The following is a 68,918-nucleotide window of genomic DNA, read 5'->3' on the forward strand; positions in this document are numbered from 1 at the left end:
AAGCTCACAGCACAGGGGCACTATCAGGGAAGCTCGTAGCCTGGGGGGACTCTGTGTAGCTGGCAGTGGAGGTGGGGGGAAGCTCACAGTGTGGGGGCACTGTCAGGGAAGCTCGCAGCGGGGGTGGGGGGAAGCTCGCAGTGTGGGGGCACTGTTGCAGGAGGAAGCTCACAGCGTGGGGACATGTCACAGAATCCCCGGGCGATGCTCTGGAGCTGCTCCCCACCAAGCCAGGCAGGACTCTGGGAGCCTCCTCTCCCTCAGAGCAGCCTGTCTGCAGGGCAAGAAGCTCCCACGGCTTCACCTCCTGGGTCTCTCCTTGGAGCATTCAGCATCCTCGGCCCCTCCGTGCGCTTCCCACAGCGAGTCCGCCCAGGCGGGGTCCTGGAGGGGCCACGGGGTCCTGCCCCCCCACTGCGCAGTCAGACGTGACACTCAGCCAGCCAGTAACACAGAGGTTTAGTCGATGACAGGAACAGGGTCTAACACAGAGCTTGTAGGTACAGAGAACCGGACCCCTCGGCCGGGTCCATTCTGGGGGGCAGTGAGCCAGACCCCCACGTCTGCACTTCACTCCTCATCCCCAGCCAGCTCCAGACTGACCCCCCCCAGCCCCTCCTCTCTGCTCAGCCCCTTTCCCGGCCAGGAGCAGACCTGACCTCTTTGTTTTCCCCCACCGTTAGCCCCCCCCCTTGCAGGGGGGGAAGGGCCTGGCCATTAGTTGCCAGGAGACAAAGTGCCGGTTAGAAACTGAGCCCCCCCCCCACAGTATTCAGAGGAATCATTGAGAACAGCCCCACTTCGTCACAGGGCACTGTCAGGGAAGCTCACAGCTGGGGGGATTGTTGCAGGAGGAAGCTCGCAGCATAGGTGAGGGGAAGCTTGCCGCAGGGGGAAGCTTGTAGCGTGGGGGCACTGTCAGGGAAGCTCGCAGTGGGGGGCACTGATGGAGGAGGAAGCTCGCAGCGTGGGGGCACTGTCAGGGAAGCTTGCAGCATGGGTGGGGGGAAGCTTGCAGCATGGGGGCACTGTCAGGGAAACTCGCAGCGGGGGTGGGGGAAGTTCACAGCATGGGGGCACTGTTGGAGGAGGAAGCTCGCAGTGTGAGGGCACTGTCAAGGAAGCTCGCAGCGGGGGTAGGGGAAGCTCACAGCATGGGGGCACTGTTGGAGGAGGAAGCTCGCAGCGTGAGGGCACTGTCAGGGAAGGTTGCAGCGGGGATGGGGGGAAGCTCGCAGCATGGGGGCACTGTTGGAGGAGGAAGCTTGCAGCGGGGGTGGGGGAAGCTCGCAGCATGGGGGCACTGTTGGAGGAGGAAGCTCGCAGCGTGAGGGCACTGTCAGGGAAGCTCGCAGCGGGGGTGGGGGAAGCTCACAGCGGGGGGGCACTGTTGGAGGAGGAAGCTCGCAGCGTGAGGGCACTGTCAAGGAAGCTCGCAGCGGGGGTGGGGGAAGCTCACAGCATGGGGGCACTGTTGGAGGAGGAAGCTCGCAGCGTGAGGGCACTGTCAGGGAAGGTAGCAGCGGGGATGGGGGGAAGCTCGCAGCATGGGGGCACTGTTGGAGGAGGAAGCTTGCAGCGGGGGTGGGGGAAGCTCGCAGCATGGGGGCACTGTTGGAGGAGGAAGCTCGCAGCGTGAGGGCACTGTCAGGGAAGCTCGCAGCGGGGGTGGGGGAAGCTCACAGCATGGGGGCACTGTTGGAGGAGGAAGCTCGCAGTGTGAGGGCACTGTCAGGGAAGCTCGCAGCGGGGGTGGGGGAAGCTCGCAGCATGGGGGCACTGTTGGAGGAAGCTCGCAGCGTGAGGGCACTGTCAGGGAAGCTCGCAGCAGGGGTGGGGGAAGCTCGCAGCATGGGGGCACTGTTGGAGGAGGAAGCTCGCAGCGTGAGGGCACTGTCAGGGAAGCTCGCAGCGGGGGTGGGGGAAGCTCGCAGCATGGGGGCACTGTTGGAGGAGGAAGCTCGCAGCGTGGGGGCACTGTCAGGGAAGCTCGCAGTAGGGGACACTGATGGAGGAGGAAGCTCGCAGCGTGGGGGCACTGTTGGAGGAGGAAGCTCGCAGCGTGAGGGCACTGTCAGGGAAGCTCGCAGTAGGGGGCACTGATGGAGGAGGAAGCTCGCAGCGTGGGGGCACTGTTGGAGGAGGAAGCTCGCAGCGTGAGGGCACTGTCAGGGAAGCTTGCAGCGGGGATGGGGGGAAGCTCGCAGCATGGGGGCACTGTTGGAGGAGGAAGCTCGCAGCATGAGGGCACTGTCAGGGAAGCTCGCAGCGGGGGGGAAGCTCGCAGCATGGGGGCACTGTTGAAGGAGGAAGCTCGCAGCGTGAGGGCACTGTCAGGGAAGCTCGCAGCATGGGGGCACTGTTGGAGGAAGCTCGCAGCGTGAGGGCACTGTCAGGGAAGCTCGCAGCGGGGGTGGGGGAAGCTCGCAGCATGGGGGCACTGTTGGAGGAGGAAGCTCGCAGCGTGAGGGCACTGTCAGGGAAGCTCGCAGTGGGGGTGGGGAAGCTCACAGCATGGGGGCACTGTTGAAGGAGGAAGCTCGCAGCGTGAGGGCACTGTCAGGGAAGCTCGCAGCATGGGGGCACTGTTGAAGGAGGAAGCTCGCAGCGTGAGGGCACTGTCAGGGAAGCTCGCAGTAGGGGGCACTGTTGGAGGAGGAAGCTCGCAGCGTGAGGGCACTGTCAGGGAAGCTCGCAGAGGGGGGGGGGGAAGCTCGCAGCATGGGGGCACTGATGGAGGAGGAAGCTCGCAGCGTGAGGGCACTGTCAGGGAAGCTCGCAGCGGGGGGGGACGCTCGCAGCGGGAGAGGGGCAAGATCAAAGCATGGGGGCACTGTTGGAGGAGGAAGCTCGCAGCGTGAGGGCACTGTCAGGGAAGCTCGCAGCGGGGGGGGGGGAAGCTCGCAGCATGGGGGCACTGTTGGAGGAGGAAGCTCGCAGTGTGAGGGCACTGTCAGGGAAGCTCGCAGTAAGGGGCACTGATGGAGGAGGAAGCTCGCAGCGTGAGGGCACTGTCAGGGAAGCTCGCAGTAGGGGGCACTGATGGAGGAGGAAGCTCGCAGCGTGAGGGCACTGTCAGGGAAGCTCGCAGCGGGGGTGGGGGAAGCTCGCAGCATGGGGGCACTGTTGGAGGAGGAAGCTCGCAGCGTGAGGGCACTGTCAGGGAAGCTCGCAGCGGGGGGGACGCTCGCAGCATGGGGGCACTGTTGGAGGAGGAAGCTCGCAGCGTGAGGGCACTGTCAGGGAAGCTCGCAGCGGGGGGGGGAAGCTCGCAGCACTTATCTCCCCTGTCACGCTGCTGGCTCCCCTCCAGGGACCTTGGACCCGGGCCACGGCCCAGCCCCCCCCCCCGTCAAGTTAAAGTCTCTGCCCCTCCCGGTTCTTCCTCTTTCTGCGAGGGGACAGACGGGAACGTGCCAGGAGCGGTGAGTGTCTGTGCAGAACCCCGGGGGCCTGGCCTGCCCCCAGCCCCCCAACCACTAGCCCCCCCTCCCTTCCCAGAGCCGGGGAGAGAACCCAGGAGTCCTGGCTCCCGCCCCCCCCATCCTGCTCTAATCACTCGCCCTCACTCTCCTCGCAGAGCTGGGGAGAGAACCCAGGAGTCCTGGCTCCCTGCCCCCCACCTCCTGCTCTAATCACTAGCCCTCACTCTCCTCCCAGAGCTGGGAAGAGAACCCAGGTGTCCGGGCTCCTGCCCCCCCCATCCTGCTCTAATCACTGACCCTCACTCCCCTCCGAGCTGGGGAGAGAACCCAGGTGTCCAGGCTCCCAGCCCCCCCGGCTCTAACGCACTAGATCCCCCCTCTCCCCTCTCCCCCTGCTGGGGGGGGCTGTCTGATGAGACCGGCGCCCCCTAGAGGGGAAAGGCCCTTGTCCCATCCTGTGCCCCCACCTAACCCCTTCTGTCCCCTCCGCAGCCATGGCGCCCGCCCCCCACTACGCCCCGGCCCCGCCGCAGGAGCCTGCGCCCCCCCCGGGGGCCCCCGTCAAGCTGAAGCGGGAGATCTCGCTGCTCAGCGGCGTCTGCCTCATCGTGGGGAACATGATCGGGTCGGGCATCTTCGTGTCGCCCAAGGGCGTCCTGCTGCACAGCGCCTCCTACGGGCTGGCGCTGGCCGTGTGGGCCGTGGGCGGCCTCTTCTCCGTCTTCGGGGCGCTGTGCTACGCCGAGCTGGGCACCACCGTCACCAAGTCGGGGGCCAGCTACGCCTACATCCTGGAGGCCTTCGGGGGGCTGGCGGCCTTCGTCCGCCTCTGGGCCTCCCTCCTCATCATCGAGCCCACGAGCCAGGCCGTCATCGCCCTCACCTTCGCCAGCTACATGGTGCAGCCCGTCTTCCCGAGCTGCCCCGGGCCCTACGCCGCCCAGCGCCTGCTGGCCGCCGCCTGCATCTGTGAGGGGCACCGGCGGGGCGGGGGGCAGGGCCGGGCTGGCAGGGGCTGCGGGTCAGGAGTGAGGGGCACCGGCAGGGCTGGGGGGCAGGGCCGGGCTGGCAGGGGCTGCGGGTCAGGAGTGAGGGGCACCGGCGGGGCAGGGGGGGCAGGGCCGGGCTGGCAGGGGCTGCGGGTCAGGAGTGAGGGGCACCGGCGGGGCAGGGGGGGCAGGACCGGGCTGGCAGGGGCTGCGGGTCAGGAGTGAGGGGCACCGGCGGGGCAGGGGGGGCAGGGCCGGGCTGGCAGGGGCTGCGGGTCAGGAGTGAGGGGCGCAGGGGGGCAGGGCCGGGCTGGCAGGGGCTGCGGGTCAGGAGTGAGGGGCACCTCTTCTGCCTGCTCTGGCTGTCACTCGCCCTTTGGCCCAGTCTCTGTCCACGGCCTCCCCACGCCCTGTAGGAACCCCCCACCAGCAGAGCAGGAACCCCGGCGTCCGGGCTCCCAGCCCAGAGGCCGAGGGACGCTGCGGGAGGGGGGGTGCGGGGTGACCCCGGCGCAGGGCAGGGGGATGTGGGCTGGGCTCAGCTGATGGCACCGGTGCTGAGTCGGCGTTTCACAGCCAGAGCCGGCTTCCGGAAATGCCGAGTCAGCCCCCCACATTGCGCCATCGCCTCACGCGGGCCGGCATGGGGGGCTGGGCTGGCAGGGGCTGTGGGTCGGGAGTGAGGGGCACCTGGGGGCTGCGGGTCGGGAGTGAGGGGCACCAGCAGGGCTGGGGGGCAGGGCTGGGCTAGCAGGGACTGCAGGTCGGGAGTGAGGGGCACTGGCAGAGCTGTGGGGCAGGGCTGGGCTGGCAGGGGCTGCGGGTCGGGAGTGAGGGGCACCGGCAGGGCTGGGGGGCAGGGCTGGGCTAGCAGGGGCTGCAGGTCGGGAGTGAGGGGCACCGGCAGGGCTGGGGGGCAGGGCTGGGCTGGCAGGGGCTGCAGGTCGGGAGTGAGGGGCACAGGCAGGGCTGGGGGGCAGGGCTGGGCTGGCAGGGGCTGCGGGTCGGGAGTGAGGGGCACCAGCAGGGCTGGGGGGCAGGGCTGGGCTAGCAGGGACTGCAGGTCGGGAGTGAGGGGCACTGGCAGAGCTGTGGGGCAGGGCTGGGCTGGCAGGGGCTGCAGGTCGGGAGTGAGGGGCACCGGCAGGGCTGGGGGGCAGGGCTGGGCTAGCAGGGGCTGCGGGTCGGGAGTGAGGGGCACCGGGGGGTTAATGCCCAGTTGTGTCTGGGCCCGGCCGCGATAAGGGCAGGAATCCTTGGCCCTGTTTAGGATCCCGGCGTCCGCCTCTGGGACGTCCCCGGCTGCCCCTGGCTCCCAGCCCGGCCCCCCCCAGCCCAGCGCCAGGATCCGAGGGGGGAGACGCCAGGGCCCCCCCACCTGGGGCCGGGTCCAGCCCGTGTTTACGAGTCTCCCAGTCACAACACGCCTGGGGAAAGATCAAGGTTAACGGGAAGCAGAGGAAAACAACAGGGAGGGGTCTGGGGCTGAGCTCCAGGGAGAGAACCCAGGAGTCCTGGCTCCCAGCCCCCCCTGCTCTCACCACCAGCCCCCACTTCTGTCCCAGTGCCAGGGAGAGAACCCAGGAGTCCTGGCTCCCAGCGGCTCCTGCTCTGACCCACCAGACCCAACGCCCCTCCCAGAGCTGGGGAGAGAACCCAGGAGTCCTGGTTCCCAGCCCCCCCGCTGCAAACCACTAGACCCCACTCCGCTCCCACAGTGGGAGAGAGAACCCAGGAGTCCTGGCTCCCACTCCCCTGCTCTGACCCACCAGCCCCCTCTCCTCTCCGGGAGACAGGAAAGAACCCAGGTGTCTGGGACGCGCAGGGGGCTCTGGGGGCGACTCGGGGGGTCTCACGCTCTCTTCTCCCCCCAGGTCTCCTGACATTCGTTAACTGCGCCTACGTGAAATGGGGGACGCGCGTCCAGGACGTCTCCACCTACGCCAAGCTGCTGGCGCTGCTGGGCGTCATCGTGGCGGGCGTCGTCCGCCTGGCTCAGGGTAGGGGAGCCGGTGCCCCTCAGTCCCGCCCCGCAGCCCCCGGTGCCCCTCAGTCCCCTGCCAGCCCAGCCCTGCCCCCCTCAGCCCTGCCGGTGCCCCTCACTCCCGACCCGCAACCCCCGGTGCCCCTCAGCCCTGCCCCCCTCAGCCCTACCGGTGCCCCTCACTCCTGCCCCGCAGCCCCCTGCCCCCCTCAGCCCTACTGGCGCCCCTCACTCCGGACCTGCAGCCCCTGCCAGCCCAGCCCTGCCCCCCTCAGCCCTGCCGGTGCCCCTCACTCCCGACCCGCAGCCCCTGCCAGCCCAGCCCTGCCCCCCTCAGCCCTACCGGTGCCCCTCACTCCGGACCTGCAGCCCCTGCCAGCCCAGCCCTGCCCCCCTCAGCCCTGCCGGTGCCCCTCACTCCCGACCCGCAACCCCCGGTGCCCCTCAGCCCTGCCCCCCTCAGCCCTACCGGTGCCCCTCACTCCGGACCTGCAGCCCCCTGCTAGTCCAGCCCTGCCCCCTCTAGCTCTGCTGGTGCCCCTCACTCCCACCCCGCAGCCCCCTGCCCCCCCAGCCCTGCCCCCCTCAGTCCCACCTTGCAACCCCTGGTGCCCCTCAGTCCCACCCCACAGCCTCCTGCCCCGTCAGCCCTGCTGGTGCTCCTCACTCCCGACCCGCAGCCCCTGCCAGCCCAGCCCTGCCCCCACAGCCCTGCCGGTGCCCCTCATTTCTGACCTGCAGCCCCCGGTGCCCCCCAGCGGGCTAACTCCCTGGCCCCCCCGCAGGACACTCCGAGCACTTTGCTGACCCCTTCGCGGGCTCCTCGCTGGCCGTGGGGGACCTCGCCCTGGCCCTGTACTCGGCGCTGTTCTCCTACTCGGGCTGGGACACCCTCAACTTCGTCACCGAGGAGATCAAGGACCCCGAGAGGTGGGTGCTGCTCCCGGGGGGGCCGGGGCGTGCCCCACCCCCTGCCTGCCCTGGGGGTCTCCCCGGCATGGAGGTGGGGCCCGGCCTGTGGGGAGGGGGTGCGGCCTGGAGCCACGGCGCCCCCCAGTGGCCGGGCCGGGGGCTGCGCCAGGGAGAAGAGTCTTGGCCTTTCCCTTCACTTTGTTTAACTCCCCGGCGTGTTCGCCCCCAAGCTGCCTGGGGGCCCCGGGAGCTGGGGGGCATCATTGGGGGGCCCCAGGGCCAGTGAGTTGCAAGTTGTGACGAACTGGGAATGTTCTTAACGTTTGCTCTGAACACGGTGTTGGTGCCTCAGTTTCCCCTCTGCCGTTCTTAGTCTCTAGGGGGTGGATCGGGGGTGTGATTGCTGCAGGGCAAGGGGCCAGTGCACCGAAATGCCTGGCTGCTGCTCCCAGAGCCTCCTGTAGCCCCATCCGGGTCAGGAATCTGCTCCTCAGAGCCGTCGTCCTCCTCCAGCTGCACGATTAGCTGGGCCTGGGTGAGCTTCCCGCTGTGTGCACAGGGTCACAATGTCCTTCTCAAGGGGATGGTGACAGGCACTTCACCGCTCCCCAGCGGCTCTGGACTCAGGCCTGGGTGCTCTCGGCTCCCCCATGGCTCCAGGGAGAACCCCTGTTGTGCCAGCCCCTCTTGTGACCACCTCTCTGCCAGGGTCGAGCTGCAGCCTCCTCCGCCCCTGGGACTGCTCCTGCGATCCCCAGGGGAACCTGCTACTGCAAAATCCTTCTCTCTCCCAGGGTCGAGCGGCAGCTCCTCCGCCCCGAGACTGCTCCCTGCCGTCCTCAGGGGGACCCCGTTCCTCCAACCGTCCTTCTCGCTGGTCACACACTCCCAGGGGTTAACCGCCCCCTGAAACCGTCCCTCTCTGAGCCTTCAGCACGCCTGGTCCTTATTATCCCCCCTTCGTTTTAGTGCTCCCCAGTCACTTACTGCAAGCAGCGCCATTCACGGGGTGCAGGACATCCCACCGCTGCCACCAGCTGTCACAGGGTCCCTGGGCAATGCTCTGGAGCTGCACCCCACCAAGCCAGGCAGGACTCTGGGGAGCCTCCTCTCCCTCGGAGCAGCCTGTCTGCAGGGCAAGAAGCTCCCACGGCTTCACCTCCTGGGTCTCTCCTGGGAGCATTCAGCCTCCTCGGCCCCTCCGTGCGCTTCCCCCAGCGAGTCCGCCCAGGCGGGGTCCTGGGGGGGCCACAGGGTCCTGCCCCCGCAGTCAGATGTGACGCTCAGCCAGCCAGGAACACAGAGGTTTAGTCGATGACAGGAACAGGGTCTAACACAGAGCTTGTAGGTACCGAGAACCGGACCCCTCGGCCGGGTCCATTCTGGGGGGGGGGGGGCAGTGAGCCAGACCCCCACGTCTGCCCTCACTCCTCGTCCCCAGCCAGCTCCAGACTGACCCCCCCCAGCCCCTCCTTCTTCCCTGGGCCAGGAGGTCACCTGACCTCTTTGTTCTCCCCCACCTTTAGCATCCCCTTGCAGGGGGGGGCCCAGGCCAGCCGTTGCTAGGCGACAGAGTGGGGCATTTCGGTGCACTGGCCCCTTGCCCTGCAGCAACCTCCCCCCCTTCTCCCACCCCCCAGAGACTAAGACCTGCCAAGGGGAAACTGAGGCACCAACACCGTATTCAGAGCAAACGTTAAGAACATTCCCAGTTCGCCTCACAAGGACTTGGGGGTTGTGCGCTGAGTGAGGCGGGTCCATGGGGGGCCGGGTCGGGTGGTGAGTGGGGGAGGGATCGGGGGGGCCAGGCGGTGAGTGGGGGAGGGATCGGGGGGCCGGGTCGGGCGGTGAGTGGGGGGGGAAAATCCAGGGGGCCGGTCAGGAGATGTGTGTGGGGGGATCGGGGGGGGGGGGCTGGGCGGTGTGTGTGGGGGGATCGGGGGGGGGCGGATCCGGGGGCCGGGAGGTGTGTGGGGGTATTGGGGGGGCCAGGTGGTGAGGGGGGGAGTATCGGGGGGGCCGGGTCGGGCGGTGAGTGGCGGGATCGGGGGGTCCCGGGGTGCCCCCGCGTGAGGCTCCGGCTCTGACCCGGCTCGGCCCCCAGGAACCTGCCGCTGGCCATCGGGATCTCCATGCCGCTGGTTTCGGCCATTTACCTGCTGACCAACGTGGCCTATTACACGGTGCTGGCGCCCGCCGAGCTGCTGGCCAGCGACGCCGTGGCCGTGGTGAGCCCCGGGGGGGGCGGGGCGCGGTGGGGCCCTCGGCCGTAGTGAGCCCCGGGGGGGGGGGCGGGGCGGGGGGGGGCCCTCGGCCGTAGTGAGCCCCGGGGGGGGCCGGGACCCTCAGTCGTGGTGAGCCCCGGGGGGGGGTGGGGGGCCCCCGGCCGTGGTGAGTCCCGGCGGGGGCGCGGGGGGGCCCCCGGCCGTGGTGAGCCCCGGGGGGTGTGTGGGGGGGACCCCCGGCTGTGGTGAGCCACGGGGGGGAGTGCGGGGGGGCCCCCGGCCGGGCTGTCACCCCCGTCTCCCCACAGAGCTTCGCCGACCGCGTCTTCGGCGTCTTCAACTGGACCATCCCCCTGGCCGTGGCCCTGTCCTGCTTCGGGGGGCTGAACGCCTCCATCCTCGCCGCCTCCAGGTGCGCCGCGCCCCGCAGCCCCCCCCGCGCCCCCCGGCCCGCTCCCAGGCGCCCCTGCCCCGCCCCGCAGCCCCCCCCGCGCCGCTACCCCCCGCCCCGCAGCCCGCGCCCCGCAGCCCCCCCGCGCCCCCCGTCCCGCTCCCAGGCGCCCCCTGCCCCGCCCCGCAGCCCCCCTGCGCCCCCCGGCCCGCTCCCAGGCGCCCCCTGCCGCGCCCCTGCCCCCCCCGCGCCCCCCGGCCCGCTCCCAGGCGCCCCCCGGCCCGCTCCCAGGCGCCCCCCGCCCCGCAGCCCCCCCCGCGCCGCTACCCCCCGCCCCGCAGCCCGCGCCCCGCAGCCCCCCCGCGCCCCCCGGCCCGCTCCCAGGCGCCCCTGCCCCGCCCCGCAGCCCCCCGCGCCCCCCGGCCCGCTCCCAGGCGCCCCTGCCCCGCCCCGCAGCCCCCCCTGCGCCGCTACCCCCCGGCCCGCTCCCAGGCGCCCCTGCCCCGCCCCGCAGCCCCCCCGCGCCCCCGGCCCCCTACCAGGCGCCCCTGTCCCGCCCCGCAGCCCCCCCCGCGCCCCCCGGCCCGCTCCCAGGCGCCCCCTGCCCCGCCCCGCAGCCCCCCCCGCGCCGCTACCCCCCGCCCCCCCCCGCCCCACAGCCCCCCCCGCGCCCCCCGGCCCGCTCCCAGGCGCCCCTGCCCCGCCCCGCAGCTCCCCCCGCCCCACAGCCCCGCTGACTCTCTGCTCTGCCCCAGGCTGTTTTTCGTGGGCTCGCGGGAGGGGCACCTGCCCGACGCGCTCTGCATGATCCACGTGGAGCGATTCACCCCCCTGCCAGCGCTGCTCTTCAACGTGAGCCCCACGCGCCACGGGTCAGACCATTCCGGGGGGGGGGGGGCATGGGACAGACCATCCTCCCCGCAGCGGGGGGCATGGGATGGACCATTCCCCATTGGGGGGCCATGGGATAGACCAGTGCTTCTCAGCCAGGGGTCCAGGGCCCGCTAGGGGGCCGTGAACAGGTTTCAGGGGGGCTGCCAAACAGGGGTTGCCATGGGACCGATCAGAGCCATGGGCCAGATCATAGCTAGGGCCACGGGACAGACCATCTCCATGGGGTGGGGGCCACGGAACAGACCACAGTCCACATGGGCAGATTTCACACCCTGGAACAGTCCAGTTTTCCTGGAGTCCAGGTGGTTGTTCAGTGCAATGGGACAGTCCATTTGCCTGAGCTTGTGAGGGCAGGGGTCAGGTCAGTCCATTCCCTCCACCCCCCACCCACCCCACTTGAGGGCTCCGGGGACAGGCCATCCATGCTCCTGATTGGAGGGGCCCACTATCCCACGGATCAGTCCACTGCCGTCTCTAAGTGTGTGTGTGGGGGGTGTTCCTGTGGGTCAGCCCATTTCCCAAAGGGGAAGATTATCCCATAGGTCAGTCCATCCCCCCGTCTCGGGAGGAGGGCATCTCAGGGGTCAGTCCAGCCCATCTGGGGAGGGGGGGGGGGGGGATATCCCACGGGTCAGTCCATCCCCGTCTCGGGAGGGGTGTGTGTGGGCCGAGAGTCAGTCCATCTCCCTGACGGGGGTCTCTCCCTCGCCCAGGGGGCCATGGCTCTGGTCTATCTCTGCGTGGAGGACATCTTCCAGCTCATCAACTACTACAGCTTCAGCTACTGGTTCTTCGTGGGCCTGTCCATCGCTGGGCAGCTCTACCTGCGCTGGAAGGAGCCCGACAGGCCCCGCCCACTCAAGGTACGGCCCCGCCCCATCCCACAATCCTCTGGGGGCACAGTCTCCCCATCTGTCTCCTGGCCCATCCCACAATCCCTTGGGGCAGTGTCTCACCCCATGGCTCCCTGGCTGGCTCATAACGTCCTGGGGCAGGGTCCCCACTTATCCCATGATGCCCTGGGCCGGTGGTTCCCCCCCACAGCTCCCTGCCCATCCCACGATGCTCCAGGGCAGTGGCTCCCCCCCCATCCCATGAAGCCTGGGCCAGCGGCTCCACCCATGTGCCCCCAGCTCCCTGCCAGTCCCACGACGCCCCGGGGCGGCAGCTCACCCCCTGGCTGTCTCCCCAGTTGAGCATCGTCTTCCCGCTGTTTTTCTGCCTCTGCACCGTGTTCCTCGTGGCCGTCCCGCTCTACACCGACACCCTCAACTCGCTGATCGGCATCGGCATCGCGCTCTCAGGGCTGCCCGTCTACTTCCTGCTGGTGCACGGCCCGGACACCCGCCGGCCCCGCTGGCTGCGGGCAGCCGTGGGTGAGTGAGCGCCTCACGGTGCCCCTCACTCCCGACCCACAGCCCCTGCTAGCCCGGCCCTGGGCTCCCCCCAGCTCTGCCGGTGCCCCTCACTCCCGACCCGCAGCCCCTGCTAGCCCGGCCCTGCCGGTGCCCCTCACTCCCGACCCGCAGCCCCTGCTAGCCCAGCTCTGCCCCCCTGCTCTGCCGGTGCCCCTCACTCCCGACCCGCAGCCCCTGCTAGCCCAGCCCTTCCCCCCACAGCCCTGCCAATGCCCCTCACTCCCGACCTGCAGCCCTTGCTAGCCCGGCCCTGCCGGTGCCCCTCACTCCCGACCCGCAGCCCCTGCTAGCCCGGCCCTGGGCTCCCCCCAGCTCTGCCGGTGCCCCTCACTCCCGACCAGCAGCCCCTGCTAGCCCGGCCCTGCCGGTGCCCCTCACTCCCGACCCGCAGACCCTGCTAGCCCGGCCCTGCCGGTGCCCCTCACTCCCGACCCACAGCCCCTGCCCCCCACAGCCCTGCCGGTGCCCCTCACTCCCGACCCGCAGGCCCTGCTAGCCCAGCTCTGCCCCCCTGCTCTGCCGGAGCCCCTCACTCCCGACCCGCAGCCCCTGCTAGCCCAACCCTGGGCTCCCCCCAGCTCTGTTGGTGCCCCTCACTCTCGACCCGCAGCCCCTGCTAGCCCGGCCCTGCCAGTGCCCCTCACTCCCGACCCGCAGCCCCTGCTAGCCTGGCCCTGCCAGTGCCCCTCACGCCCGACCCGCAGCCCCTGCTAGCCCAGACCTGGGCTCCCCCCAGCTCTGCCAGTGCCCCTCACTCCCGACCCGCAGCCCCTGCTAGCCCGGCCCTGCCGGTGCCCCTCACTCCCGACCCGCAGCTCCTGCTAGCCCGGCCCTGCCGGTGCCCCTCACTCCCAACCCGCAGCTCCTGCTAGCCTGGCCCTGCCGGTGCCCCTCACTCCCGACCCGCAGCCCCTGCTAGCCCGGCCCTGCCGGTGCCCCTCACTCCCGACCCGCAGCCCCTGCCCCCCACAGCCCTGCCGGTGCGCCTCACTCCTGACCCGCAGCCCCTGCTAGCCCGGCCCTGCCGGTGCCCCTCACTCCCGACCCGCAGCCCCTGCTAGCCCGGCCCTGCCGGTGCCCCTCACTCCCGACCCGCAGCCCCTGCAAGCCCGGCCCTGCCGGTGCCCCTCACTCCCGACCCGCAGCCCCCGCTAACTGTCCCGCTCTCTCTGCAGCCGGCGCGTCCCGCCACATCCAGGTGCTGTGCCGGGCCGTGGTGACGGAGCTGGACCCCGATGACGCGCGCCCCAAATCCCAGTGACGGAGCCAGGGGGGAGGCGGCACCTGCCCTCCCCCGCAGACCCACTCCTCCCCTTTTATTTATTGGCCTCCTCGGCCCCCCCTTGCCCCGGAAGCAGCTGCTACCAATAAACCAGCATCACTCCAGTCACAGCCGGCTCCGGGCGTCGTCCGTCCACTCCCCTCCCCCGCCCGTGCACTGCGCCCCAGCTCTCTCCTGGCCCCCTCCCTGGCACGGAGCCCCTCAGTCCCCCCACAGTAGAGGGGTCTCCAGCCCAGCCCACAAGCAGAGTCCAGTGGCACCAGCGGGCGGGTGACGGGTCCTTTATTGGCTCAGACGCACCACCCTGAGCAGAGTCCGGGGTCCCGGTGTCGGGTCTCAGCCCAGTGTGTCCTGCCAGGGCCTCTTCGGGCGGGGGCTGGAGCCAGGGCCGCCAGCCCCGCCCTCCTTCTGCTGCAAGGGGTTGTGGGAGAAGGTCTGGCGCAGGGGTCCTGGGGGGAGAGACAGGGCGAGGGGTGAGATGGGCTGGGGGGCCAAATCCGAGCCGAGCGCACAGGGGGGTCCCCAGCCCTGGGGGTTGGGGGGGGGGAGGGCACAGACCTTTGGCGGCCAGGGCCAGGTGGTTCTTGATCCGCCGCTCACGCTCCTGCAGCTGCTGGGCCAGCTGGGCGTCCTTCCAGCCTGCGGGGGACGGGGGGAGGAGTTAGCCCCCTGCCTGCGCCGAGCCCCCCGAGCTCCCCCCGGGTCACTCACCGGCCCGCAGGCTCTGGACGAAGCCCCGGCGCGGGGGCAGCTGGGCCGGGTTGTGCTGGACGCGGTCGGGGATGCGGAGCCTGGTGCGGACGGCCGGGACCCGCAGGAGCCCGACCTGCGCCAGGGAGAACAGGTTGGACGTCAGCCAGTAGGTGAAGATGGCCTGGGGGAGACAGGGCAGCGTCAGGCGGGTTCCGGGGGGGCGATCGGGGCCAGCCCCCCTCCCCCCCCAAGGCTGCCCCCCCCGCCGCCCTTCTCCCCCCCGCAGGCTCTCACCGTGGGGAAGCTGATGGTCAGCGGCAGGATCACGAGCGGCATCACCCGGAAAACCGTCTTCATCACCTTCAGGTTGGGGTTGTCTACCCCGGACTCCGCCCCCAGCTGGGGGGGGGGACACACAGAGGGGCAGGGTTAGAGACAGGCGCCGATGCTAGAGCAGAGCCCCACCCTTCACCCCCCCACTGACCTTTCTTTATTGTAGGTCCTATATTATTTTCATCCCTCTCCCGGGCAGCAGGGGTGCTACAGCATAATGAGCACGGTCCTGCCCCTAGCCCTAGCTCCCTTGGTTAGTGTAGGTCCTACAGTATCGCCCGCCCCTCGGGGCTCACCTCCAGGATAAGCCACATGGTGCCGGTGACGACGAGGGGCAGGACGTAGAGGGGGTCGGCTGCCGTCAGATCCACGAACCATGCCAGGCCGCCGCTCTGCATGCTGGGCACGGGCAGGGCGGCCATCTCCCGCAGGGCGATGAAAAACGAGATAAAGACGGGGGTCTGGAGCGGGGGCAGAGACGGGGGTCAGAGCCATGGGGAGATGGGGGCTGCGGGTCGGGAGTGAGGGGCACCGGCAGGGCTGGGGGGGGGCAGGGCCGGGCTAGAGGGGGCTGCGGGTTGGGAGTGAGGGGCACCGGCAGGGCGGGGGGGGGCGCCAGGGCAGGCCTAGCAGGGGGCAGCGGGTTGGGAGTGAGGGGCACCGGCAGGGCAGGGGCGTGGGGCTGGGCTGGCAGGGGGCTGCTGATAGGGAGTGAGGGGCACCGGCAGGGCTGGGGGGGGCTGGGGTGGCAGGGGCATCAGGTCGGGAGTGGGGGGCACCAGCAGGGCAGGGGGGGGGCTGGGCTGGCAGGGGCTGCGGGTCGGGAGTGAGGGGCACCGGCAGAGCTGGGCTGGCAGGGGCTGCGGGTCGGGAGTGAGGGGCACCAGCAGGGCTGGGGGGGGCTGGGCTGGCAGGGGACTGCGGGTCGGGAGTGAGGGGCACCAGCAGGGCTGGGGGGGGCTGGGCTGGCAGGGGACTGCGGGTCGGGAGTGAGGGGCACCAGCAGGGCTGGGGGGGGCTGGGCTGGCAGGGGGCTGCGGGTCGGGAGTGGGGGGCACCAGCAGGGCTGGGGGGGGGCTGGGCTGGCAGGGGGCTGCGGGTCGGGAGTGAGGGGCACCAGCAGGGCTGGGGGGGGCTGGGTTGGCAGGGGCTGCGGGTCGGGAGTGGGGGGCACCAGCAGGGCTGGGGGGGGCTGGGCTGGCAGGGGGCTGTGGGTCGGGAGTGAGGGGCAGGGCTGGGGGCGGGGCCTGGAGTAGGGGCGGAGCCTTACCTGGACCAGCGGCACCAGGAAGCCCCGTATGGGGTTGACGTCATGGGCCTTCTGGTACAGATTCAGTTCTGAATACGACTTGGAGACTGGGGGGGAGGGGGGGGAAGAGTTAGGGGCTTGGCTCTGATCTCCCAGCCCTCCACAAAGCCCCTCCCCTAAAACCTCCAGGCTCCGCCCAGCCAGCCCCCAGGCTCCGCCCCCTCCCAAGGTCTGCACTATCTCTGAGGCCCTTATGCTTCTCCCCTTGACCCCAGGCATCACCTTCCTGGCTCACAAGCCCCGCCCCTGGGTCTAGACCCCACCCTCCAACTCTCAGGCTCCTCCCCCTCTTGCTGACCCCACCCACTTCCTGCCAAGATTCTCCCCACCCACCCCAGGTCCCTGGGCTCCGCCCCCAGCCCTCACATTCAAACTGGTTGCCGGAGCGCTTGGCGTCCTGCATGCGCTGCGTGAGCCGGGTGATCTCGGGCAGGTGGTTGTTCAGCTTGGCGGCCTCCCGCTGCCCCTTCACGATGAGCGGGAACACCAGACAGCGCGCCGCCACCGTGCCTGGGAGAGAGCGTTACCCACAATGCACCGGGCAGCGCGTTACCCACAATGCAGCGGGCAGTGCGCCGCCACCGTGCCTGGGGAGAGAGCGTTACCCACAATGCACCGGGCAGCGCGTTACCCACAATGCAGCGGGCAGTGCGCCGCCACCGTGCCTGGGGAGAGAGCGTTACCCACAATGCAGCGGGCAGTGCGCCACCCACAATGCACCGGGCAGTGCGCCCCGCCGTGTCTGGGGAGAGAGCATCACCCACAATGCACCGGGCAGCATGTCACCCACAATGCACCGGGCAGTGCGCCCCGCCGTGTCTGGGGAGAGAGCATCACCCACAATGCACCGGGCAGCATGTCACCCACAATGCACCGGGCAGTGCGCCGCCACCGTGCCTGGGGAGAGAGCGTTACCCACAATGCAGCGGGCAGTGCGCCACCCACAGTGCACCGGGCAGTGCGCCCCGCCGTGTCTGGGGAGAGAGCATCACCCACAATGCACCGGGCAGCATGTCACCCACAATGCACCGGGCAGTGCGCCGCCGCCATGCCTGGGGAGAGAGCATCACCCACAATGCACTGGGCACTACGTTACTCACAATGTACCGGGCAGCATGTCACCCACAATGCACCGGGCAGTGCGTTACCCACAATGCACCGGGCAGTGCGCCCCGCCGTGTCTGGGGAGAGAGCATCACCCACAATGCACCGGGCAGCATGTCACCCACAATGCACCGGGCAGCGCGGCGCCGCCGTGCCTGGGGAGAGAGCGTCACCCAGAATGCACTGGGAACTGCGTTACCCACAATGCACCGGGCAGCGCGCCGCCACCGTGCCTGGGGAGAGAGCGTAACCCACAATGCACCGGGAACTGCGTTACCCGCGGGCAGCGCACCGCCACCGTGCCTGGGAGAGAGCGTTACCCACAATGCACCGGGAACTGCGTTACCCACAATGCACCGGGCAGCGCGCCGCCGCCGTGCCTGGGGAGAGAGCGTTACCCACAATGCACCGGGCAGCATGTCACCCACAATGCACTGGGCAGTGCACCGCCGCCGTGCCTGGGGTGAGAGCGTTACCCACAATGCACCGGGAACTGCGTTACCCACAATGCACCGGGCAGTGCATTAGCCACAATGCACCGGGCAGCGCGCCGCCACCGTGCCTGGGGAGAGAGTGTTACCCACAAAGCACCGGGCAGTGTGCTGCCACCGTGCCTGGGGAGAGAGCGTCACCCACAATGCACCGGGGAGAGAGCGTTACCCACAATGCACCGGGGAGAGAGCGTTACCCACAATGCACCGGGAACTGCGTTACCCACAATGCACCGGGCAGCGCGCCGCCGCCGTGCCTGGGGAGAGAGCGTTACCCACAATGCACTGGGCAGTGTGCCGCCACCGTGCCTGGGGAGAGAGCGTTACCCACAATGCACCGGGCAGCATGTCACCCACAATGCACTGGGCAGCGCGCCACCACCGTGCCTGGGAAAAGAGCGTTACCCACAATGCACCGGGCAGTGCGTTACCCACAATGCACCGGGCAGTGCGCCGCCACCGTGCCTGGGGAGAGAGCGTTACCCACAATGCACCGGGAACTGCGTTACCCACAATGCACCGGGCAGTGCATTAGCCACAATGCACCGGGCAGCGCGCCGCCACCGTGCCTGGGGAGAGAGTGTTACCCACAAAGCACCGGGCAGTGTGCTGCCACCGTGCCTGGGGAGAGAGCGTCACCCACAATGCACCGGGGAGAGAGCGTTACCCACAATGCACCGGGGAGAGAGCATTACCCACAATGCACCGGGCAGCGCGCTGCCACCATTCTCGGGGAGAGAGCGTTACCCACAATGCACCGGGCAGCGAGGATCACTTGTGACAACCTGGGCAGGCCTCCCACAGGTCTGGGGGGGAGATAGCGTTACCCACAATGCACTGCACAGGCTGCCCTGGTACTTGGGGGGGAGGCGGGGCAAACCATTACCCCCAGTGCATTGTGGGTAGCTCTCTCGCCCGGCGCCCCGCTATCCCAGCATGCCCCTCACCGGCCACGATGGCGCCCCACCAGGGCAGCCCCAGGTCGGCGTGCAGGAACTCCAGCAGGTTCTGGATCAGCCCCACGGGCGTGTAGGAGCCGAGCCCCAGCTCCGCCAGTCCCAGCTCTGGCACCTCCGCCAGCTCCCCCCCGGGCACTGCGCCCCCCAGGTCTGGGGGCGGGGCAGCCGCGGGGGGCAGCACCTGGGGAGAGGAGACAATGAGATAGCGGCACCCCTCACTCCCCACCCGCCGGGCAGGCCTGGCCCTGCCCCCCCAGCCCTGCCAGTGCCCCTCACTCCCGACCCGCAGCCCCCTGCCCCCCCCATCCTGCCGGTGCCCCTCACTCCCGACCCGCAGCCCCTGCCCCCCCCATCCTGCCGGTGCCCCTCACTCCCGACCCGCAGCCCCCTGCCCCCCCAGCCCTACCGGTGCCCCTCACTCCTGACCCGCAGCCCCTGCCCCCCCCATCCTGCCGGTGCCCCTCACTCCCGACCCGCAGCCCCTGCCCCCCCCATCCTGCCGGTGCCCCTCACTCCCGACCCGCAGCCCCTGCCCCCCCAGCCCTGCCGGTGCCCCTCACTCCCGACCCGCAGCCCCTGCCCCCCCAGCCCTGCCGGTGCCCCTCACTCCCGACCCGCAGCCCCCTGCCCCCCCAGCCCTGCCGGTGCCCCTCACTCCCGACCCGCAGCCCCTCACCTGGGCCGCGCTGCTCTGGCTCCGGGCCGGGGGCAGCCGCAGGACAAGCCGGGGGCGCAGGGGGGCGCCACGCGGGGCGTTTCCATGGAGCCAGGCGGGGGGGGCCGAGCCCCTGCGGATCTGGGGGGAGAGGATCGGTGACCTTTGACCTCACCATGCCAAGGAGCAGCGGGGCTCCCCGGGTCACGACCCCGGCTTGTCCCCGGGCTGATCCCGGTTCAGCCCCAGGGGGGCGGGTCTTTCCGGTCCCCGTGACGTCACCAGCGGGGTCATGCCCGCGGACCCCTCGTGGGCCTCCTACCTCAGTGACCTTTGACCTCTAGGGCACCGCGATCCAGACCACGTGACCACCGCCCCCACCCCGCTTCCCTAAGGTCATGACCGCTGTGACGTCACGGGGTAACCCCGGATCCCACCTGCGTGTGGAGCCCCCTGAGGAGCGGGGCGAGCTCCGGGGGTCCCAGCCGGCGCCAGCCCCGTCTCGCTGCCGCGCACGCCGCCATGTTTGCGGGGAAGGAGCCGCCTCCGGCTGCGCAGAGACCCAGCGCCGCGCGCCCGCCTTCGGAGCAAGCGCTGTGCCAGATGCGAAGCTCTGCCGAAGCGAGCGCAGCCATGTTTTTTATGGGCAGGCACCGTATCTTGATAGAGTCAGGCGCCATCTTGGGAACGGGCAATACGCACTCCCTCCAGACTATGGGCAGCGGCCATCTTCGGTAGTGGCAAAACCCCGTCAGCCCGTAGGCGTGGCCGCCATCCTGACTGAAGGCGTCCGGCCGCTACGTACTGCGTCTGTCAGCCATATTGAATGAGGGAGGCAACCATGATGAGACAGGGCTGGCGCGCGTGCGTGTTTGGAAGGCGGCCACGTTGGCTGAAGGCATGGTCACATGATCTGTTACCAAAGGCGGCCATATCAAGAAAGGGCAACGTCACCACTGACCGGATGTCCGCTAGCAGCCATAGTGAATGTGGCAAAGTGTGGCAATGGAAAGGTGTGGCGGCCATTTTGAATGTGGTCTAGCATGCGCAGAGGTCCGTTTGAGTGCATGGAGGGAGCCATATTTAATTTTGGCAAAGGACTCTTGGGGCCATTTTTGGTGAGGGCAAGGTCCCCACGCCTGCCACGGGTCTGAGGCCGCCCTCGAGGCAGCCATGTTGGATGTGGCACAGAAAATTGACCTCAGACTCATACTGGAATCGTCTTAAAGGGACCAGCCCCGCGGCTCATCCCCCCACCAGCCCCTCCCCCACAGCCAGTCCCCACCCCACCGGATGCACATTGGCCACATGGGGGCAGTGGGAGACACATCCTGGCCCCCAGGCTCCCGCCCCCTCCCAGAGCCAGGGGGCGAACCCAGGAGTCCGGGCTCCCCGGCTGAGGCTCAGCCCTGCCCCTGGGGGCTGGGGTTTAGCTACCAGGGCTTTATTTTAGACTGGGGGGTGGGGGGGACGGGGCACTGGTGAGAAATGGCCACAAGGGGGCAGCAGAGGCCGAAGAGGGACCTGGTCTCCCTTTAACAACTGCAGATGAACCCAGGAGTCCTGGCCCAGGACCGGCTCCCGACTTGTTTTTGTGATGCGCCCCAATGGGCCTGCAGCGAATGGGGAAGTGAAACGAGCTAATTAAACAGTCTCGTGCCTGGGGTGGGGGTGGTGGGGCTTTAGGAATAAAATGCTGCGGCCCCTCGAGCCACCTCTGTCCGAGGACAGACAATAAAGCCTCGGACGGCTCAGCGGGGATCTGTGACGAGTCAGGGCTGGTGCGGAGACAGTGACTAGGACCGTGTTATTTGCCCCTTCATACAACACAAGAATTAGGGGTCACCTGATGAAATGAACAGGCATCAGCTGTCAAACAAACCTAGAGAAGTGTTTCTTCTGCCGCCACACGGTTAACCTGTGGAACTCACTGCCACAGGATCGTGTGAGACCAAAAAGGTTTTGACACACAATGACCCATGTTTCTGGAGGCTGGGTCCAGCGATGGCTATTGGCCAAGCTGAGGAGCCCACGGCACTTGGGGGCCCCAAACCTCTGGCAGCACATGCTGGGAATGGACGACAGAGGACGGATCACTCCCCGATGGCCTGTTCTGTTCATTGCCTCTGGGGCACCTGGCACTGGCCGCTGTCGGCAGACAGGACACTGGCCTAGATGGACCTTTGGTCTGACCCAGTCTGGCAATTCTTATGTTCCCTTCCCAAAGCCGAGGAGAGACCACAGGACTCCAGCTCCTCTAACCACCAGATCCCACTCCCATCCCACAGTCAGGGAGAGAACCCAGGAGTCCTGGCTCCCAGCTCTGACCCACTACACCCCCTCCCGTCCCAGAGCCAGGGAGAGAACCCAGGAGTCCTGGCTCCCAGGCTCAGACCCTGCCCACGAGAAGTTTTTGTGATTCACACCAATGGGCCAGGCAGTGAACGGGGAAGTGAAAGTTGCTAATTAAAGAGACTGGGGGACGCTGGGTTTATTCAAGAGGCCTGTGGTTTGAGTGGGTGCAATGGGGGAAATGGCCACATGGCGGCAGCAGAGGAGCAGAGTAGAGGCGGCTCCTGGGTTCCTGAAATGACTCTGCCTCCCCGTCTCAAACCAAGAACCCAGGAGTCCGGGCTCCTCCCCCTGCTCCAGCCCTTACACCCCACTCCCCTCCCAGAGTCAGAGAGAGAACCCAGGAGTCCTGGCTCCCAGGCTCAGACCCTGCCCTGCCCCTGACAAGCTGTTTTCATTCTCTGCAGTGGGGTGTGCAGCGAGCAGAGAAGTGAATGACCCAAGGGACGGGGGCTCAGCAGGGGCCCTGGGGCTGGGGTTTAGCTAACAGGACTTTTCTTTTAGATTGGGGGCACTGGTGAGAAATGGCCACATAGCGGCAGAAGAAGCTGGAGCTGGAGTCAGCTTCTGGCTCCATCACAGGACCTGGTCTCCCTTTTCCAACTGCAGATGAACCCAGGAGGAGTCCTGGATCCCAGCCCCCCCGGTCTAACCAGCACACCCCATTCTCTGCCAAGAGCTGGGGATAGAACCCAGGAGTCCTGGCTCTTGCAACCCCCCCACATGCTGTAACCACTAGAAGACCCCACACCCCTCCCAGAGCCAGGCTGAGAACCCAGGAGGCCAGGATCCCATCCCCAGGGCCGGCTCTACAGTTTGCGCTGCCCCAAGCAGCGCCCCGAATTGCCGCCACGGGCGGGGGGGGTGTGCAGTCCGTGTGCTGTTAGGGCGGCAGGTGCGTTTCCGCGACGGCGGCAATTTGGCGGCAGCGTCTATATTTAGCTGAAGCCGCCCCAGACAGCTAAACATAGAAGCTGCTGCTTCCGAATTGCCGCCACCGCGGAAACGCTCCTGCCGCCCTAAGGGCACATGGACTGCCCCCCCCACCCGCGGCGGCAATTCGGCACCCTGCTTGGGGGGAAAACAAGGGGGGCTGCCGCCCCTTGCAGACTGCCGCCCCAAACACCAGCTTGGAATGCAGGTGCCTGGAGCCGGCCCTGCCCATCCTGCCCTGTGGTCACAGTGTTGCCAATTTAGTCGTTTTCCCAACCCCTGCCCCCAAATACGATCCCCCCCCACTTCAGTTCCTGGGGAACCAGGAGCTGGGGGCAGAACCCAGGAGTCCTGGCGCAGGCCCTGCCCCCGAGATGTTTTTGTGATTTGCCCCAACGGGCCTGCAGCGAATGGGGAAGTGAAACGAGCTAATTACAGAGTCTCAGGTCACTCTGGGGCCTTTTGGGTTGTTTAGTCGGCCTGTGCTTAGAGTGGGTGCGATGGGCGAAATGGCCACATGGCGGCAGCAGAGAACCAGAGGGAGGCAGCTCCTGGGTTCCTGAAATGACCCTGTCTCCTCTTCCCAAACCAAGAACCCAGGAGTCCGGGCTCCTGGCCCCCTGCTGTTACACCCCACTCCCCTGCCAGAGCCAAGGAGAGAACCCAGGAGTCCTGGCTCCCAGGCTCAGACCCTGCCCTGCCCCTGACAAGCTGTTTCCACTCTCTGCAGGGGTGTGCAGCGAGCAGAGAAGTGAATGACCCAATTAAAGCTACAATGCCTCAGCAGGGACCCCTTGGAGGGCTGCAGTTTGGTTAACAGGGTTTTTCTACTAGACTGGGGGCACTGGTGAGAAAAAGCCATAAGGGGACAGCAGAAGCTGGAGTCAGGTTCTGGCTCCATAACAGGACCTGCTCTTCCTTTTCCAACTACAGATGAACCCAGGAGGAGTCTTGGCTTCCAACCCCCCTGCTCTAACCACTAGACCCCCACCCACCTACCAGAGCCAGGGAGAGAACCCAGGCATCCTGGCTCCCAGGTTCAGGCCCTGCCCTGCCCCTGACAAGCTGTTTCCATTCTCTGCAGGGGGGTGTGCAGCGAGCAGACAAGTGAATGACCAAGGGATGGGGGCTGAGCAGGGACCCCTGGGGGCTGGGCTTTAGCTAACAGGATTATTTTTTTAGACTGGGGGCACTGGTAAGAAATGGCCAAATGGTGGAAGCCAAAGCTGAAGCTGGAGTCAGGTCCTGGTTTCCCTTTTCCAACTGCAGATGAACCCAGGAGTCCTGGCTCCCAGCCCCCACTGAACTCTGCCATCCCTCCCCTGTGATTTCCCAACCACCACCCTTGTAAATTGGAACATGCCCCCTAACTTCAGTTCCTGGGGAAACAGGAGCTGGGGGCAGAACCCAGGAGTCCTGGCGCAGGCCCTGCCCCCGAGATGTTTTTGTGATTTGCCCCAACGGGCCTGCAGCGAATGGGGAAGTGAAACGAGCTAATTACAGAGTCTCAGGTCACTCTGGGGCCTTTTGAGTTGTTTAATCGGCCTGTGCTTAGAGTGGGTGCGATGGGCGAAATAGCCACATGGCGGCAGCAGAGAGCCAGAGTGGAGGCAGCTCCTGGGTTCCTGAAATGACTCTGTCTGCTCTTCCCAAACCAAGAACCCAGGAGTCCGGGCTCCTGCCCCCTGCTGTTACACCCCACTCCCCTCTTAGAGCCAGGGAGAGAACCCAGGCGTCCTGGCTCCCAGGCTCAGACCCTGCCCTGCCCCTGACAAGCTGTTTCCATTCTCTGCAGGGGGGTTTGCAGCGAGCAGAGAAGTGAATGACCCAAGGGACGGGGGCTCAGCAGGGGCTCCTGGGGGCTGGGGTTTAGCTAACAGGACTTTTCTTTTAGATTGGGGGCACTGGTGAGAAATGGCCACATAGCGGCAGCAGAAGCTGAAGCTGGAGTCAGTTCCTGGCTCCATAACAGGACCTGGTCTCCCTTTTCCAAGTGCAGATGAACACAGGAGGAGTCCTGGATTCCAGCCCCCCCGGGTCTAACCAGCAGACCCCATTCCCTGCCGAGAGCTGGGGGCAGAACCCAGGACTCCTGCCTCCCAGACCTCCCTGCTCTAACCACTAGACCCCACTCCCCTCCCAGAGCCAGGGAGAGAACCCAGGAGTCCTGGCTCCCAGGCTCAGACCCTGCCCTGCCCCTGACAAGCTGTTTCCATTCTCTGCAGTGGAGTGTGCAGCGAGCAGAGAAGTGAATGACCCAAGGGACGGGGGCACAGCAGGGGCCCCTGGGGCTGGGGTTTAGCTAACAGGACTTTATTTTAGTCTGGGGGCACTGGTGAGAAATGGCCACATGGCGGCAGCAGAAGCAGAAGCTGGAGTCAGGTTCTGGCTCCATCACAGGACCTGGTCTCCCTTTTCCAAGTGCAGATGAACCCAGGAGGAGTCCTGGATCCCAGCCCCCCCGGTCTAACCAGCAGACCCCATTCCTTGCCGAGAGCTGGGGATAGAAGCCAGGAGTCCTGGCTCTTGCAACCCCCACATGCTGTAACCACAAGAAGACCCCACACCCCTCCCAGAGCCAGGCTGAGAACCCAGGAGGCCAGGATCCCATCCCCAGGGCCGGCTCTATAGTTTGCGCCGCCCCAAGCAGCGCCCCGAATTGCCGCCACGGGCGGGGGCGGGGGTGGGGGGGCAGAACCCAGGAGTCCTGGCTCCCAGCCCCCTCCGAACTCTCTCATCCCTCCCCTGTGGTCAACTCCTCAGTGTTGCCAATTTAGTCATTTTCCCAACCCCTACCCCCAAATACGACCCCCGCCAACTTCAGTTCCTGGGGAAACAGGAGCTGGGGGCAGAACCCAGGAGTCCTGGCGCAGGCCCTGCCCCCGAGATGTTTTTGTGATTTGCCCCAACGGGCCTGCAGCGAATGGGGAAGTGAAACGAGGTAATTACAGTGTCTCAGGTCACTCTGGGGCCTTTTGGGTTGTTTAATCGGCCTGTGCTTAGAGTGGGTGCGATGGGCGAAATGGCCACATGGCGGCAGCAGAGAACCAGAGTGGAGGCAGCTCCTGGGTTCCTGAAATGACCCTGTCTCCTCTTCCCAAACCAAGAACCCAGGAGTCCGGGCTCCTGCCCCCCTGCTGTTACACCCCACTCCCCTCTTAGAGCCAAGGAGAGAACCCAGGCGTCCTGGCTCCCAGGCTGAGACCCTGCCCTGCCCCTGACAAGCTGTTTCCACTCTCTGCAGGGGGGTTTGCAGCGAGCAGAGAAGTGAATGACCAAGGGACGGGGGCTCCTGGGAGCCGGGGTTTAGCTAACCGGACTTTATATTAGTCTGGGGGCACTGGTGAGAAATGGCCACATGGCGGCAGCAGAAGCTGAAGCTGGATTCAGTTCCTGGCTCCATAACAGGACCTGGTCTCTCTTTTCCAACTGCACATGAACCCAGGAGGAGTCCTGGATCCCAGCCCCCCGGGTCTAACCAGCAGACCCCATTCCCTGCCGAGAGCTGGGGCCAGAACCACTAGACCCCACTCCCCTCCCAGAGCCAGGGAGAGAACCCAGGAGTCCTGGCTCCCAGTCCCCTCTGAACTCTGCCATCCCTCCCCCATGGTCAACCACGCAGTGTTGCCAATCTAGTCATTGTCCCAACCCCGGTCTCCAAATACGACCCCGCAACTTCAATTCCTGGGAAAACACGAGCTGGGGGCAGAACCCCGGAGTCCTGGCGCAGGCCCTGCCCCCGAGATGTTTTTGTGATTCCCACGAATGGGCCAGGCAGTGAACGGGGAAGTGAAAGCAGCTAATTAAAGAGGCTGGGGGGACGCTGGGTTTCTTAAAGAGGCCTGTGGTTTGAGTGGGTGCAATGGGGGAAATGGCCACATGGCGGCAGCAGAGGAGCAGAGTGGAGGCAGCTCCTGGGTTCCTGAAATGACTCTGCCTCCCCTTCCCAACCAAGAACCCAGGAGTCCCAGCTCCTATCCCCTGCTCTGACCCTGCCCTATACATCCCCCTCCCCTTCCCGAGCCAGGGAGAGAACCCAGGAGTCCGGGCTCCCCCTTCCTCCCTCGAAGGTCACTGTTGAGAAACGCAAAGTACCGGGCAATGGAGGAATTCATCCCTGTTACAGACACATGACGGGGGCTGAACTCGCTGCTGCCGCGAGAGAGCTCGGAGCTGCGGCCCCTTCCCGGCAAAGAGCCACTCGCTGCGCAGCCGCCCTCGGGCCAGCTCCCGGCGTGTTAGGAGAGAGCCCAGTGCCCACCCTGGCACCCCGCACGCAGAGCCGCCCCCAGCTCCAAGGGCTCCAGGCACTGGGAGAAAGGCCAGAGCCGGCAAAGCCTGGGCCCGCCCGGCGGGGAGCAGGGGCGACCGCGGGGCCTCGGCCCAGGGCTGGAACCTCCTGGCTGGGCCGGAGACAGGGACTGGGGCACCCGGGCCAGGGGCTCAGGAACATGCAGCAGGTTTCCAGCAGGCAGGATTTCCGTTAACCCGTGGAACTCACTGCCAGGGGTGGGCTGAGGCCAGAAGTCGAAGGGGGTTTGACACACAACGAGCCACGTTCCTGGAGGCCGGGTCCAGCGACGGCTATTGGCCAAGCTGGTCCGGGACGCGGCCCCCGGCGCCGGGTGGCCCCAGAGCTCGGGGTGCCAGGAGCTGGGCATGGCGAGAGGGGAGGGATCACTGCATGATTCCCTGTTCTGTTCATTCCCTCTGGGGCACCTGGCACTGGCCACGGTCGGGAGACAGGACACTGGGCTAGATGGACCCTTGGTCTGACCCAGTCTGCTGGTTGTTATATTCCCCTCCCAAAGCCCGGGATAGACGCCAGGACTCCTGGCTCCCAGCCGCAGGCCCTGCCCCCGAGATGTTTTTCTGATTCACACCAATGGGCCAGGCAGTGAACGGGGAAGTGAAATTAAAGAGGCTCAGGGGACTCTGGGTTTAATCAAGAGGCCTGTGGTTTGAGTGGGTGCAATGGGGGAAATGGCCACATGGCGGCAGCAGAGGATCACAAATGAAGCAGAACCTGGTTTCCTGAACTGACTCTGTCTCCCCTTCCCAAACCCAGAACCCAGGAGTCCGGGCTCCTTCCCCTCTGCTGGATACACATCCCACTCCCCTCCCAGAGCCAGAGCGAGAACCCAGGAGTCCGGGCTCCTTCCCCTCTGCTGGATACACATCCCACTCCCCTCCCAGAGCCAGAGCGAGAACCCAGGAGTCCGGACCCCTTCCCTTCTGCTCGATACACATCCCACTCCCCTCCCAGAGCCAGAGCGAGAACCCAGGAGTCCAAGCTCCAAGTCCCCCCTGCTCTAACCACTAGCTACCACTCCCCTCCCAGAGCCAGAGCAAGAATCCAGGAGTCCTGGCTCCAAGTACCCCCCGCTCTAACCACTAGACCCCACTCCCCTCCCAGAGCTAGAGCGAGAACCCAGGAGTCCTGGCTCCCAGGCTCAGACCCTGCCCTGCCCCTGACAAGCTGTTTCCATTCTCTGCAGTGGGGTGTGCAGCGAGCAGAGAAGTGAATGACCCAAGGGACGGGGGCTCAGCAGGGGCCCCTGGGGCTGGGGTTTAGCTAACAGGACTTTTCTTTTAGATTGGGGGCACTGGTGAGAAATGGCCACATAGCGGCAGAAGAAGCTGAAGCTGGAGTCAGGTTCTGGCTCCATCACAGGACCTGGTCTCCCTTTTCCAACTGCAGATGAACCCAGGAGGAGTCCTGGATCCCAGCCCCCCCGGTCTAACCAGCAGACCCCATTCTCTGCCGAGAGCTGGGGATAGAAGCCAGGAGTCCTGGCTCTTGCAACCCCCACATGCTGTAACCACTAGAAGACCCCACAACCCTCCCAGAGCCAGGCTGAGAACCCAGGAGGCCAGGATCCCATCCTGCCCTGTGGTCACAGTGTTGCCAATGTATTCATGTTCCCAGTCACCACCCCCATAAATTGGAACATGCCCCCTAACTTCAATTCCTGGGGAAACACGAGCTGGGGGCAGAACCCAGGACTCCTGGCTCCCAGATCTCCCTGCTCTAACCACTAGACCCCACTCCCCTCCCAGAGCCAGGGAGAGAACCCAGGAGTCCTGGCTCCCAGCCACCTCTGAACTCTGCCATCCCTCCTCTGTGGTCAACCACGCAGTGTTGCCAATCTAGTCATTTCCCCAAACCCTGCCCCCAAATACGACCCCCCAACTTCAATTCCAGGGAAAACACGAGCTGGGGGCAGAACCCCGGAGTCCTGGCGCAGGCTCTGCCCCCGAGATGTTTTTGTGATTCCCACCAATGGGCCAGGCACCGAACGGTGAAGTGAAAGCAGCTAATTAAAGAGGCTCGGGGTACGCTGGGTTTCTTAGAGGCCTGTGGTTTGAGTGGGTGCAATGGGGGAAATGGCCACATGGCGGCAGCAGAGGAGCAGAGTGGAGGCAGCTCCTGGGTTCCTGAAATGACTCTGCCTCCTCTTCCCAACCAAGAACCCAGGAGTCCGGGCTCCTGCCCCTGCCCTTACACCCCACTGCCCTCCCAGAGCCAGAGAGAGAACCCAGGAGTCCCAGCTCCTACCCCCTGCTCTGACCCTGCTCTATACATCCCCCTCCCCTTCCCGAGCCAGGGAAGAGAACCCAGGAGTCCGGGCTCCCCCTTCCTCCCTCGAAGGTTACTGTTGAGAAACGCAAAGTACCGGGCAATGGAGGAATTCATCCCTGCTACAGACACATGACGGGGGCTGAACTCGCTGCTGCCGCGAGAGAGCTCGGAGCTGCGGCCCCTTCCCGGCAAAGAGCCGCTCGCCGCGCGGCCGCCCTCGGGCCAGCTCCCGGCGCGTTAGGAGAGAGCCCAGTGCCCACCCTGGCACCCCGCACGCAGAGCCGCCCCCAGCTCCAAGGGCTCCAGGCACTGAGAGAAAGGCCAGAGCCGGCAAAGCCTGGGCCTGCCCGGCGGGGAGCAGGGGCGACCGCGGGGCCTCGGCCCAGGGCTGGAACCTCCTGGCTGGGCCGGAGACAGGGACTGGGGCACCCGGGCCAGGGGCTCAGGAACATGCAGCAGGTTTCCAGCAGGCAGGATTTCCGTTAACCAGTGGAACTCACTGCCAGGGGTGGGCTGAGGCCAGCAGTCGAAGAGGGTTTGACACACAACGAGCCACGTTCCTGGAGGCCGGGTCCAGTGACGGCTATTGGCCAAGCTGGTCAGGGACGCGGCCCCGGGCGCCGGGTGGCCCCAGAGCTCGGGGTGCCAGGAGCTGGGCATGGCAAGAGGGGAGGGATCACTGCATGATTCCCTGTTCTGTTCATTCCCTCTGGGGCACCTGGCACTGGCCACGGTCGGGAGACAGGACACTGGGCTAGATGGACCCTTGGTCTGACCCAGTCTGCTGGTTGTTATATTCCCTTCCCAAAGCCCGGGATAGACGCCAGGACTCCTGGCTCCCAGCCTCAGGCCCTGCCCACGAGATGTTTTTCTGATTCACACCAATGGGCCAGGCAGTGAACGGGGAAGTGAAAGCAGCTAATTAAAGAGGCTCAGGGGACTCTGGGTTTATTCAAGAGGCCTGTGGTTTGTGTGGGTGCAATGGGGGAAATGGCCACATGGCGGCAGCAGAGGATCAGAAATGAAGCAGAACCTGGTTTTCTGAACTGACTCTGTCTCCCCTTCCCAAACCCAGAACCCAGGAGTCCGGGCTCCTTCCCCTCTGCTGGATACACATCCCGCTCCCCTCCCAGAGTCAGAGCGAGAACCCAGGAGTCCTGGCTCCAAGTCCCCCCCGCTCTAACCACTAGACCCCACTCCCCTCCCAGAGCCAGGGAGAGAACCCAGGAGTCCTGGCTCCCAGGCTCAGACCCTGCCCTGCCCCTGACAAGCTGTTTCCATTCTCTGCAGGGGTGTGTGCAGCGAGCAGAGAAGTGAATGACCCAAGGGACGGGGGCTCAGCAGGGGCCCCTGGGGCTGGGGTTTAGCTAACAGGACTTTATTTTAGTCTGGGGGCACTGGTGAGAAATGGCCACATGGCGGCAGAAGAAGCTGAAGCTGGAGTCAGGTTCTGGCTCCATCACAGGACCTGGTCTCCCTTTTCCAACTGCAGATGAACCCAGGAGGAGTCCTGGATCCCAGCCCCCCCAGTCTAACCAGCAGACCCCATTCCTTGCTGAGAGCTGGGGATAGAACCCAGGAGTCCTGGCTCTTGCAACCCCCACATGCTGTAACCACTAGAAGACCCCACACCCCTCCCAGAGCCAGGCTGAGAACCCAGGAGGCCAGGATCCCATCCCCAGGGCCGGCTCTACAGTTTGCGCCGCCCCAAGCAGCGCGCCAAATTGCCACCACAGGTGTGTGGGGGGGGTGCAGTCCGTGTGCCCTTAGGGCGGCAGGTGCGTTTCTGCGGCGGCGGCAATTCGGCGGCAGTTGCTATGTTTAGCTGAAGCCGCCCCAGACAGCTAAACATAGACGCTGCTGCTTCCGAATTGCCGCCACTGCGGAAACACTCCTGCCGCCCTAAGGGCACATGGACTGCCCCCCCCCGCCCGCAGCGGCAATTCGGCACCCTGCTTGGGGGGAAAACAAGGGGGGCTGCCGCCCCTTGCAGACTGCCGCCCCAAGCACCAGCTTGGAATGCAGGTGCCTGGAGCCGGCCCTGCCCATCCCGCCCTGTGGTCACAGTGTTGCCAATTTAGTCGTTTTCCCAACCCCTGCCCCCAAATACGATCCCCCCCCACTTCAGTTCCTGGGGAACCAGGAGCTGGGGGCAGAACCCAGGAGTCCTGGCGCAGGCCCTGCCCCCGAGATGTTTTTGTGATTTGCCCCAACGGGCCTGCAGCGAATGGGGAAGTGAAACGAGCTAATTACAGAGTCTCAGGTCACTCTGGGGCCTTTTGGGTTGTTTAATCGGCCTGTGCTTAGAGTGGGTGCGATGGGCGAAATGGCCACATGGCGGCAGCAGAGAGCCAGAGTGGAGGCAGCTCCTGGGTTCCTGAAATGACCCTGTCTCCTCTTCCCAAACCAAGAACCCAGGAGTCCGGGCTCCTGCCCCTACACCCCACTCCCCTCTTAGAGCCAGGGAGAGAACCCAGGCGTCCTGGCGCCCAGGCTGAGACCCTGCCCTGCCCCTGACAAGCTGTTTCCATTCTCTGCAGGGGGGTGTGCAGCGAGCAGACAAGTGAATGACCAAGGGATGGGGGCTCAGCAGGGACCCCGGGGGGCTGGGCTTTAGCTAACAGGATTATTTTTTTAGACTGGGGCCACTGGTAAGAAATGGCCAAATGGTGGAAGCCAAAGCTGAAGCTGGAGTCAGGTACTGGTTTCCCTTTTCCAACTGCAGATGAACCCAGGAGTCCTGGGTCTCAGCATCTCCTGCTCTAACCCCTAGACACCCCCACTCTCCCAGAGCCAGGGAGAGAACCCAGGAGTTCTGGCTCCCAGGCTCAGACCCTGCCCTGCCCCTGACAAGCTGTTTCCATTCTCTGCAGTGGGGTGTGCAGCGAGCAGAGAAGTGAATGACCAAGGGATGGGGGCTCAGCAGGGGCCCCTGGGGGCTGGGGTTTAGCTAACAGGACTTTATTTTAGTCTGGGGGCACTGGTGAGAAATGGCCACATGGCGGCAGCAGAAGCTGAAGCTGGATTCAGTTCCTGGCTCCATCACAGGACCTGGTCTCTCTTTTCCAACTGCACATGAACCCAGGAGGAGTCCTGGATCCCAGCCCCCCGGGTCTAACCAGCAGACCCCATTCCCTGCCGAGAGCTGGGGCCAGAACCACTAGACCCCACTCCCCTCCCAGAGCCAGGGAGAGAACCCAGGAGTCTGGGCTCCCAGTCCCCTCTGAACTCTGCCATCCCTCCCCCATGGTCAACCACGCAGTGTTGCCAATCTAGTCATTGTCCCAACCCCTGTCCCCAAATACTCCCCCCCAACTTCAATTCCTGGGAAAACAGGAGCTGGGGGCAGAACCCCGGAGTCCTGGCGCAGCCTCTGCCCCCGAGATGTTTTTGTGATTCCCACCAATGGGCCAGGCACCGAACGGGGAAGTGAAAGCAGCTAATTAAAGAGGCTCGGGGGACGCTGTGTTTCTTAAAGAGGCCTGTGGTTTGAGTGGGTGCAATGGGGGAAATGGCCACATGGCGGCAGCAGAGGAGCAGAGTGGAGGCAGCTCCTGGGTTCCTGAAATGACTCTGCCTCCCCTTCCCAACCAAGAACCCAGGAGTCCGGGCTCCTGCCCCCTGCCCTTACACCCCACTGCCCTCCCAGAGCCAGAGAGAGAACCCAGGAGTCCCAGCTCCTACCCCCTGCTCTGACCCTGCCCTATACATCCCCCTCCCCTTCCCAAGCCAGGGAGAGAACCAGGAGTCCGGGCTCCCCGTTCCTCCCTTGAAGGTCACTGTTGAGAAACGCAAAGTACCGGGCAATGGAGGAATTCATCCCTGTTACAGACACATGACGGGGGCTGAACTCGCTGCTGCCGCGAGAGAGCTCGGAGCTGCGGCCCCTTCCCGGCAAAGAGCCGCTCGCCGCGCGGCCGCCCTCGGGCCAGCTCCCGGCGCGTTAGGAGAGAGCCCAGTGCCCACCCTGGCACCCCGCACGCAGAGCCGCCCCCAGCTCCAAGGGCTCCAGGCACTGGGAGAAAGGCCAGAGCCGGCAAAGCCTCGGCACAGGGCTGGAACCTCCTGGCTGGGCCGGAGACAGGGACTGGGGCACCCGGGCCGGGGGCTCAGGAACATGCAGCAGGTTTCCAGCAGGCAGGATTTCCGTTAACCAGTGGAACTCACTGCTGGGGGTGGGCTGAGGCCAGAAGTTGAAGAGGGTTTGACACACAACGAGCCACGTTCCTGGAGGCCGGGTCCAGCGACGGCTATTGGCCAAGCTGGTCAGGAACGCGGCCCCCGGCGCCGGGTGGCCCCAGAGCTCGAGCTGCCAGGAGCTGGGCATGGCGAGAGGGGAGGGATCACTGCATGATTCCCTGTTCTGTTCATTCCCTCTGGGGCACCTGGCACTGGCCACGGTCGGGAGACAGGACAGTGGGCTAGATGGACCCTTGGTCTGACCCAGTCTGCTGGTTGTTATATTCCCCTCCCAGAGCCAGGGATAGACGCCAGGACTCCTGGCTCCCAGCCGCAGGCCCTGCCCCCGAGATGTTTTTCTGATTCACACCAATGGGCCAGGCAGTGAACGGGGAAGTGAAATTAAAGAGACTCAGGGGACTCTGGTTTATTCAAGAGGCCTGTGGTTTGAGTGGGTGCAATGAGGGAAATGGCCACATGGCGGCAGCAGAGGATCACAAATGCAGCAGAACCTGGTTTTCTGAATTGACCCTGTCTCCCCTTCCCAAACCCAGAACCCAGGAGTCCCGGCTCCTTCCCCTCTGCTCGATACACATCCCACTCCCCTCCCAGAGTCAGAGCGAGAACCCAGGAGGCCAGGATCCCATCCCGCCCTGTGGTCACAGTGTTGCCAATTTAGTTGATTTCCCAACTGCCACCCCTAACTTCAGTTCCTGGGGAAACAGGAGCTGGGGGCAGAACCCAGGAGTCCTGGCGCAGGCCCTGCCCCCGAGAGGTTTTTGTGATTTGCCCCAACGGGCCTGCAGCGAATGGGGAAGTGAAACGAGCTAATTACAGAGTCTCAGGTCACTCTGGGGCCTTTTGGGTTGTTTAATCGGCCTGTGCTTAGAGTGGGTGCGATGGGCGAAATGGCCACATGGCGGCAGCAGAGAACCAGAGTGGAGGCAGCTCCTGGGTTCCTGAAATGACCCTGTCTCCTCTTCCCAAACCAAGAACCCAGGAGTCCGGGCTCCTGCCCCCCTGCCCTTACACCCCACTCCCTTCCCAGAGCCAGGGAGAGAACCCAGGCGTCCTGGCGCCCAGGCTGAGACCCTGCCCTGCCCCTGACAAGCTGTTTCCATTCTCTGCAGGGGGGTGTGCAGCGAGCAGAGAAGTGAATGACCCAAGGGACGGGGGCTCCTGGGGGCTGGGGTTTAGCTAACCGGACTTTATTTTAATTTGGGGGCACTGGTGAGAAATGGTCACATGGCAGCAGCAGAAGCTGAAGATGGAGTCAGTTCCTGGCTCCATAACAGGACCTGGTCTCTCTTTTCCAACTGCAGATGAACCCAGGAGGAGTCCTGGATTCCAGCGCCCCCTGCTCCAACCGCCAGACCCCATTCCCTGCCGAGAGCTGGGGGCAGAACCCAGGAGTCCTGGCTCTTGCAACCCCCACATACTGTAACCACTGGAAGACCCCACACCCCTCCCAGAGCCAGGCTGAGAACCCAGGAGGCCAGGATCCCATCCCGCCCTGTGGTCACAGTGTTGCCAATTTAGTCGTGTTCCCAACCGCCACTCCCGTAAATTGGAACATGCCCCGTAACTTCAGTTCCTGGGGAAACATGAGCTGGGGGCAGAACCCGGGACTCCTGGCTCCCAGACCTCCCTGCTCTAACCACTAGACCCCACTCCCCTCCCAGAGCCAGGGAGAGAACCCAGGAGTCCTGGCTCCCAGCCCCCTCTGAACTCTGCCATCCCTCCCCCGTGGTCAACCACGCAGTGTTGCCAATCTAGTCATTTCCCCAAACCCTGCCCCCAAATACGACCCCCCCAACTTCAATTCCAGGGAAAACACGAGCTGGGGGCAGAACCCCGGAGTCCTGGCGCAGGCTCTGCCCCCGAGATGTTTTTGTGATTCCCACCAATGGGCCAGGCAGTGAATGGGGAAGTGAAAGCAGCTAATTAAAGAGACTCGGGGGACGCTGGATTTCTTAAAGAGGCCTGTGGTTTGAGTGGGTGCAAGGGGGGAAATGGCCACATGGCGGCAGCAGAGAACCAGAGTGGAGGCAGCTCCTGGGTTCCTGAAATGACTCTGCCTCCCCTTCCCAAACCAAGAACCCAGGAGTCCGGGCTCCTGCCGCTGCCCTTACACCCCACTCCCCTCCCAGAGCCAGAGAGAGAACGACGAGTCCCAGCTCCTACCCCCTGCTCTGACCCTGCCCTATACATCCCCCTCCCCTTCCCGAGCCAGGGAGAGAACCCAGGAGTCCTGGCTTCCAGGCTCAGACCCTGCCCTGCCCCTGACAAGCTGTTTCCATTCTCTGCGGCCCCTGGGGGCTGGGGTTTAGCTAACAGGACTTTTCTTTTAGATTGGGGGCACTGGTGAGAAATGGCCACATGGCGGCAGAAGAAGCTGAAGCTGGAGTCAGGTTCTGGCTCCATCACAGGACCTGGTCTCCCTTTTCCAACTGCACATGAACCCAGGAGGAGTCCTGGATCCCAGCCCCCCCGGTCTAACCAGCAGACCCCATTCTCTGCCGAGAGCTGGGGATAGAAGCCAGGAGTCCTGGCTCTTGCAACCCCCACATGCTGTAACCACTAGAAGACCCCACACCCCTCCCAGAGCCAGGCTGAGAACCCAGGAGGCCAGGATCCCATCCCTAGGGCCGACTCTACAGTTTTCGCCGCCCCAAGCAGCGCGACGAATTGCCGCCACGGGCGGGGGGGGGGGAGGGGGAGTCCGTGTGCCCTTAGGGCGGCAGGCGCGTTTTCGCGCCGGCGGCAATTCGGCGGCAGCTTCTATGTTTAGCTGAAGCCGCCTGTAGTGAGTCAGTGTGGCTCCCCTCCTGCCCGGCAGAGGGAGCTCCCTTGTCAACCCCCCAGTGGGCGGAGCTACCGCCACCAGTCCCCGCCCCCCAGAAGTCAAGGGGCGGGGCAGGAAGTAGAAAAGGAGCGCACCAGAGCTCAGTCAGAGGCCAGCCACTGCCGAGAGCAGACGTGCCTGCGGGAGCTCCCGGCTGGGAACCCTCCTCGGCCCGAGGCAGCTACCCGGCCTGGCCGGAGCTTCCCCGCGCTCACTACGACGAGGAGTCTCCGGAGCCTCCCCGGAGCCGGTACTGGGAGGAGCCCCCAGGATTGCCTAGCGCCCGCTACGACGAGGAGCCCCCAGGCTTGCCTAGCGCCCGCTACGACGAGGAGCCCCCCAGGCCCTGCTGTTACCCGGAGGAGCCGCCCGAGCAGGCCTGGCCCGACTTCCCGGAGGAGCTGCCGGACCTGCCGCCAAGCCCTGCTCCAGAGAAGCCGATGCAGACGGACTGGCCCGAACCCAGTGCGGCTGACGAGGTAGGCCCTGAGGGGGAAATGGAGTGTAGCCCGGGGGGTAGCCGACCCCTGTCAGGCTGCAGGCACTGAAGTGCCGATGTCAGTGTGTTGCGGCCAGGATCCCCACTGACTGCAGCGGATCCACGCCGCTGCTAGGGCCCCGGGCTGGGACACAGTGGAGTGGGTGGGCCTGTGTCCCCCCTGCCACCCCTTTCACGGGTGGCAGTCTCCCCCTCACACCAGCACCCCGACCCAAAGGTCTGGATGTACCGGTTGTTTGCTCAGCTCCTTCCTGAGGACCTGAGCCCCCGAAATTGAACTGCTGCTCAGCCCTGCCTGGGGATCTGAGCCCTGTGTTTGTTGCTGCCCCGCCCTGAGCTAGGGCCTGGGCTTATCCACTGAGCCCGGTATCTTGCTGTTGGCCAGCCCCTGCTCCAGAGGGCCTGGGCCTATTTTGTACTGCTGTTGGTCAGCCCCTGCTCCAGAGGGCCTGGGCCTATTTTGTACTGCTGTTGGCCAGCCCCTGCTCCAGAGGGCCTGGGCCTATTTGTACTGCTGTGGCTTTTATTCTCTGACCCTATGTGATGCAGAAAGAATTAGGCCCTGCTCCAGAGGGCCTGGGCCTAATTGTACCGCTGTTTGCTCAGCTCCTGCGTAAGGACCTGAGCCCTGAACTGCTGTTGCCCAGCCCCTGCTCCGGAGGGGCTGGGCCACCTAACGTCGTTCCCTATCACTCCTACAGACTAGCAGGAGATAAGAAGTGAGTCGGTGTGGCTCCCCTCCTGCCCGCTGGAGGGTCGAGCCCCGACCAACTGATTACACGCCCCAGACAGCTAAACATAGAAGCTGCTGCTTCCGAACTGCCGCCACCGCGGAAACCCTCCTGCCGCCCTAAGGGCACATGCACTGCGCCCCCCGCCCACGGCGGCAATTCGGCGCGCTGCTTGGGGGGAAAACAAGGCGGGCTGCCACCCCTTGCAGATTGCTGCCCCAAGCACCAGCTTGGAATGCAGGTGCCTGGAGCCGGCCCTGCCCATCCCGCCCTGTGGTCACAGTGTTGCCAATTTAGTCGTTTTCCCAACCCCTGCACCCAAATACGACCCCCCCCAACTTCGATTCCTGGGGAAACAGGAGCTGGGGGCAGAACCCAGGAGTCCTGGCGCAGGCCCTGCCCCCGAGAGGTTTTTGTGATTTGCCCCAACGGGCCTGCAGCGAATGGGGAAGTGAAACGAGCTAATTACAGAGTCTCAGGTCACTCTGGGGCCTTTTGGGTTGTTTAATCGGCCTGTGCTTAGAGTGGGTGCGATGGGCGAAATGGCCACATGGCGGCAGCAGAGAACCAGAGTGGAGGCAGCTCCTGGGTTCCTGAAATGACCCCGTCTCCTCTTCTCAAACCAAGAACCCAGGAGTCCGGGCTCCTGCCCCCCTGCCCTTACACCCCACTCCCCTCTTAGAGCCAGGGAGAGAACCCAGGCGTCCTGGCTCCCAGGCTCAGACCCTGCCCTGCCCCTGACAAGCTGTTTCCATTCTCTGCAGTGGGGTGTGCAGTGAGCACAGAAGTGAATGACCAAGTGACAGGGGCTCAGCAGGACGCCCGGGGGGCTGGGGTTTAGCTAACAGGATTATTTTTTTAAACTGGGGGCACTGGTAAGAAATGGCCAAATGGTGGAAGCCAAAGCTGAAGCTGGAGTCAGGTCCTGGTTTCCCTTTTCCAACTGCAGATGAACCCCGGAGTCCTGGCTCTCAGCATCTCCTGCTCTAACCACTAGACACCCCCACTCTCCCAGAGCCAGGGAGAGAACCCAGGAGTCCTGGCTCCCAGCCCCCACTGAACTCTGCCATCCCTCCCCCATGGTCAACCACGCAGTGTTGCCAATCTAGTCATTGTCCCAACCCCTGTCCCCAAATATGACCCCCCCAACTTCAATTCCTGGGAAAACAGGAGCTGGGGGCAGAACCCAGGAGTCCTGGCGCAGGCCCTGCCCCCCGAGATGTTTTTGTGATTCCCACCAAGGGGCCAGGCAGTGAATGGGGAAGTGAAAGCAGCTAATTAAAGAGGCTCGGGGGACGAGTCCCAGCTCCTACCCCCTGCTCTGACCCTGCCCTATACATCCCCCTCCCCTTCCCGAGCCAGGGAGAGAACCCAGGAGTCCGGGCTCCCCCTTCCTCCCTCAAAGGTCACTGTTGAGAAACGCAAAGTACCGGGCAATGGAGGAATTCATCCCTGCTACAGACACATGACGGGGGCTGAACTTGCTGCTGCCGCGAGAGAGCTCGGAGCTGCGGCCCCTTCCCGGCAAAGAGCCGCTCGCCGCGCGGCCGCCCTCGGGCCAGCTCCCGGCGCGTTAGGAGAGAGCCCAGTGCCCACCCTGGCACCCCGCACGCAGAGCCGCCCCCAGCTCCAGGGGCTCCAGGCACTGGGAGAAAGGCCAGAGCCGGCAAAGCCTGGGCCCGCCCGGCGGGGAGCAGGGGCAACCGCGGGCCCTCGGCACAGGGCTGGAACCTCCTGGCTGGGCCGGAGACAGGGACTGGGGCACCCGGGCCAGGGGCTCAGGAACATGCAGCAGGTTTCCAGCAGGCAGGATTTCCGTTAACCAGTGGAACTCACTGCCAGGGGTGGGCTGAGGCCAGCAGTCGAAGGGGGGTTGACACACAACGAGCCACGTTCCTGGAGGCCGGGTCCTGCGACGGCTATTGGCCAAGCTGGTCAGGGACGCGGCCCCGGGCGCCGGGTGGCCCCAGAGCTCGAGCTGCCAGGAGCTGGGCATGGTGACAGGGAAGGGATCACTGCATGATTCCCTGTTCTGTTCATTCCCTCTGGGGCACCTGGCACTGGCCACGGTCGGGAGACAGGACACTGGGCTAGATGGACCCTTGGTCTGACCCAGTCTGCTGGTTGTTATATTCCCCTCCCAGAGCCAGAGCAAGAACCCAGGAGTCCAGGCTTCCAGACTCAGACTCAGACCCTGCCCTGCCCCTGACAAGCTGTTTTCATTCTCTGCAGGGGGGTGTGCAGCGAGCAGAGAAGTGAATGACCCAAGGGACGGGGGCTCAGCAGGGGACCCTGGGGGCTGGGGTTTAGCTAACAAGACTTTTCTTTTAGTCTGGGGGCACTGGTGAGAAATGGCCACATGGCGGCAGCAGAAGCTGAAGCTGGAGTCAGGTTCTGGCTCCATCACAGGACCTGGTCTCCCTTTTCCAACTGCAGATGAACCCAGGAGGAGTCCTGGATCCCAGCCCCCCCTGCTCTAACCACCAGACCTGCTCCCAGCTCCCTGCTCTAACCACCAGACCCAACTTCCTTCCAAGAGCTGTGTATAGAACCCAGGAGTCCTGGCTCTTGCAACCCCCATATGCTCTAACAACTAGAAGACCCCACACCCCTCCCAGAGCCAGGCTGAGAACCCAGGAGGCCAGGATCCCATCCCGCCCTGTGGTCACAGTGTTGCCAATTTAGTCGATTTCCCAACCGCCACCCTTGTAAACTGGAACATGCCCCCTAACTTCAATTCCTGGGGAAACAGGAGCTGGGGCCAGAACCCAGGAGTCCTGGCTCCCAGCCCCCTCTGAACTCTCTCATCCCTCCCCTGTGGTCAACTCCTCAGTGTTGCCAATTTACTCATTTTCCCAACCCCTGCCCCCAAATATGACCCCCCCCCACTTCAGTTCCTGGGGAAACAGGAGCTGGGGGCAGAACCCAGGAGTCCTGGCGCAGGCCCTGCCCCCGAGATGTTTTTGTGCTTTGCCCCAACGGGCCTGCAGCGAATGGGGAAGTGAAACGAGCTAATTACAGAGTCTCAGGTCACTCTGGGGCCTTTTGGGTTGTTAATCGGCCTGTGCTTAGAGTGGGTGCGATGGGCGAAATGGCCACATGGCGGCAGCAGAGAACCAGAGTGGAGGCAGCTCCTGGGTTCCTGAAATGACCCTGTCTCCTCTTCCCAAACCAAGAACCCAGGAGTCCGGACTCCTGCCCCCTGCTGTTACACCCCACTCCCTTCCCAGAGCCGGGGAGAGAACCCAGGAGTCCTGGCTCCCAGGCTCAGACCCTGCCCTGCCCCTGACAAGCTGTTTCCATTCTCTGCAGGGGGGTGTGCAGCGAGCAGAGAAGTGAATGACCCAAGGGACGGGGGCTCAGCAGGGGCCCCTGGGGCTGGGGTTTAGCTAACAGGAGTTTATTTTAGTCTGGGGGCACTGGTGAGAAATGGCCACATGGCGGCAGCAGAAGCTGAAGCTGGAGTCAGGTTCTGGCTCCATAACAGGACCTGGTCTCCCTTTTCCAACTGCAGATGAACCCAGGAGGAGTCCTGGATTCCAGCCCCCCCTGCTCTAACTACCAGACCTGCTCCCAGCCCCCCTGCTCCAACCGCCAGACCCCATTCTCTGCCGAGAGCTGGGGATAGAACCCAGGAGTCCTGGCTTTTTCAACCCCCACATACTGTAACCACTAGAAGACCCCACACCCCTCCCAGAGCCAGGCTGAGAAGCCAGGAGGCCAGGATCCCATCCTGCCCTGTGGTCACAGTGTTGCCAATTATTCATGTTCCCAATCACCACCCCCATAAATTGGAACATGCCCCCTAACTTCAATTCCTGGGGAAACATGAGCTGGGGGCAGAACCCAGGACTCCTGGCTCCCAGATCTCCCTGCTCTAACCACTAGACCCTACTCCCCTCCCAGAGCCAGGGAGAGAACCCAGGAGTCCTGGCTCCCAGCCCCCTCTGAACTCTGCCATACCTCCCCCGTGATCAACCACGCAGTGTTGCCAATCTAGTCATTTCCCCAACCCCTGCCCCCAAATACGACCCCCCCAACTTCAATTCCTGGGAAAACACGAGCTGGGGGCAGAACCCAGGAGTCCTGGCGCAGGCTCTGCCCCCGAGATGTTTTTGTGATTCCCAGCAATGGGCCAGGCAGTGAATGGGGAAGTGAAAGCAGCTAATTAAAGAGGCTCGGGGGACGCTGGGTTTCTTAAAGAGGCCTGTGGTTTGAGTGGGTGCAATGGGGGAAATGGCCACATGGCGGCAGCAGAGAACCAGAGTGGAGGCGGCTCCTGGGTTCCTGAAATGTCTCTGCCTCCCCTTCCCAAACCAAGAACCCAGGAGTCCGGGCTCCTGCCCCTGCCCTTACACCCCACTCCCCTCCCAGAGTCAGAGATAGAACCCACGAGTCCCAGCTCCTACCCCCTGCTCTGACCCTGCCCTATACATCCCCCTCCCCTTCCCAGACCCCAGGACAGAACCCAGGAGTCCTGGCTCCCAGGATGAGACCCTGCCCTGCCCCAACAAGCTTTTTCCATTCTCTGCAGTGACCAGAGAAGTGAATGACCAAGGGACGGGGGCTCAGCAGGGGCCCCTGGGGGCCGGGGTTTAGCTAACAGGACTTTATTTTAGACTGGGGGCACTGGTGAGAAATGGCCACATGGTTGACGCTGAAGCTGGAGGCAGGTCCTGGTCTCCCTTTTTAAACTGCAGATGAACCCAGGAGTCCGGCTCTCAGCATCTCCTGCTCTAACCACTAGACCCCCCCACTCTCCCAGAGCCAAGGAGAGAACCCAGGAGTCCTGGCTCCCAGCCCCCTCTGAACTCTGCCATCCCTCCCCTGTGATCAACCACGCAGTGTTGCCAATCTAGTCATTTCCCCAACCTCTGCCAACAAATACGACCATGGGCGGCAGGTTTGTATAATTTTTGGTGGTGCCCAAGTGGATCCGTCCCATCCATAGGATGCCTACCCCCACCTTATGCTTCAGGGGGACGTGGGGTCCAGGGTGGCCTGGGGGGTTAGCAGGTGCCTGGCGCCGACAGCAGCGAGCAACCCTGCTCCGCCCAGCCTCTTCCCACACTGCCCCCACTCCACCTCCTCCCCGAAGCCCCTGCCCCTGAGCAATGCCGGGAGCTGGCGAGGTTGAGCAGAGCGGGCTGGGGCCAGGTCACTCGCTGCTGCCAGGGCCAGGCCCCTTGCTAACGTCCCAGGCTGCCCATGACCCCATCACCCCCTGAAGCACAAGGGAGGGGGAGGCACCACCATGTTGTGCAACAAACACTTGACAAAATGACTGGACTTAGTGATGGACAATGCGGGCAGGTGGGTATTATGTCATTCAATCATTCAACCCATACAATTGCACACATTTTGCCTCAGTGAAATTAAATATCCAGAGAATTACTGGGCCTGTGATGATGATGACCAGGGCTTGCTCACCTGTGGCTCCCCCTCCCTGTGCTGTGGCGGCACAGCCAGGCAGGTCTGCATCTGCAGGCAGGCACCCTGCCTCATGTGCAGCTCCCGTGGGCCCTGATAGCCACTAGACTGGGAGCCTCCCGGCCCATGGAATGGGCTGGGCTGGGGGGCGGAAGGCAAAGGGGGAGATTGTAGGGAGCTTTGGAGGAGGGGAGGCAGTGGGGGAGGGGAGTGGGCTGGCACAAAGGGGAGGGCTTTCTGGAGAGGAGTGACAGGGGCACAGGGGTCATTGGGAGTCTCTCGAGGGGGCAGAGGGTAGTGTGGGTCTCTGTGGGGCAGGGGGCTGTGATGGGCGGAGCCAGCCACAACCTGGGTCTGCTCTGCAGGGGGTGTTGCTATAGTCCCCTCAGGAAGCCCCCCCTGTCCTGTGTATTTTATGCCAGCCCCAGGGTGCCCATTGCTGCTCCTTTCCCCACCCACGGCTCCATCTGTCTGTCCCCACAACCCCCCGGCTGTGTCCGTCTGTCTGTCCCCACAACCCCCCCGGCTGTGTCTCTGTGTGTGTCTGTCCCCACAACCCCCCCGGCTGTGTCCGTGTCTCTGGCTGCCCCCACAGCCCCCCGCTGTGTCCGTGTCTCTGGCTGCCCCCACAGCCCCCCGGCTGTGTCCGTGTCTCTGGCTGCCCCCACAGCCCCCCGGCTGTGTCAGTCCGACAGGCACAGACCCTGCTGCTCGCTCTGCCCAGGGCTGAGAGCCGCTGCCTGTGGCTCGCTCCCCCTCCCTGCTGTGGAGGCGTGGCCAGGCAGATCTGACTCCGCCCCCTGCAGCTCCCATTGGCTGGGGTTCCCGGCCAATGGGCTGTGAGCCGAGTCAGGGCTGGGGGAGCTGCTTGTGGGGAGCGGGAGAGCGCCCCGCATTGCCGACCCCTGGGGCGGGAGCCCCGGAGCACAGGGCCTGGGGCCCGAACATTGCTGGAGCTGGGCCCACCCTCGGGACTATTGCTGGGGCCTGGGCCCCACGGGCCCATAGAACTCGCCGCCTATGAACACCCCCCCCCCCAACTTCAATTCCAGGGAAAACACGAGCTGGGGGCAGAACCCCGGAGTCCTGGCGCAGGCCCTGCCCCCGAGATGTTTTTGTGATTCACACCAAGGGGCCAGGCAGTGAACGGGGAAGTGAAAGCAGCTAATTAAAGAGGCTCGGGGGACGCTGGGTTTCTTATAGAGGCCTGTGGTTTGAGTGGGTGCAATGGGGGAAATGGCCACATGGCGGCAGCAGAGGAGCAGAGTGGAGGCAGCTCCTGGGTTCCTGAAATGTCTCTGCCTCCCCTTCCCAACCAAGAACCCAGGAGTCCGGGCTCCTGCCCCTGCCCTATATACCCCACTCCCCTCCCAGAGCCAGAGAGAGAACCCAGGAGTCCCAGCCCCTCCCCTGCTCTGACCCTGCCCTATACATCCCCCTCCCCTTCCCAGACCCCGAGACAGAACCCAGGAGTCCTGGCTCCCAGGCTGAGACCCTGCCCTGCCCCGACAAGCTTTTTCCATTCTCTGCAGTGACCAGAGAAGTGAATGACCCAAGGGACGGGGGCTCAGCGGGGGCCCCTGGGGGCTGGGGTTTAGCTAACAGGACTTTATTTTAGACTGGGGGCACTGGTGAGAAATGGCCACATGGTTGACGCTGAAGCTGGAGGCAGGTCCTGGTCTCCCTTTTTAAACTGCAGATGAACCCAGCAGTCCGGCTCTCAGCATCTCCTGCTCTAACCACTAGACCCCCCCCACTCTCCCAGAGCCAGGGAAAGAACCCAGGAGTCCTGGCTCCCAGGCCCTCTGAACTCTGCCATCCCTCCCCTCTGGCCAACTATTCAGTGTTGCCAGTTTAGTCATTTTCCCAACCTCCAGCCCCAAATACACCCCCCCTTCAATTCCTGGGAAAACACGAGCTGGGGGCAGAACCCCGGAGTCCTGGCACAGGCCCTGCCCCCGAGGTGTTTTTGTGATTCACACCAATGGGCCAGGCACCGAACGGGGAAGTGAAAGCAGCTAATTAAAGAGGCTCGGGGGACGCTGGGTTTCTTAAGGAGGCCTGTGGTTTGAGTGGGTGCAATGGGGGAAATGGCCACATGGTGGCAGCAGAGGAGCAGAGTGGAGGCAGCTCCTGGGTTCCTGAAATGACTCTGCCTCCCCTTCCCAACCAAGAACCCAGGAGTCCGGGCTCCTGCCCCTGCCCTTACACCCCACTCCCTATCCCTCCCAGACCCCTGGACAGAACCCAGGAGTCCTGGCTCTCAGGCTCAGACCCTGCCCTGCCCCTGTGTGACGATGCGGTTCTGGCGGGACCCAACTGAGGTGCCAGTCCAGGATTAATTGCTTAAACAGGGCAGTTACAGCCCTAGGCTGGGGTTTTTCCACCTCTAAGGCAAACCAAACCAGCCAGACAAAGAAGACTTCGGTTTCACCCCACTGGCTAACCACAAGTCGCACAAGCAATTTCCTTAGACACTCCAGTCTCCCAGTATCCCCACCAGTGCCACTCATTATGGGGATGAATGGTTATGAAAACCAACACTCCAGTAAAAGAAAAAGCTTCTCTCGATCCCAAAGAATCAGGCCCCAGACCCAGGTCAATATACACATCAGATCTTACCCACAAATCACGCTGTTGCCAATCCTTTAGAATCTAAAATCTAAAGGTTTATTCATAAAAGGAAAAAGATAGAGATGAGAGCTAGAATTGGTTAAATGGAATTAACAGTAATGGCAAAGTTCAGGCTTGTAGCAGTGATGGAGTAAACTGCAGGTTCAAATCAAGTCTCTGGAGTACATCCCCCGCTGGGATGGGTCATTTAGACCTTTGTTCAGAGCTTCAGTTTGTAGCAAAGTTCCTCCAGAGGTAAGAAGCAGGACTGAAGACGACATGGAGATGAGGCATCGGCCTTTTATAGACTTTTCCAGGTGTAAGAACCTCTTTGTCCTTACTGTGGAAAATTACAGCAAAATGGAGTCTGGGGTCACATGGGCCAGTCCCTGCACTTTGCTGAGTTACAAGGCGTATCTGCCTTCTCTCCATGGGTCAATTGTGTAGCTGATGGTCCTTAATGGGCCATCAAGCAGGCTAGGCAGAGCTAACACCAACTTGTCTGGGGTGTCACCCAGAAACACAGCACAAGTTTGAAGTACAGACAGTACAGAGCCAATACTCATAACTTCAACTACAAAATGACACATGCAGCCAGACAGCATAATCCTAACCAGCCACCCAGAACCTGGTCTTAGACACCTTATATGACCCCCTTTACATAAGATTCGGTGCCACTACAGGACCTTGGTTGCAACCATGTTCTATATGGTCCCAGATTATATCAATAGCGTCAAACCCTGACAAGCTTTTTTCATTCCCTGCAGGGGGGTGCACAGTGAGCAGAGAAGTGAATGACCCAAAGGACGAGGGCTCAGAAGGGGCCCCTGGGGGCTGGGGTTTAGCTAACAGGACTTTTATTTTAGACTGGGGGCACTGGTGAGAAATGGCCACATAGCGGCTGCAAAAGCTGAAGCTGGAGTCAGGTTCTGGCTCCATCACAGGACCTGGTCTCCCTTTTCCAACTGCAGATGAACCCAGGAGGAGTCCTGGCTCCCAGGCCCCCCTGGTCTAACCAGCAGACCCCATTCCCTGCCGAGAGCTGGGGATAGAACCCAGGAATCCTGGCTCTTGCAACCCCCACATGCTGTAACCACTAGAAGACCCCACACCCCTCCCAGAGCCAGGCTGAGAACCCAGGAGGCCAGGATCCCATCTCACCCTGTGGTTACAGCGTTGCCAATTTAGTCGTTTTCCCAACCGCCACCCCCGTAAATTGGAACATGCCCCCTAACTTCGATTCCTGGGGAAACAGGAGCTGGGGGCAGAACCCCGGAGTCCTGGCTCCCAGCCCCCTCTGAACTCTCTCATCCCTCCCCTGTGGTCAACTCCTCAGTGTTGCCAATTTAGTCATTTTCTCAACCCCTGCCCCCAAATATGACCCCCCCCACTTCAGTTCCTGGGGAAACAGGAGCTGGGGGCAGAACCCAGGAGTCCTGGCGCAGGCCCTGCCCCCGAGATGTTTTTGTGCTTTGCCCCAACGGGCCTGCAGCGAATGGGGAAGTGAAACGAGCTAATTACAGAGTCTCAGGTCACTCTGGGCCTTTTGGGTTGTTTAATCGGCCTGTGCTTAGAGTGGGTGCGATGGGCGAAATGGCCACATGGCGGCAGCAGAGAACCAGAGTGGAGGCAGCTCCTGGGTTCCTGAAATGACCCTGTCTCCTCTTCCCAAACCAAGAACCCAGGAGTCCGGGCTCCTGCCCCCCTGCCCTTACACCCCACTCCCCTCTTAGAGCCAGGGAGAGAACCCAGGCGTCCTGGGGCCCAGGCTCAGACCCTGCCCTGCCCCTGACAAGCTGTTTCCATTCCCTGCAGTGGGGTTTGCAGCGAGCAGAGAAGTGAATGACCCAAGGGACGGGGGCTCAGCAGGGCCCCCTGGGGGCTGGGGTTTAGCTAACAGGAGTTTATTTTAGTCTGGGGGCACTGGTGAGAAATGGCCACATGGCGGCAGCAGAAGCTGAAGCTGGAGTCAGGTTCTGGCTCCATCACAGGACCTGGTCTCCCTTTTCCAACTGCAGATGAACCCAGGAGGAGTCCTGGATCCCAGCCCCCCCTGCTCTAACCACCAGACCCCACTTCCCACCGAGAACTGGGGAGAGAACCCAGGAGTCCTGGCTCCCAGCCCCACTGCTCTAACCACTAGACACCACTCCACTCCTAGAGCCGGGGAGGGAACCCAGGAGTTCGGGCTGCTAACCCACTGCTCTAACCCTGGTCTATAAACCCCAGTCCCATCCCAGAGCCAGGGAGAGAACCCAGGCGTCCTGGCTCCCAGCCTCAGGCCCTGCCCCCGAGATGTTTTTGTGATTCACACCAAGGGGCCAGGCAGTGAATGGGGAAGTGAAAGCAGCTAATTAAAGAGGCTCGGGGGACGCTGGGTTTCTTAGAGAGGCCTGTGGTTTGAGTGGGTGCAATGGGGGAAATGGCCACATGGCGGCAGCAGAGAATCAGAGTGGAGGCAGCTCCTGGGTTCCTGAAATGACTCTGCCTCCCCTTCCCAAACCAAGAACCCAGGAGTCCGGGCTCCTACCCCTGCCCTATATACCCCACTCCCCTCCCAGAGCCAGAGAGAGAACCCAGGAGTCCTGGCTCCTACCCCCCTGCTCCAGCACTGCCCTATATACCCCACTCCCCTCCCAGAGCCAGGAAGAGAACCCAGGAGTCCCAGCTCCTACCCCCCTGCTGCAGCACTGCCCTATATAGCCCCCTCCCCTCCCAGAGTCAGAGTCCTTTCTCCCAGCCCCCTCCCCGCTATAAGCACTAGACCCCACTCCGTGCTCTCAATGTGGGGCTTGGGATGAGAGTTGCTCTACAGGGAAGTTTTTCCATTAGTGCCCCCTTCCAGATTCCTCTGCCTCACTTGTTTCTAGCCACTGCTGGAGAGAAGAGACTGGAGATGGTTGGAGCAGTGGTTTGACCCAGTCTGATAATTGTTCTGTCCTAAGACCTTTTGAAATGGCTCCAGGCCCCGTGAATCATCAGCACAGGGGTTTGGGTTAAGTTGACCTCATGGCGAAGTCTAAGAGGATAAGTTTATGAGTGGTCTCTCCATGAACGGAGATGAATCCAATCCTGGTTAGACCCAGAGGTGGGGTTGATTTTCCCTGGGCTTCATTTTGCCGCTGCCCCAGCCCTACGTTTTCTGCTCCAAGTCGGAAGAAAGCCCAGGCAAGCAGAGCAATCGACTGCTTAGAGCCAGTCTGCTGCTTGGAAATGGTTTCCCATGAACTGAGAAGAACCCGACCTAGATTAGACCTAGCAGTGGGATTGGTTCTGTTTGACTGTCCCAGTCTCCATGGCTCTCCAGGCTAGTGAACTTTCCCTGTCAGGCCCCACTGGACGACGCTGTTGCACATCATCCTTGCAGCTCCTGCAGGTGGGTTCTCAGTCCTGGAGGAGGCTGCGGCTTTGGTCAGGGTTTTGTGATGTGCTTTTCAGTAGGAGGAGCCGTTGCAAACAGCAGGGGAATTTGCGGCTGTCATCACATCGCTAGAGTTAATTCGTGGGGCGGGGTTGCTCTCGGGAGATTGGACACTGGGGTCTGGCATGAAGGGTTCACCAGCATGTGACCATCCCGCACTAGGACTGGTGCATATGGTGGAAATAAATGACTTTTTTGGGGCTCCCATTGCACCAGGAGTTGCCCAGACCCCAGCCAAGATCAGGGCCCCGTCGCGCCGGGCGCCGCCCAGACCCCGGCCGAGGTCAGGGCCCCGTCGGGCCGGGCGCTGGCTGGACACCCTTTAAAAGACGACCCTTGCTCCAAAGAGCTTGGGGATCCTTAAGATGGGATTCAATCGCTTTCTGAAGATGCTTCAATCCACCCTCTGGCCTGGGAGCGTCAGGAAGCCGGCCTGGAGGATCCTCCCAGGGACCTGGGAATCTGCGACTGAATCTCTGCTTGCCAGGGTTTTTTTACAACACTGGCCACGTGGCTAATGGTTGGAAACCCCCTGTTACGATCTGAGCTGTCTCTAAGCCAGGGCAGGTCGCTGCCCAGGAGTTCACACGACATCTGTTTGCCCAGGGCTGAGGCCGTTGAAAGCGACTCGCAGATCCATCCTGCTCTGTGTGACTTCGCTCCACCGCACGGAGATCTGAAATCTCACTTGAATGAGCAGCCTGGGAGTCAGTGGACTCTGTTCCTGGCTCTGCCATTGGCCTGCTGTAGGGGGAGGGGGGACTCGGGTCAGTCACGGCCCCCCCGTGCCTCAGTTTCCCCAGTCTGGGTGGTGGCGGTAATGAGGCCTCCCTCATTTGTAAAGCACTTTGACATTTACAGCCCATAAGTGCCAGGGGTGGGCAGCTCGCAGCCCTGGGCAGAGATGACAGACGGAGGAGCCCAAGGCAACCATGAACCTGGCCAGGTGGCCGGAGGGACCTGGGCTCAGCGCTGACCTGCCCCTCCTCCTGGACTCCCTGTCTGCACTGGAGGGGCCGACCTGCCCAGGAAGGCAGCGTGAGGGGGCGAGGATGGGTCTGTGGTTCCCTCGAGCTCTGCCCGTGGGCCCGGGTCAGAGGAGCTCCTCTGCTCCCTCCCTGAGACAGGTCAGCCTGGGCGATCAGCTGGCAAAGGGTAGGCAGGCTGCCGTCTGTCTGGGTCCATCTCTCAGGGCCGGTCACTGTCTGTCTGTCTGGCTCTCGCCTGTCTCTCCCTGTCCGTCCTGCCCAGAGTCTGTGTGTGCCGGGGGATGTTCACAGCTACCGAGGTGGGCAGGGATGGTCCAGCCACTCTCACCCAGTGGGAATCCCCCCCCCGGCAGCGAGCCCTACTCCCAGTTCCACAGCAAGTAACCAGCCCTGAACAGGACACTCCACCTAGCAGGGGATGCAAGGGGCTCGCAGTGAGGCAGGGGCTGCGATGTGCTGTTCCCCCAGCGCAGCACCAGACACCAGGGTGATGGGCAGCGATATAGACTCTGTACCTGGGTCCCCATTCCAACCACCAGACCCCACTCCCCACCCAGAGGGGGGATCGAACCCAGGCATCCTGACTCCCAGCCCCCTGTTCTAACCACTAGACCCCACTCCCCTCCCAGAGCTGGGCAGAGAACCCAGAAGTCCTGACTCCCAGCCCCCCGTTCTAACCACTAGACCCCTCTCCCCTTGTAGAACTGCTAAATGAAATTGTTTTTAATTGTTCACTTTATTAATGTAACTTCATAAGTAAAGTGTTATGAATGAAACAACGTTCATTCATAAAACCAGTTACCCCAAGAACAGGCTAATTGACAATGAAGATGCTTGTTGAGAGCCAGAGCTGTTCAGTCAGCTGCCCTTGTACGTTTCACTGTCAATCCAATTCCTGCTTAAATCACTGAATGAGACTTGCACTGTTGCAGTATCGTAAGGTCTGTTCCCCATCCGCTACACTCGTCTACATTGTACCTTCTGCTCACTGTTTGCCATATTGGAATTCAAACCCCATTTCACAACGCTCCCTCCATTTTGTAATAGCTTCCTCCAACCTTCCTTTCTGCAAACCCTGCTGTGACCTTGTGAGTTAGTGCAGACGTGTGACTGAGGTATGGATGGGTGATGGAATCCACCTCCAGCCCCAGCCTGTCCTGATGAAATACAGTTCAAACCCCCCCGGTGAAGCCGCAGACAAGAGCCCTGGCAAAGTGAGCAGAGGCCACCCTAAAAAGTGACGGTGCAATAGAAGGAAGATCAAAGCCAGGTCCCAGGCTGAAAGTCGCCTGCAATTGCCGGTGATCGATCACCGAACCCAGAGGCAGTGGGACACAGCAAGACCCAGGGACTCTGCATTCACACCAAGCCCACAAAAAGGCTGGGTGAGATGGGAGATTTTGGAGGGTAACGTTCTGCTGCCAACATGGAAGGGCATCGGTGCCGGCCCAACAGAGACCCAGCCCGTCCTTGTGCCCGGCTTTCCTGGCCAGTTAGTAGCCACAAGCTACGAACCCAAGCTGCAAAATCAAGCCACAAACTCAAGCCATGTTCAGGACTGGGAACGATGCAGCAGCTGCAGAACATCTGATGGGTGTGTGGGTGTGTGTGTGTAGGTATTAGATATAATGTGTGTGTATACGGATTAAGATATTAGTTATTGGTCATAAATCAGATTTTTATAATAATAAATGTGGCATCTTTGTCTTGCCCCCTGAAAAGATCCTGTGTAGTTTTGTCTGTACAACACTCTCCCAGAGCTGGGGAGAGAACCCAGGAGTCCTGGCTCCCAGCCCCTCCCAGCCCAGAGTATAACCCGAGCCCTAGAGCGTTTCTCCAGGTCAGGGAGGGCTGCGGGGTCGCGGGGCGGATAGAAGGGTGTGTATGGAGGTAGGTGGGCTGACACATTTCTGTCCCTGGGGTGGTGATGGCCGTACGCTCACCGGCCAGAACAAACAGCAGCAGCTGATACCCAAGTGTGGGGACTTTCCCCAGGCTTCACGCTGAGCTGCTTTCGGTCCCCGGCCCCACCCGCCTCGGCAGCTCCTGGCTAAAATTACCCTGGAGGTGTGAAGCCGTGCGGGGATTTGCATAGCGGGGCAGCAGGGGCCAGCTGCAGGCTCCAGCGGGGAGGGAAGCTGGGGTGGGGCGCAGTGGGGAGCCACTGCCCAAGAGCCCGGGGCCAAGGCCCCTCGAGCACCCTGCCCATCATGGGCTGCATGCCAAAGTGTGGACATGTCGTGACATTGAATTTACAAAGGGCCTGCTCCATTTCAGAATCATGTATCAGTGTTTATTCAGCAGATTTATTTCATTACAGACTCGTTGGGGCAGGGTGAGGCTTGCAGAGACACAGTGAAATCAGCCAGGGGCTAGTCTGATCCATTGATTGATCCATCCGTCCATCCATCCAGCTACCTTCCCTCCATCCATCCATGCGGGTGCAGGATGACATGGGTAACTACGGGCTAGTTAGCCGGACACCAATCTCGGCCCAAGGCATGGAACAGCTGATGGGGCTACAATCTATAATGGATTAAAAGCGAGGTGTGCCGTTCATGACGACGTCCATCAACACGACGTTGGGCCGCATTGATCGCGTGAGCTGAACTTGGCTTTTTTTGTGGTGGATAAAGGGAACCGTGTTGTCATCTGACACTGAGGCATCTGTGAAGGCGACTGACTTGGGATGTTCTGACTGGGTTTTGCAGAACGCTCCTTTAATGTTGCTCCTATTGCAAACTGGCTAATCGGTTCCTAGGTGGAATCGTCACCTAATGGGGTGGCCCAGTTCTGTTCACTCTCTTTCCTGACAACCTCAAGGAAAATGAAAGATGATTCAGAGAGTTTAAGGCCAGAAGGCACCGTTAGTTCATCTCGTGTGACCTCCACCGGTGGGAGTAGTTCACCCAGGTACCCCTATATTGAGCCCTATAGCTTGTGTTTGACCAAACCATCTTCCCAAAAGGCAACCAGAAGATGGAGAATCCACCACGTCCCTTGGTAGTTTGTTCCAATGGGGAATCTCCCTCCCTGTTAGAAATCTGCACCTCCCTTTTTATCTGGCTTGATTTGGTTTTCACATTCAGCCTGCTGGTTTTCTCTGCTAGGTTAAAGAGCCCTTCGGTGCCCAGTATTTTCTCCTCATGAGGGTCCTTCTCCACCATAACCCCATCTCTTCTCAGTCTCCCCTTTGAGGAGCCCAACCAATGCAGCTTTTGATGTCTCTCCTGGTCAGGTGTTTTCTCCAGGTCTTGAGTCATTTTTTGTGGCTCTTTTCTGTACCCTTTCAAGCTGCGGACCTCAGAACCGGAGGCAGGGTTCCAGGCTTGGCCTCCCCGCTGCTGTACACAGAGGTAACCCCCCCCCCCGACTCCCACAAAAAGTGCCAATGATGAGGCAAAAATGGCAGAGTGGACACTACATCTGGGGACAAGGCGGCCATATTGCCTGCTCGCTAAGCTGGGTCTGTTTGATCACTGTGCGTTTTAACACAACCAGAGACAAGGTTGTGCATCTAGGAACAAAGGAAGGTGGGTTCCCTGCATCAGCTGGTGGACTGGGGACTTGGAAAAGGACTTAGCAGTCACACAGGTCCCGGTGTGATGCTGTAGTTAAGAGGGCAATGCCTTGTCTAAGGCCTTAGTGAGACTGTCCTGGGTTCTCTGCTCAGTTCATGGATTATAAGCCCACGAGGGACCCTGTGACCATCTGGCCTGGCCTGCTCTGTAACACAGGCTTGGGACTGCCCCAGGTTAGTTTCTGCTTGGACTAGAGCAGATCTTTTAGAAAATCATCCCGCCTTGCTTTAAAACCATTGCCAGGGACGGAGAATCCCCCAACCCGATGGAGAATTCCCCTCATGGCCGAACACTCGCACCTCGTTACTGAGCGTCCCTGGGACCGGCCGCAGCGCAGTCGCTTTGGAACAGCTCCCGCGCTCAGTCCCAGCATTGCCAGGAGCCTCCTCGGCACCAGGGCCAGAACCCGACTGATCTGGGGGAAAACTGGCAGCAGAAGGGGGAAAACGGGGGCCACATGGAGCCCCTGTCAGTTATCACAGCCTGGAGCCCAGTGACACTCGGACCCACGGGTGCTGAGTCCGTGGGTGCTTGGGGGGGGACATGAGGGGCTTGGGGAGGCCAGAAATGCTTGATGCAGGGCAAGGCCCCACCCCTGCTGCACCTCTTGCCCCCCTGCTCTGCCCCTGCCCCTGAGGCCCCCACTCCGCCTCTTCCCCCCCAACCCCCACCCCTGTTCCGCCTCTTCCCCCCCAACCCCCACCCCTGTTCCGCCTCTTCCCCCCCAACCCCCACCCCTGTTCCGCCTCTTCCCCCCAACCCCCACCCCTGTTCCGCCTCTTCCCCATAGGCTCCGCCCCTCACTCCGCCTCTTCCTGCCCCCGCTCCAAATGCAGCCACTGGCAAACCGTAAAGTCAGTGTTTGTGCTCGGAGCTCAGTGGTAGGAGCCGAGTTAGTGATCAGCATTACCCGAGAGAGCCCCAGCAGTGTGAACTGATTGTTTTATTCACTACGGTGCTATGGAGTCACATTTAAACAGTCTGACAGAAATATTGAGCACAAATCTCGTCTCACAGCAAATAAGTGAATCACTGAATTGGGTAATGACATCGTTAACGCATCCCAAGGGGTTAATCACTTAGATTGGTTCCTAACTAAATCACGCAGCGTTTTAACCACACGTACTGCAAAGAGCCACAGGAGACACTGACCTACCACCTCTGCAATTGTGTATAGATCAAAGCACTCTTGGGGGGCACCACTAATGCCTTCCAGAACAGCAATGTCATGCTGCCATTATATAAATCCATGGGACGCCCATTTCTTGAATACTGGGTGCAGTTGTGGTCGCCCCATCTCAAAAAAGATACGTTGGAATGGGAAAAGGTTCAGAAAAGGGCAACACAAATGATGAGGGGTGTGGAATGGCTGCCATATGAGGAGAGATTAATAAGACCGGGACTTTGCAACTTGGAAAAGAGACGGCTAAGGGGCGATATGATAGAGGACAATAAAATCGTGACTGGTGTGGAGAGAGAAAATAAGGAAGTGTTATTTACTCCTTCTCATAACACAAGAACTGGGGTCACCCACTGAAATGAACAGGCAGCAGGTTTAAAACAAACGAAAGGACGTCTTCCTTTATGCAACACAGTCAACCACTGTGTGTCAGAGGATGCTGTGAAGGCCAAGACTATAACAGGGTTGAAAAATGAACTGGATCAGTTCATGGAGGACAGGTCCATCGATGGCTATTAGCCAGGGCAGGCAGAGGTGGTGTCACCAGCCTCTGTTTGCCAGAAGCTGGGTGTGATGTACTTCCCTGGGGTGGAACCTGGAACTGGGGTACCACCGAGCCCTCTGTCTGCCCGGCCTGGGCTCCCTCTCACACTGTGCTGCTGTGCCAAGCTGCAGACGCCTCCCCGGTCCTGCACTCACCCAGCCTTACAAGCAGGGACACACCCAGCTGCAGTGACATGAATGCTGCCGCCAGCCGCACATGAACCAACGATCGAGAGGCTCCAGCCAATTCCCCCAGCTCCCCAGCTAGGACCCGAGAGCTGTCCTGTCTTTCTCTGGTCAAAAGTCTGACCCGTGTAAGTTATTACCCAGTCTGCCCCTCCCTCAATGTGGCACCAGCCCCCGTTCCTGAGCAGATTTCCCCTGCTGCTTCAATACACAGTGTTTTAGGTAAAAAAATATAAAACAGATTTATTAACTACAGAAAGTTCGATGTAAGTGATTGTAAGTAATAGTGTACAGATCAAAGTTGGTTACCTAAGAAATAAAACAAAATTGCAATCTAAGTTGTGTTCACTAGACAGGATTTGAATCAAGCCATGTCTCACCCTGATGGTACAAACAGTTCACCAATCTTCCATACACAGGCTGGGATGGATGACTCCTTTCCTGCCTGGGAGCACCTCCCCGGTTCAGTCTTCGTTCCTCTGGTGTTTCCAGGTGTTGAGTTGGGCAGGGGGGAGTGAGGCTACGTGATGATGTCACTTCCTCTTTTATAGCTTCTTCCATGTGGAGGGAACTTCATTGTCCCAGCTGAAGTTCCCCGCACAGTTAGTGGAAAAGTTCAGGCACAAGATGGAGTCCGGTGTCACATGAGCTGGTTACATGCCCTTGCCTGCTTCGATGAGTCATAGCAGGGGCCATTCCCCATATTCTGGCTAAAACGTTCCCAGGAAAGTCCATCAGGTGGGGATAAGCTTCTTCCATGGTCTATTGTGTTCACTGATGGGCCATCAACCACAATGTGCTGGCTAGACTGGATGTAAATTGCCTCGTGGGTGTCACCCCAGGGGCAAACACATTTGAAATACAGGTACATAGTCAATATTCATAACTTCAGATACAACGACAGCACATACAATCCAACAGGATATTCATGTGCAACAGATCAAGACTTTCAGAGCAGGGTTTCTCAAACAGGGGTCGCTGCTTGTGTAGGGAAAGCCCCTGGCGGGCTGGGCCGGTGTGTTTACCTGCCCCGTCTGCAGGTCTGGCCCATTGCGGCTCCCACTGGCCGCGGATCACTGCTCCGGGCCAATGGGAGCTGCTGGAAGTGGCGCAGGCCGAGGGACTTACTGGCCGCCGCTTCCCGCAGCTCCCATTGGCCCAGAGCAGCGGGAAGGCACAAGCGACAACCCCTGTTTGAGAACAAGGCATACTGTGTACAAAACATAGCATAATCCTATCACCATGGTACATGTGGGGGTGCCAGGGTGCTGCCTTGGGGTACAGAATGTCCCACTGGGAATGGATGCCAGGGGACAGATCACTTGATGATCACCCGTCCTGTTCACTGCCTCTGGGGCGCCTGGCACTGGCCCCTGTCGGCAGACAGGACACTGGGCTGGATGGACCCTTGGTCTGACCCCGTCTGGCCCTTCTTATGCTCAGACTGGGACAGACTCCCCCTCACCTCTTGGGCCCCCTCACGGGGCCGGCGCCCCCGGTGGGCAGTTGCAGCAGCGCTGTGGGGGTTTCTCTGCCAGGTGACTCTGGCTGAGTCAGTCTTTAGCCCACCCCTTATGGGGACCCAGATTAACCTGTCTTTACCAGAAACAAAACCTCCCAGCCTCTCTGGGGCTCCCCTGCAGCCAGGCTCTCAGCCGGTTACTCAGGGGCATTCCCAGGGCCCCTTGCTCAGGCAGGAGCATTCTTGCATCCTACTGTCACTTCCCACTAGCCTGTCCCCTAGCTGGGCCCTCCTAGCGCTGACTCCTGACTTCTTTTCTACCAGGAGCACCTGGCCCCTCTCAGGTGGGGCTCATCCTGTCATCAGGGGGGGCTAGGCCCTGGGCTTTCCTGTTTCCTGGGTCCTGCCTCGGCGCCGGGAGGCTGGACCTGGTGACCTCCTGTGGACCCCTCTGGCCCGATGTTTCTGTGACACTACGGTGAGACCCCGCATGGCTGACCAGCCAGACCAGTATTACAGGGGGAAGCAGGGAGGAAGGTGGACCCCCGGGCATGGGTGAAACAGGGGTGCAGGGGGTGCATGCAGAACTCCCAGCATGGGTGGAAGAATGCGTGTCCCAGCTGCAGGAGAAAGTGGGAAGACACAGCTTCCTGCATGCGGGGCAGACTGAGGAGTCCCTGAAACGGAGGGGCTGGGAGGGCAGCACACCGGGAACGTGTGTGTGGGGGAAAGGAAGCACGTGAGGAGCCCCAGGGGTGAGCTGTGAGCTCAGCCAACAGAAGCTACATGACCTGCGACCCTTGAATTTCCATGTTGAATTTGTCTCGCTTCAGCTGCCAGCCACTGGCCCTGGTTAGACCTTTGTTGGCCAGAGGGACGAGCCCCCCACCATCAAATTTCTGTCCCCCAGGTGGGTGCTGGTCGGCTGGGATTGAGTCACCCCTTCGCCTCCTCTTCGCTGGCCTGGAGTTTATCCAGGATTCCAGCCACGGTCGCCCCAGGGCTAAGACAGGGCTAGTGCCTTTGTAGCCAATCTAGTCCATTGATTCATGGGCAGGTTATAGGGTGAGTTGAGGACGGTGGGGAAAGAGGTTTCTGAGGGCTCCCATCCAGCACATGGGTCCGAGGGCTGAAAGCTGAAGCTGGACAAATTCAGAGTAGAAATCTGGGGCACGTTTCTAACAGGGAGGGTAACAACTAGGGGGTGTTGGGTTAAACAGTCCCTCCCTCCCCCCTCCTCTGGGACTTTCCAGCTCTTCACGCTGACTCACCAGAGAGAGCCAACTTTGCATTTCTGCCTCTGGGGACGCAAGGCAGAGCAGGGTGTGAGAAAAACAGGAAACATCTGCCCTGGTGAGATTCAGCTGCCCACCCCCAAAGACAGCAACATGGCCAGAGCGGCTAGCCAAAGCTAAGCTGATATATCTACCAGAGAATCACAGAAATATCTGGCTGGAGGGACCTTGAGAGGTCACCATATCCAGCCTTCTGCTCTGAGGCAGGACAAAGTACACGTTGACCAGCCCTGGCAGGTGTTTGTCCAACCAGTCTTAAAAACCTCCAGTGATGGGGACTCCACAACCTCCCTTGGAAGCCTGTTCCAGAGCTTAACTAGTCTTAGAGTTACAGAGTATTTCCTATCAGAGGGGTCGCTGTGTTAGTCTGTATCCACAAAAACAATGAAGAGTCCGGTGGCACCTTAAAGACTAGCAGATTTATTTGGGCATAAGCTTTTGTGGGAAAAACTCACTCCTTCAGATGCATGGAGTGAAAGTTACAGATGCCGGCATTATTATACTGCCACACGAAGAGAAGGGAGTTACCTCACAAGTGGAGAACCAGTGTTGACAGGGCCAATTCAATCAGGCCCAAATTCTTTTACATAGACTGTCCTGTTTGGCCAATGTACATGGCAGAGGGGCATTGCTGGCACATGATGGCATCTATCACATTAGTAGATATATCTACTATGGCATATTTATGGCCTATATCACATCTACTCTGTGACAGATGCCATCATGTGCCAGCAATGCCCCTCTGCCATGTACATTGGCCAAACTGGACAGTCTCTATGCAAAAGAATGAATGGACACAAATCAGACGTCAGGAATGGTAACATACAAAGCCAGTAGGAGAACACTTCAATCTCCCTGGACATTTGATAACAGATTGGAAAGTAGCCATCCTGCTACAAAAACACTTCAAAAACAGACTTCAAAGAGAAACTGCAGAACTACAATTCATTTTCAAATTTAACATCATTAATTTGGGCTTGAATAGGGACTGGGAGTGGCTGGCTCACTACAAAACAACTTTCCCTCTCTTGGTATTGACACCGCCTCATCAATTATTGGGAGTGGACCACAGCCACCCTTACTGAATTGGCCCTGTCAACAGTGGTTCTCCACTTGTGGGGTAACTCCCTTCTCTTCGTGTGTCGGTTTAACAATGCCGGCATCTGTAACTTTCACTCCGTACATCTGAAGAAGTGGGCTTTTTGCCCACGAAAGCTTGTGTCCAAATAAATCTGTTACTCTTTAAGGTGCCAAAGTATTTTCTAATCACCAACCTAACTGTCCCTGCTGCAGATGAGGCCCGTTACTTCTTGTCCTACCATCAGTGGCCATGGAGAACAATGGATCCCTGTCCTCTTTAGAACAGCTCTTCACAGATTTGATTATCAGCTCCCACTCTGTCTTTTTTTCTCAAGACTGAACATGCCCCGTTTTTTTAACCTTGCCTCCTAGGTCAAATTTTCTAACCCTTTGATCGTTTTTGTTGCTCTCCTCTGGAATCTCTCCAGTTTCTCCCCCTCTTTCCTAAAGTCGGGTGCTCAGAATTGGACACAATGGGACTCCACCTGGCACTCAGTCACAGTGCCGAGTAGAGCGGGACAATTCCCTCCTGTGTCTTACATCCGACCCTCTTGTTCCCTCCCCAGCCCAGGGATCTTAGCCTTTTTTTGCAACTGCATCACATTGTTGCCTCATTTCCGGTCTCTGATTCACTCAACCCCTCAGTGCCTTTGCAGTTGTGCTACCGTCTAGCTCAGGGGCAGGGAAACGTTTTGGCCTGAGGGCCGCATCGGGTTTCGTAAATTGTATGGAGGGCTGGTTAGGGGAGGGAGTCATGGCCCGGTGCCCACCTCCTATCTGCCCCCCCTCCGGGACTCCTGCCCCATCCAACCCCCCATTCCCTGACAGCCCCTCTGGGGCCCCTGCCCCATCCACCCCCTCCGCTCCCTGTCCCCTGACTGGCCCCCGGACCCCCATCACCCCATCCAACCCCTCCTCTCATTCCTGATGGCCCCCCATGGACCCCAGCCCCATCCAACCACCCCTTCTCCCTGTCCCCTGACTGGCCCCGACCCCCTGCCCCTAACGGCCCCCTGCCACCCCATCCAACCCCCCCTCCTTCCTGACTGCCCCCCCGGGACCCCTGCCCCCATTTAACCCCCTGTTCTCCCCCCAACTGCCCTGACCCCTATCCACAGCCCCGCCCCATGACCACCACCTCGAACTCCCCTGCCTTGTATCCAACCCCTCTGCCCCCTCCCCCCTTATCACGCTGCCTGGAGCACCGGGCCATGCTGCCGCCGCTGCCACCGCTGCCACCACCGCGCAGCACAGAGACCGGGTCTGGTCAGGCTCTGCAGCTGCGCTGCCCCAGGAGCTCACAGTCCCCCGCCCAGAGCCTTGCGCCGGCGACAGAGCGAGCGAGCTGAGGCTGTGGGGGAGGGGGGACAGCAAGGGAGGGGCCAGGGGCAGCCTCCTGGGCCAGGAGCTTGGGGCCGGGCAGGACGGTCCCACAGGACCGATGTGGCCCGCGGGCCATCGTTTGCCCATCCCTGATCTAGCTGGTCTGTCCCCACTTTGTAGCTGTACCTTGAATTTTTCCTTCCTAAGCGCAGTCCTTTTGAATTCGAATCCTGTTCTCCAAAGAGCTTCCCACCCTTGCTAGCTTGGTGTCATCTACAGATTTTATGAGCACGGTCTCCGCTCCGTCATCCAAGTCACTAAACAAAATATGAAATAATACCTGACCCAGGACTGACCCCTGTGGGACCCCTACTAGATACGCCCTCCCAGTTTGACAGAAAACCATTGAGAGCGACTCTGTGGGGATGCCCTTTCAGCCAGTGGTGCACCCACCTTACAGGGATTTCATCTAGACCACATTGTCCTGGTTTGCTTACGACAGTGTCGTGTGGAACTGTGTCAAAGCCTTACTATCATCAAGGTATATCACATCTACTGCTCCCCCCATCCACCAGGCCACTAACCCTACCAGATTAGGGTGGTTTGGCATGATTTGTTCTTGACAAATTCCTGCTGGCTGTTCCTTATCACCCTCTTATCCTCTAGGTGTTTACAAAATGATTGTTTAATAAGTTGTTCTAGTAACTGATCAATCAATCTCTCTCCCTCCATATGTTTTCTTTCTTTCTTTCTTTCTTTCTTTCTTTCTTTCTTTCTTTCTTTCTTTCTTTCTTTCTTTCTTATCAGTGGTAACTTTTTCCTGCCCTGGAGATCTCTCCTTGCTGATCCTCTGTCCCAGCCTGAAGAAGTTGAGGGACAAAGGCCGTGCTCTATGGGTTTGTAGCTAGGTCCCCCACCTTCCATCGGGGTCAGTTCAACAGGCACCACTCAGTCTATTCCCCATGCCCAGTGGCGCCTCCTACAGACACAGTGGAGGGTCTCAGGGGCCCCTGAAAGTCAGGGATGGAGGCTATGAACAACAAGGAGCCCACATTGAATATTTATTTATTTACGGTCACTCAGTGCAAACCACAAAAGTCACAAAAAACAGCCGGGAGCTAAATATGCAACATTCAGAGCAACAGAGACAAAGCCATTTGTGATCCGGCCCCGGGGGGGGGGAGGGGCTGGCTGGCTCAGGGGGACAGGGAATGGGGCACAGGGCCCTTATACACTAGGGGGCACCGGCTCCAATCTAGCCCCAGGGTGGGGGAATGGGACATGTGGCCTTTCCCTCTAGGGGGCGCTAGCTCTGATCCAGCCCAGAGCAGGGACTGTTGGGCTCAGGAGGGTGGGAAGGGGGAGAGGGGTTGTTCCCTCGCTAGGGGCGCTGGCTCCCTGCATGATACGAGTTGTCCGGTCGCAGCCAAGCTCCGAGCAGGGCAGCATCCCCAGTGGCTGAGGGCTGATTAGCCCATGTGGGGTGAGCTCCTTGCTCCCCCCGGGGGCTCTCCCAGGGGCACAGCGCTGGTGGGGGGCAGCTGTGGGACTCAGGGCGGTGTCGCCAATGGAGCCGGGAGTCCTGGCCCCTTGTCTCTGGGCAGATGGGGGCAGCAGCTTCTACACCACGCGCTGGATCACGTTCTTGTACTCGGGGCCCCTCGTGCGCTTCAGCTGCACCACGGTGGAGAAAAGCCACTTCACCTGCGGGGGGAGGGGCAGAGAGAACAGGGGTGAGAGGGGTCAGCGCTGGGGGGAGCTGCTCTGTCTGTCTGTGTCTTTCCTTCCTGCTTTTCTGTCTGTGTCTCATTCATTCAGTCTCTGTCTTATTCACCCATTCTCCTTTCTCCTTCATTCTTCTCTTCTTCCTTTCCCCTCCACGCTGCCCTCTACTGTGCTAAACTCATTAATTCCTTCGTTCCTACGTTCGTTCTCTCTCTCTCACCTTGAACAGGGTCACGGTGGCGCTGTAGCACACGCTCAAGAGGAAGAGGGTAATGAAGACCGAGATGGTGGCCCAGAGGCCGTCTAAGTCCTCGTCGCCGTCCTCACTGCAAAACTCACCTGACACGATCACCTCTGTTGAGGAGAGAGAAAGAGCTGTCAACTCCGACTCAGCCACTGAGACAGAGAGAGCTCGGATTGTGCGATCAACACCAACCCGCCTTCTCTACCCATCCTTCCATCCCTTCACTCATCTATCTCTGGATACATCCATCCATCTGTGACAACAAACCATCCATCATTCCATCCCTAGACACATCCCTCCTTCCATTCATCCATCTCTAGATGCATCCATCCATCCATCTGCCCATCCCCATTCACCCCTCCATTCATCAATGACCACAAACCATCACTCCATCCATCCCTAGACACCTCCATTGATTCATCAATGCCTGCACCATCCATCTCTGGATACTTCTGTCCACCCATCCATCCATCGATCCATCCCTAGACATCTCTATCCATCTATCCATGCATGCACCCATCCATGTCTAGATACCTCCATCAATCCATGACCACAAACCACCCATTGATCCATCCATCAATCCATCCCTAGACACCACCATCAATCCCTCCCTCCCTTCCTCCCTCCATCTCTAAATACATCCATCCATCCAGCCCCACTCACCTCTCCATTCATCCATGACCACAGACCATCTATTAATCCATCAATCCATCCCTAGACACGTCCATCCATCCATCTATGCCTCTCCACTGCACTCAATCCATGACCACAAACCACCCATCAATCCATCAGTCCATCCTTAGACACCTCCATCCATCCAACCATCCCTAGATGCACCCCTCCAGCCATCCATCTTTAGGTACATCCATCCATCAATCCATGACCATGAACCATCATCCCTAGACACATCCCTCCATCCATCCCCACAAACCATCCATCCATCCATGCCTCCACCCTCCATCTCTAGATACCTCTGTCCATCCATTACCACAAACCACCCATTGATCCATCCATCCATCCCTAAACACCTCCATCCATCCATCCCTGACCACCAACCATCATCCCTAAGAACATAAGAATGGCCATACTGGGACAGATCAAAGGTCTAGCCAGCCCAGTATCCTGTCTACCGACAGTGACCAATGTCAGGTGTCCCAGAGGGAGTGAACCTAACAGGTAATGATCAAGTGATCTCTCTCCTGCCATCCATCTCCACCCTCTGACATACAGAGGCTAGGGACACCATTCTTTACCCATCCTGGCTAATAGTCATTAATGGACTTAATCTCTATGAATTTATCCAGTTCTCTTTTAAACTCTGTTGTAGTCCTAGCCTTCACAGCCTCCTCAGGCAAGGAGTTCAACAGATTGACTTGCGCTGTGTGAAGAAGAACTTCCTTTTATTTGTTTTAAACCTGCTGCCCATTAATTTCATTTGGTGGCACCTAGTTCTTATATTATGGGAATAAGTAAACAACTTTTCCTAGAAACACCCCTACATCCAGCAATCTATCCATGACTGCAAACCCCCCATCCATCCATCAGTCCATCCCTAGACACATCCCTCCATCCATCCATCCATCCCCACAAACCATCCATCTGTCCATGCCTCCACTGTCCATCTCTAGACACCTCCATCCATCCATCCATCCCTAGATGCACCCCTCCATCCATCCACCCACCCCTGCCTGCTGTGATGAAATGAAGGATGCAGAACCTCCCAGCTCTCATCTCACTCATCCCATGTGGCCGTGGCCCTACACCCTGGCACTGAAGCTTGGCCGCCTGTTGAATTTCTCTGTGCCTTAGTTTCTCTGCCTGTGAAAGGTGGCTCAGGATCCCTCTGAGGTGTGCGAGGTGCCGGGATGCTGCCATGGTGGGGGAGCGCCCTAAAGACCAGGATGGATGGATTTCACACGTGTGCCTCTATGACCCTGCTCCCAGTGTAACAAAACCCCCAGGAGTCACTTCAGATGGAACGCAGCCACCTCTGGGCCTGTTTATCCCGGGCTCTCTTGCCCAGGTGCAGCCTGTAGTTGCCTCGGCTGAGGGAGGTGGGGATTTTGAACCCTGTCACTTTTATGAACAGAGCCACAAGTATTTTAAGGATGGGATCTCAGGTCTCTCTGACATGACAGATGCTGCTCCCTGAGCATGGTGCCCCCTACTGAGCCCCCTGCCCTAGGGATGTCTGGAGAACAGGTGCATGGATCTGTGTGGGTGCATGTTTGTCTCTTTCTGTGTTGTGTGTCTCTCTGTGGGTACAAACACGACAGCCCAGGTGGGAGGGTCCCTGGGTCATGCCATGTTACAGGTGTGTCCATCTGCCCTGGACTGAGCTCTCTCTCAGCCACCCCCCCTACTCTCTTACTCTGTGTGCCCTTATGCTGCCCCAGGATAACAGCCCTAACACTGCCGCTGCAGGCTACCCCCCTTTCATGCCAGGTGTGAGCTCTGTGCTCGCACTGGTGGGTTTGATTCCTGCACTCGCCCATCCAGCTTTGGGGCTGACACACACCTGGGGGGCGGGGGGAAGGTGTGTGAGTGAGGGGCTGGGTAGGAGATGGGGCATCTGCATCATCCGTTCCACCCCACTGTCGGGGTCCCCATGTCACCAGAGCTAGTGAGACTTTAGGTGATTCCCTGCTTAGTGTGTGCTCCAGATAACAGCCCTACTACTGCTGCTGCTTTGTGGGGACTGAGCCCAGGAGCTGATCCCTGGTGTGGGGTGTTTGCTGTATGTTGTCCTATCTCCCCCTCCACAGCTGCCGCTGCAGGTAAGGGGTGGAAGGAGACCCCATAGCCTCCTAGCCAGCAGAAGAGTTTGTGTGGGGGTCAGGGTATTTTAATTACCTTCCCCCACTGACTCTGTCTGGCAAACCCCCATGGGGAATCTGCTCCTTTCTGGGGTAGAAGGGGGTGTAGGGTAAATGCTGATCATGGTAAGGTGTCCCCGTGGGTACGCATGGATAATAGACTAGAGAGGATCCCGCCTCAATGAGATGCCAGGGATGGCTTGGCCATCCACCAATCCACCTACCCTCCAGCCATCCCATGGTCCATTCATCCTTATCTCTAACCGTCCTCCATATCTTCCATCCATCCACATAGATCTATACCCATCCATTCTCCTACCTCCCCATCCATCCATCCATCCATCCATCCATCCATCCATCCATCCATTGTCATCCCTAACCACCCATCCATTCATCCTCATCTATCACTGACCATCTGTACCAGCCCATCCATCCATATAGATCTATACCCATCCATTCTCCTACCTCCCCATCCATCCATCTCCAGCATCATCCCTAACCATCCATCCATCCATCCTCACCCATATCTTCCATCCGTACATGCAACCCTATCCACTTATCCATCCCCAAACATCCATCACCATCTGTCCCCATTAACACACTCAGTCGTCCATCCATCCATTGCCATATTCACCCATCCACTCATCCTCATCTATCTATCACTGATCATCTGTACCAGCCCATCCATCCGTCTGTCGGTCCATCCCCATCCATTCTCATTTTCCTATCACCATCCATCCTGTCGGTACTGATCCATTACGATATGCACCTACCCATCCATTCATTCATACATCCATCTGTCCCCACCCATCTCCACCTCTAGCCATCCATCTATCGCAGTCCATCTATGGCCATCCATTTATCCACCCCTTCATCCTTCAGAATGGGTACCCCTCCAACCTTCACCATAGATTTATCCATCCATCCCCATCCACTTATCCATTGGCACCGCACCTGCGAACCATCCAACCATCCTTCCCTCAGTGCAGTGCAGTCTAGTGGGACTGGGTGGGACTCTCAAAACACCTGGGTTCTGTTTCTAGCCTGGTAACGGATGTAACCTTGGGCAGGTCCCTGCCCCTCTTGGCGTCTCTGTTTCTTCTCCCTCTTTCTCTATCTAGGTGTGAGCCCTTTGACACAGGGACTGTCTCCCACGGTGTCTGTGCCACACCCAGCCCAACAGGGCCCTATCTGAGCTGGGGGTGGAGGTGCAATTTAATCCAAATAATAATCTCTCTCTCTCTCTCTCTCCATCTCTCTGTGATATCTGTTGGTCTATGAATCCTTCCCTCTGAAGTATGTATGTATCCATCTAACCATCTCTCTGAACACCTGGCCTTCCAACTGAGCTGGGCTTGGACATATTTATGTGTGTAACTGTCCATTTACCCCCCTCTCCATCATTGCTTTTGTGGTGTGTATGTACCCACGTATCTACCCATCCTTCCTTCCATGGCATCTATCTATGTATCTCCCCATCCATGCATGGTATATATGTATCCACCCATACAGGATCTGGGAATTGGCATCCCCAGCCTTATAGCATCTCAGTTTCTCCCAGCCTGCCACCTGGGACCTTGCCCGCCTTGGGCGACCCGCAGATTTCACCCAGTCACACCACAAGAAGGAGACCTGGGTGTGAGCTCAGACTAGTTCCATTTATTCGCTTGTTGTCACTGAGGGCACAGAGATTATTTACAGGAAGCTGTACTGGACAGTGCTAGCAGTGGGGCTGGGAGGAGCCTTCTTCATTTACCGGAGTCTTTGCTGACGCTGCGTTGGGTGAACTTCAATGAGAGGGCTTCGTGGATGACCATGCAGGTGTAGACGTCCCCTCTGTTCCAGCTGTCCTTGCTGGCTGACAGCTTGCTGTAGAGGAAGAAGTTCGAGTCGCCGGCTCCGTCCTTGATGGTGGGAGTGGTGATATATTCCAAGGTCTCATCGGGTTTGTGGTTCTTCATCCACTGCACCGAGATGTCCTCGGGGTAGAAGTCCCGCACCAGGCAGGTGATGCTGACAGAGTCTCCTTTGTTGCTGACGGAGTCTTTGGAGCTGCTCAGCTCCTCGTTGTGGGGGCGCAGGAGGTAGATGCCAGGGGCAGACCGCCTGCCTACGGTGGGTGGGGACAGAGGACACAGATGAGCCATGCACATCACTCAGCTGGGGCCACGTGGGGAGAAGGATGGGGCGTGTGTGTGTGTGGGGGGGTAGGAAGATCCCCTCTCTCCTCCGGGACGGAGGGGCTGGGGACTGGGAGCTGGAAGTCCTGGAGCAGAGGATGGGAGATAGGATGGTCTCCATCTCACATGGGGACGCAAAGGGACCCAGGGCTGGGATCCCAGGTTGTTGGGGGTTGGGGCTTTCCCTTATGGAGCATCCCTCCCCGCTAGGGAACGGGGACTGGGACTGAGTCTCTCCCCTAAGGGACCCTGCTCTCCTCCTACCTGGCTTCTTGGAGATCGATTTGATGAGGGGCGAGGGCAGCTCTGAGTGCTCCACTTTGCAGGTGAAGGTCTCTCCGGCCTCCCAGTCGCGGGTGAAGATGGGCATGGAGCTGGAGGCGGTGATGGTGCTGTTGAACTGCTCAGTGAGGGTCAGGGGTTCAGGGACAATGGACCCTGGCTTCTCCCGGGACCAGACCACCTGGAGGCCGGAGTCGCTAGGCAGGTTGACCACCAGGCAGGTGAGCATGGGGCTCTGGGCCACGTACAGGGCGGCAGGAGACGGGGGCACCAGGAAGACTTGGATGTCGCTGGGAGACGTTGTTTCTTCTGGGGATGGGAGAGCCCAGGTCAGTCGCTAGGCCTGGTCTGCCCTGCCCAATCCCAAGCCCATCCCAGTCTCCTCCCAACTCCTCTCCCCCCTTGAGCCCAGCCCGGTGTCCCCCTCCCCTTCCTAGCAAGCCTGGGCCCACTCAGCGTCACCTCGGCACTTGCGGGCGTGGTCCTGCTTTCTGGTGGCGGAGCCCGGGTGGGACACCTGGCAGGTGTATGTCTTGCCCTCCAGCCACACGTCCTGGGAGACACTGGCATTGCTGCGGGTGCTGAAGGTGCGGCCGTCGGCGTCCTTCTTGGCAGGGGCGGTGTCCCCATGAAGTAACTCGGGCTCACCGTCCACCAGCCATTCCACCTTCAAAGGCTCAGGGTAGAAGCCGGAGATGAAGCAGAGCAGCTGGATGGCACCTGGCTTGGTGGTGCAGGAGGAGTGGAGGACGTGCACCTCGGGGGCGTGGGGTTCAATGGGGGTGGACTCTGGGGGAAGGGGGACGGGTTAGTTGTTGTACAGACCCCTCCTGAGCCGCCCCCCCACTCCCTGCTGCACAGCGCCCCCTGCTGAGCCCCCCACTCCCTGCTGCACGGCGCCCCCTGCTGAGTCCCCCGCTCCCTGCTGCACAGCGCCCCCTGCTGAGCTCTCCCCACTCCCTGCAGCACAGCGCCCCCTGCTGAGTCCCCTGCTCCCTGCAGCACAGCGCCCCCTGCTGAGTCCCCCGCTCCCTGGAGCACAGCGCCCCCTGCTGAGCCCTCTGCCCCTTTCCCTGCATTGCAGCCCCCATCGCTTCTCTTGGCGTGGTCTCTCTCTCCATCCACCCACCCTTCGGTGTCTCCACACCCAACACTATCTACCTGTTCCCATTCACTCCCATCTCTCTGAGGTGTCTCTCTCCATCCACCCACCCACCCCAGCGACTCCATCAGCTCACAGCACTAGCAGGCTCCCAGCCTCTCTCCCTGCAGCAGTCACCAGAGCAGGGACCAGAGAGACCCCCCAACCCCTCCCTCCCCCCCGGGCTGCACCGCGCCATCCCTACTTGGGATTTCCTTGGAGATGCTGGAGCTGGTGGGCT

At 61.5% G+C, this 68,918-nt stretch overlaps 2 protein-coding genes and 1 gene segment (V, D, J or C); 1 reads left to right on the forward strand and 2 right to left on the reverse strand.

The window, feature by feature from the left end:
- Positions 1 to 3,919: 3,919 nt before the first annotated feature.
- SLC7A7 (solute carrier family 7 member 7) lies at positions 3,920 to 13,628 on the forward strand. The gene is made up of 9 exons (XM_044985997.1): positions 3,920 to 4,394; positions 6,289 to 6,414; positions 7,184 to 7,328; positions 9,415 to 9,538; positions 9,844 to 9,947; positions 10,682 to 10,778; positions 11,534 to 11,683; positions 12,013 to 12,196; positions 13,414 to 13,628. The coding sequence occupies exons 1-9, from the start codon at positions 3,920 to 3,922 to the stop codon at positions 13,497 to 13,499; spliced, it is 1,491 nt and encodes a 496-aa protein (XP_044841932.1). The 3' UTR covers positions 13,500 to 13,628.
- A 157-nt stretch (positions 13,629 to 13,785) lies between these two features.
- OXA1L (OXA1L mitochondrial inner membrane protein) lies at positions 13,786 to 19,744 on the reverse strand. The gene is given in 12 exon segments (XM_044985986.1): positions 13,786 to 13,969; positions 14,079 to 14,159; positions 14,232 to 14,394; positions 14,508 to 14,612; positions 14,843 to 15,007; positions 15,817 to 15,902; positions 16,222 to 16,365; positions 18,398 to 18,590; positions 19,086 to 19,205; positions 19,502 to 19,645; positions 19,647 to 19,726; positions 19,729 to 19,744. Coding segments are annotated over 12 exon segments (1,410 nt in total). The 3' UTR covers positions 13,786 to 13,856.
- A 46,978-nt stretch (positions 19,745 to 66,722) lies between these two features.
- Positions 66,723 to 68,918, reverse strand: part of LOC123348449 — a 2,681-nt gene continuing 485 nt past the window's right edge. The window contains 4 exon segments of the C gene segment in view: positions 66,723 to 67,184; positions 67,519 to 67,845; positions 67,999 to 68,325; positions 68,883 to 68,918. The exon segment at positions 68,883 to 68,918 is cut by the window's right edge and continues 485 nt beyond it. Of these exon segments, the coding sequence occupies positions 66,823 to 67,184; positions 67,519 to 67,845; positions 67,999 to 68,325; positions 68,883 to 68,918 (1,052 nt within the window).

Source organism: Mauremys mutica, chromosome 13, assembly GCF_020497125.1.
Source record: "Mauremys mutica isolate MM-2020 ecotype Southern chromosome 13, ASM2049712v1, whole genome shotgun sequence".
NCBI classification, from domain to species: domain Eukaryota; kingdom Metazoa; phylum Chordata; order Testudines; family Geoemydidae; genus Mauremys; species Mauremys mutica.

Bases quoted from the DNA above. Each gene is read 5' to 3' on its own strand.
- SLC7A7 (XM_044985997.1), top strand. From the start codon at position 3,920: ATGGCGCCCGCCCCCCACTACGCCCCGGCCCCGCCGCAGGAGCCTGCG. The intron at 6,415-7,183 runs GTAGGGGAGCCG...GCCCCCCCGCAG, and splicing joins CGTCGTCCGCCTGGCTCAGG to GACACTCCGAGCACTTTGCT. The intron at 11,684-12,012 runs GTACGGCCCCGC...CTGTCTCCCCAG, and splicing joins ACAGGCCCCGCCCACTCAAG to TTGAGCATCGTCTTCCCGCT.